Below are 72,089 nucleotides of genomic sequence, written 5' to 3'. Positions count from 1 at the left end.
TCTACAGGCTTCATATTTTCTTCCTCTTCCTTGGATTTTATCCAAAGCCAATTTTGTTTAATCTCCCTGCTGCTGCTCTACAAGTGACATCTGTTCAAATTTACACTCTTTATCATGGCTGACATATTGTTTGTGTGTCTGTTTACCTCAAGCCTAGTTCCAACTGCCTCTTGCTGATAATTTGTGATTTCTTCCTTCAGTCTATTACAGGTTGGTAGGCATTATGTTTGTTTATGCAAACTGACTCATATCCCTTATTTGTGTCCTTATACTACCTGAAAGTATGCTTTAAATGAATCTGGAACTTATATGACAGGGAAAGTACAGATTAGTGAATTGAATGGGAACCAAAATAATTTTCCTGCTTGTTCACTTTTAGATAACCACCAAAATATGCTCTAGTAATAGGTAACCCAACCACTATGAAATCCAGAAAACATATCAAAGAACTTACTACATACTGCCTTTTCAACGTGTATGAAGAGAAATATATTGGAAAAGATGCTCAGTTCCAGTACTTTTTTATAGAAGAATTCCTGGCAAGGTTAATTGTCATCAGAATAAAATATTTCCCCATGGTGAATATGTGAAACTGTAATTTTAACCACCAAATTCACTGCAATTAAATCTAAGCCATTTAATTTTAAGGGCACCTTTTAAAATTGAATCTATGTTGTCTCCCTTTCTGATATTTCCTACCCATTTATTCTCCCTTCCCTTCTATTCTCTTTCACTATTATTTATATTCCCAAAATGAATGAAAACATATAATGTTTGTCCTTCTAGGAAACGAACTAGGGGTGGTGAAAGGGGAGGAAGGCGGGGGGTGGGGGTGAATGGGTGATGGGCACTGAGGGGGGCACTTGACGGGATGAGAACTGGGTGTTATTCTGTATGTTGGCAAATTGAACACCAATAAAAAAAAAATTTATTATTAAAAAAAGAAGAAAAAAGAAAAAACGGATCTTGTGCATAGTTCAATAAAGAGAATAAACATAGAAAAAATAAAATTGAATCTAAAAATAAAGATACTAGTGGACATCATTATTTCCTGTATATTGCAGTAGTGAAAAGAGATTAAGACCATATAAGATGCAGCAGCAGGAAGGCAAATTATTCAAATTTTACAAGTTGAATTAATTTTGAATACTAAAATTAGGAATATCAAGCAATGCATTATGAATTAATAAGATCATATGTAAGATCAATAGCTAACAGAGCAGAAACACATGAGAAAAAGCACACTTAAAAGAGATTAAATGTATATAGCAGAAGGTGTACATCTAAGTAATAAAGAATAGCACAGCCAGGCAGACCAGTGAAGAATGGTATGGATGAAAACCTAGCATAGTCAAAAATACTGGTGTTGTTTCTCAGAAATCCTTGAATGTTTATTATGTATCTCTTATACTGAATATTTAATAAGTCCTGAAAATATTCTGAGATTTCATTGATTTATGTAACATCTCCCAGGGAAGAGAACCTGCCAAAGAAAGATGAAGGTACAGTATTTATTTACAGGAAAAGAAGTTCCAGTCATCTACACAGGAAACATTTACATTTTCTATTACTATCTACCCAGGTTCCAGATATAGATATCTATTTCTTTGGGGGTCTACATAAAATGTAAGAAGAGACATCTCTCTGCACTATGTCATGATTATAAATGAATCAGAACCACTGTTCTTTTGATTTGGAGGACTAGAAGAATAAGAGAGAAAAAAGGAAAGTGCCTTTCAGTTTTCAAAGCTATACTATCCCCTTCCTTTTTTAAATGATTCTTCTATGCTATATAGTCTATCTTTTTATTTTCCAACCTAGGCAGGTGAGCCTAGGTACTGATAATATGACAACACTTTCAACAATTCTTTGAACACTCAGGACACTTGGAATAATTTCACTGGTGCTGGGAGCCTTTGTTGCACTTTTTTCAAGTACCAGATTTAGTCAAATATTCCTTTATTGAAGAACATTGGCAAATAAGTGATTTCAAAACCTGGTCCTTTCTAATTACTTGAGAAGTATGAAGATTAGTAGCAGAAAGGTATAAATTCTATCACCCTGAAGACGAAAAGAAACCAGATTTCAACAGTGTAATGCTTAACTCAAGTACAGGTTAAGTGGAAATTAATTCCTAAAGTAGATGCTAGTTTTGGAACAGAAACATAATAGTGGATCTGACTGTATTCCATACATTCTCATTAAGTGTTTATTTTTATATGTTGAAAACATGAATTCCATAATATCTACTGCACTTTCAGCCACTACCTGAAGGAAAAGAATCTCCTACACTTGAAATGATTGTTGAAGAAACTTTAATGCTATCTTGGTCTAAGAAATTGCTTCATTATTAGAGAATTCAGCAGGTGAAACCTTTGCTAAAGATCTGAGATTCTTCTTATTATGGTTGATTAATTACTGTGTAGGAAAACTGTATTGTCTACCTACTATATGTAAGAAGCGGAAGGAGCATAGTCAAAGGCCTTTCTAATTTTTAAATTCTTACTAAATAAGTATATATTGCTAAAAGAAGTGTGCCGTTTCAGACAATGATCTACCTAGTTTTATCTCTGGCCAGTGGTCTCCAGGAGGAGTTTTTTGTTTTGTTTTGTTTATTTTTCTTTATAAAGCATAATTACTGCATACAATGTCAACCTCAAAAAATTAAAGGTTATTTTGAAATGTCCTGTTCTTCTCATTAATAAACTATTATGGATTTTCAATCAAATATTTATTTATTTATTTATTTATTTATTTATCAGTCAAATATTTAAATCAATCTTGAAACTACTTGTTTACACTTAGATGTATTTTAGAGCAGTGGTTTAATAGAAAATCAGTTCTTATATTAAACTATTATAATAACAATTATACCAAACTTTCTGAATCACATTGATGATGCCTATGGTAAATTGAGAAATTATTTATACCATACATTCCAAATGGAATTTTCTATGTAGGTATCACCTTAAATATTAAAATAAAATCAGTGTAGTTGATTGGTTATATAAATTAGTCACAAAGACTACTTCACAGATTGATGGGAATATTAGATTAATTTAGATTTATCCAGATTCTAGAGCACTTCATTTTTCCATGATATTAAATTAGATTTTTGTTTTGTCTTGAGCTGATGTGGTCATGAATGGTCTATAGTGGCTTCAGTTTTTCCTCATGAAGAAAATATTTGTATAGGGTGCTTATAACTTGATTTATTTGGCACATGCTATTATTCAGCTTAAACTAACTTTTGGTGTAAAAATGCAATCTATTTAATTTCTTTCAAGAGTAATAATTGAAGATATACCTATGTCATTTTGCTTGTTGAAGCATTGCTTCTTTCCTTACTTGAAATAATGAGACACTTTTTGCATACTACCAAACATGATATTCAAAGGCAAAATAATTCTGTCTTCTCCAAAAGAATGGCAAAAGAGATTGAACTAACTGGAGGTGTTATCCTTTCAAGAATTTTTTTCTCTGCTGTAGGATAATGCATGCTTCTAGAGTAACTATATATTCTAAATTTAACCTATTTTCAAATATGTTGACAGTATAGCAAATATGGCTCATTAAGATGTAATATTGTGTGTACACTATATAAATTATCATGTTTGAAAAAATGGACTATGTGGACTATAAAAATATTTGTGTAAAATAAAATATTGAGATTTACTAACATTTATTTTTATAGAATTTGCCAAAAATACATTCTTTGAAATCTTTTATTTTATTCTTTTTCCTTGAAATCTTTTAGTTCAAAATCTTTGTCAATTAAGTCTGATTATCTTCATATTTAAAAAAAAATATTTGAAGTATAATGTTTTTTTAAAAAAGTAAATGTTAGTAGGACTGGAAAATTATTGTTACTTGTTAAGAACTATATTTGAAGGCTCCTGGGTAGCTCAGTTGTTTAAGTTTTGATTCAATTTCTTATTAGGTCATGATATCAGAATCCGGCAATTGAGCCTCATGTGGAGCCCTAGGTCAGGCTCCACGCTCAGTAGGGAGTCTGCTTGAGATTCTCTCACACTCCTTTCCCTTTGCACTTCCCCTGCTTCTGCTCTCTCTCTCTCCAAAATAAATAAATAAATAAATAAATAAATAAATAAATAAATAAATAAATATTTTTAAAATAGAACTATATTTTAATTTAGAAGATCTATTAATTTATCATATTTTTTCTAACACTACTCATTGCTAATATTCTGCACATAGGATAAAGTCACAATTTGTACTATAGCTTTTGTAAGAACATTGCCAATAGAAATTAAACTCAAACGGTATTTGAGAAGGCAGCCCAAATGAGAAATACCTTTTCAGAATGGTCAATACTTATTTTTTGAAATATTAAAATGAATCTACCTTCTAACATAATCATAAAACTTTGATCAGAATTTTAACACCTAAGTGGTTCCTGGGTAGCTTGGTCAGTTAAGCACCAACTCTTGACTTCAGCTCAGGTCATGATCTTGGGACCATGGGATTTAGCCCTGTATCAGGATTCATGTTGGTTGTGGTTGTGGAACCTGCCTGAAATTCTCACTCTCCCCCTCTCTCTCCCGCTGACCCTCCTCACCCTGCTTTCTCTTTCTCACTCTGTCTAAAAAAAAAGGGGGTATACTTGAACCCTAAATAGTTAGAAATAGTTTTGCCTTTAGTGCCTCGTAATACCTATTCAGTCCCTGTTTCTGTGGAATATTTCTTTAGGCTTCCTCTTTCTTTTACAAAGTCCCCCTTAATATTTCTTGCAGAGCGGGTTTGGTGGTCACATATTCTTTCACTTTCTGCCTATCTGGGAAGCTCTTTATCTCTCCTTCTATTCTGAATGACACCCTTTCTGGATAAAGTATTCTTGGCTTCACATTCTTCTCATTTAGTACCCTGAAAATATCCTGCCAACCGTTTCTGGCCTGCCAGTTCTCTGCGGAGAGGTCTGCAGTTAATATAATATTTGTCCCATATAAGTTAAGAATCTCTTGTCTCTTGCAGCTTTAAGGATTCTCTCTTTATCTTTGGAATTTGCAAGTTTCACTACTAAATGTCAAGGTGTTGAAAGCTTATTATTGATTTGGCAGGGTGGACCACTCTATCTCCTGGATCTGAATGTCTGTTTCCCTCCCCAAGTTAGGAAACTTCTCAGCTATGAATTGTTCACTCATACTTTCTGTCCCTCTCAGCGTTTTCTGGTCCCCAGTTATGTGAAGATTCTTCTTTCTGAGGCTATCATTTATTTCCCTTAACCTTTCTTCATGGTCTCTTGTTTTTCTCTTTTTTCCTCAGCTTTCTTACTTATCATCAACATGTCTTCTATGTCACTCACTCTTTATTCCACCTCATTTAACCCTGGTCATTAGGAATCCACTTTGGATTGCATCTAATTTCATTTATTTTTAATTTCGGCCTGATTACATCTAAACTCTGCAGTCATGAAGTATCTAGAGTCTGTTATGCTTTCTCCAGAGCCACCAGTAACCTTATAATTGTGTTTCTGAATTGGCTTTCTGACATCAAATTGTAATCCAAACTCTGTAACTCCGGGCAGAGAGTACTGGTTCTGATTCTTTCTTTTGTAGTGAATTCTTCCTTCTAGTCATTTTGCTCAGTACAGAGTACCTGTATGAGTGGGCTGAATCAAAAATATGAACCACGACCTAAGTAAATTTCACCCTAGATGATTCAAAGAAGGTCAGAGACCAGGAAATGAAAACAAAGATCAGAACAAAATAAAACAAAGGGACCACTGTATCTTTCAATAGCTACTCTGAACATGAATGGGCTAAATGATCCCATCAAAAGATGCAGAGTTTCAGACTGGATAAAAAAGCAAGACCCATCTATTTGCTGTCTACAAGAGACTCATTTTAGACTTAAGGACACATCCAGCCTGAAAATGAAAGATTGGAGAACCGTTTACCATTCAAATGGTGCTCAAAATAAAGCTGGGGTAGCAAACCTTAGGTCAGATAAATTATAGTTTATCCCAAGGACTGCAGTAAGAGATGAAGAGGGATACTATATCATACTTAAAGGGTCTACCCAACAAGAATACCTAACAATCATGAATATTTATGTCCTTAATATGGGAGCTGCCAAGTATATCAATCAATTAATAACAAAGATAAAGAGATATTTAGATAATACACTAATAGGAGAAGACTTCAACACAGCACTTTCTGCAAATGACATATATTCTAAGCAGAAAATCACCAAAGAAACAAGGGCTTTAAATGATACACTGGACCAGATGGATTTCACAGATATCTACAGAATTTTCCATCCGACCACAACTGAATACACATTTTTCTCAAGGGCACATGAAACTTTCTCCATAATAGAACACATACTGCGACTCAAATCAGGTCTTAACAGATACCAAAAGATTAGGATTGTCCCATCCATATTTTCAGACCATAATGCTTTGAAACTAGAACTCAATCACAAGAAGAAATTTGGAAGAAACCAAACACTTGGAGGTTAAAAAGCATCCTGCTAAAAGAGGAAAGGGTCAGCCAGGAAATTAGAGAAGAATTAAAAAGATTCCTGAAAATTAATGAAAAATAAGATACAACCATTCAAAATCTTTGGGAGACAGTAAAAGTGGTCCCAAGAGGAAATATATTGCAATACAAGTCTCCCTCAAAAAATTTGACAAGACCCTCAAACACACAACTTAAGTTGGCACCTAGGGGAATTAGAGAAAGAACAGAAAGTAAAGCCTACACAAAGCAGTGGAAGGGAGATAATAAAGATTTGAGCAGAACTCAATGAAACAGAGATAAGAAGAATTGTAGAATAGATTAACAAAACTAGGAGTCAGTGCTTTGAAAGAATTAATTAAATAGATTAACCCCTAGGCAGCCTTATTAAAAAGAAAAAAAGTCTCCAATTAATGAAATCATGAATGAAAGAGAAAGATGACAACCAATACCTAGGAAATACAAGCAATGTTAAAAAAAAGTATCATGAGCAGCTATATGCCAATACCTTAGGCAATGTAGAATAAATGAATGCATTTCTGGATAACCACAAACTACCAAAACTGGAACAGGAAGAAATAGAAAACCTGATTAGGCCAATGACCTGGAAAAAAATTTAAGCAATCATCAAAAACTTCCCAAAGTTCAAAACTTCAGGGCCAGATGGCTTCGCAGGGGAATTCTGTCAAATATTTAAACAAGAAATAATAACTTTACTAGAAAAAAAATCCATTCCAAAGGATATGAAGGGACAGAACACTTCCAAAATTGTTTTAGGAGGCCAGCATCACCTTAATACCAAAACGAGACAAAGACCCCACCAAAAAGGAAAATTATATAGAGCAATTCCCTGATGAATAAAGATGCAAAAATTCTCAACAAGATACTAGCCAATAGGATCCAAGAATACATTAAGATTATTCACCATGACAAATTGGGATTTATTCCCGGGATGCAAGGTTGGTTCAACACTCATAAAACATTTTCAATTAAATCTTTCTAGTCTTTGAAAAAAAAAAAAAAAAAACACTCATAAAACAATCAGTGTGATAGATCACATCAACAAAAGAAAACACAAGAAACATATGATCCTCTCAGTAGTTGCAGAGAAAGCATTTGACAAAATACAACATCCATTCCTGATCAAAAACCCTTCAGAGATATGTTACAATTTTGGGTGAAATTGTAAATGGGATTGAATCCTTAATTTCTTTTTCTTCAGTTTCATAGGTAGTGTAGAGAAATGCCACTGATTTCTGAGCATTGATTTTATATCGTGCCACACCTTTGAATTGCTATATGAGTTCTAGGAATCTTGGGGTGGAGTCTTTCGGGTTTTCTATGTACAGTATCATGTCATCTGCGAAGACGGAGAGTTTTACTTCTCTGCCAATTTGAATGCCTTTTATTTCTTTTTGTTGCCTGATTGCTGAGGCTAGGACTTCTATTACGATGTTGAATAACAGTGGTGAGAGTAGACATCCCTGCCTTGTTCCTGATCTTAGGGGAAAAGCTACCAGTGTTTACCCATTGAGAATTATATTTGCTGTGGGATTTTCAAAGACGGCTTTTGAGATGCTGAAGAATGTTCCCTCTATCCCTACACTTTGAAGAGTTTTGATCAGGAATGGATGTTGTATTTCACCAAATGCTTTCTCTGCATCTATTGAGAGGATCATATGGTTCTTGTTTGTTCTCTTGTTGATATGATCTACAATGTTGATTGCTAAACAAGTGTTGAACTAGCCTGGCATCCCAGGGATAAATCACACATGGTCATGGTGAATAATCTTCTTAATGTACTGTTGGATCCTACTGACTAGTATCTTGGCGAGAATTTTTGCATCTGTGTTCATCAGGGATATTGGTCTATATTCTCCGTTTTGGTGGGGTTTTGGGTTTTGGAATTAAGGTGATGCTGGCCTCATAGAGTGAGCCTGGAAATATTCCATCCTTTTCTATCTTTCTGAAAAGCTTTATTAGAATAGGTATTGTTTTTCTTTGAACATTTGATAGAATTCCACTGAGAAGCCATCTAGCCATGGACTTTTGTGTCATGGGAGGTTTTGTTTTTTGTTTTTTGTTTTTTGTTTTTTGTTTTTAATTAATTTTTATGGTGTTCAATTTACTAACAAACAGAATAACCCCCAGTGCCCGTCACCCATTCACTCCCACCCCCCGCCCTCCTCCCCTTCTACCACCCCTAGTTCATTTCCCAGAGTTAGCAGTCTTTACGTTCTGTCTCCCTTTCTGATATTTCCTACCCATTTCTTCTCCCTTCCCTTCTATTCCCTTTCACTATTATTTATATTCCCCAAATGAATGAGAACATATAATGATTGTCCTTCTCTGATTGACTTACTTCACTCAGCATAATACCCTCCAGTTCCATCCACGTTGAAGCAAATGGTGGGTATTTGTCATTTCTAATAGCTGAGTAATATTCCATTGTATACATAAACCACATCTTCTTTATCCATTCATCTTTCAAAGGACACCGAGGCTCCTTCCACATCTTGCCTATCGTGGCCATTGCTGCTATAAACATCGGGGTGCAGGTGTCCCTGCGTTTCATTGCATCTGTATCTTTGGGGTAAATCCCCAATGGTGCAATTGCTGGGTCATAGGGCAGGTCTATTTTTAACTCTTTGAGGAACCTCCACACAGTTTTCCAGAGTGGCTGCACCAGTTCACATTCCCACCAAAAGTGTAAGAGGGTTCCCTTTTCACTGCATCCTCTCCAACATTTCTGGTTTCCTGCCTTGTTAATTTTCCCCATTCTCACTGGTGTGAGGGGGTATCTCATTGTGGTTTTGATTTGCACTTCCCTGATGGCAAGTAATGCAGAGCATTTTCTCATGTGCGTGTTGGCCATGTCTATGTCTTCCTCTGTGAGATTTCTCTTCATGTCTTTTGCCCATTTCATGATTGGATTGTTTGTTTCTTTACTGTTGAGTTTAATAAGTTCTTTATAGATCTTGGATACTAGTCCTTTATCTGATACGTCATTTGCAAATATCTTCTCCCATTCTGTAGGTTGTCTTTTAGTTTTGTTGATGGTATCCTAAGCGGTGCAAAAGGTTCTTATCTTGATGAAGTCCCAATAGTTCATTTTTGCTTTTGTTTCTTTTACCTTTGTGGATGTATCTTGCAAGAAGTTACTGTGGCTGAGTTCAAAAAGGGTGTTGCCTGTGTTCTCCTCTAGGATTTTGATGGAATCTTCTCTCACATTTAGATCTTTCATCCATTTTGAGTTTATTTTTGGGTATGGTGAAAGAGAGTGGTCTAGTTTCATTCTTCTGCATGTGGATGTCCAATTTTCCCAACACCGTCTATTGAAGAGACTGTCTTTCTTCCAATGGATAGTCTTTCCTCCTTTATCGAATATTAGTTGACCATAAAGTTGAGGGTCCACTTCTGGGTTCTCTATTCTATTCCATTGATCTATGTGTCTGTTTTTGTGCTAGTACCACACTGTCTTGATGACCACAGCTTTGTAGTAAACCTGAAATCTGGCATTGTGATGCCCCCAGATATGGTTTTCTTGTTTAAAATTCCCCTGGCTATTCGGGGTCTTTTCTGATTCCACACAAATCTTAAAATAATTTGTTCTAGCTCTCTGAAGAAAGACCATGGTATTTTGATAGGGATTGCTATAACATGTATATTGCCCTGGGTAACATTGACATTTTCACAATATTAATTCTGCCAATCCATGAGCATGGAATATTTTTCCATCTCTTTGTGTCTTCCTCAATTTCTTTCAGAAGTGTTCTATAGTTTTTAGGGTATAGAGCCTTTACCTCTTTGGTTAGGTTTATTCCTATGTATCTTACGCTTTTGGGTGCAATTGTAAATGGGATTGACTCCTTAATTTCTCTTTCTTCAGTCTCATTGTTAGTGTATAGAAATTCCACTGACTTTGGGCATTGATTTTGTATCCAGCCACGCTACCAAATTGCTGTATGAGTTCTAGCAATCTTGGAGTGGAGTCTTTGGGGTTTTCTATGTAGAGTATCATGTCATCGGCGAAGAGGGAGAGTTTGACTTCTTCTTTGCCAATTTGAATGCCTTTAATGTCTTTTTGTTGTCTGATTGCTGAGGCTAGGACTTCCAGTACTATGTTGAACAGCAGTGGTGAGAGTGGACATCCCTGTCTTGTTCCTGATCTTAGGGGAAAGGCTCCCAGTGCTTCCCCATTGAGAATGATATTTGCTGTGGGCTTTTAGTAGATGGCTTTTAAGATGTCGAGGAATGTTCCCTCTATCCCTACACTCTGAAGAGTTTTGATCAGGAATGGATGCTGTATTTTGTCAAATGCTTTCTCTGCATCCAATGAGAGGATCATATGGTTCTTGGTTTTTCTCTTGCTGATATGATGAATCACATTGGTTGTTTTACGAGTGCTGAACCAGCCGTGTGTCCCAGGGATAAATCCTACTTGGTCATGGTGAATAATTTTCTTAATGTACTCTTGGATCCTATTGGCCAGTATCTTGTTGAGAATTTGTGCATCCATGTTCATCAGGGATATTGGTCTGCAATTCTCTTTTTTGGTGGGGTCTTTGTCTGGTTTTGGAATTAAGGTGATGCTGGCCTCAGAACGAATTTGGAAGTACTCCATCTCTTTCTATCTTTCCACACAGTTTTAGGAGAATAGGTATGGTTTCTTCTTTAAACGTTTCATAGAATTCCCCTGGGAAGCCATCTGGCCCTGGATTCTTGTGTCTTGGGAGGTTTTTGATGACTACTTCAATTTCCTCCCTGGCTATTGGCCTGTTCAGGTTTTCTATTTCTTCCTGTTCCAGTTTTGGTAGTTTGTGGCTTTCCAGGAATGCGTCCATTTCTTCTAGATTGCCTAATTTATTGGCGTATAGCTGTTCATAATATGTTTTTAAAATCGTTTGTATTCCCTTGGTGTTGGTAGTGATCTCTCCTTTCCCATTCATGATTTTATTAATTTGAGTCTTCTCTCTCTTCTTTTTAAAAGGCTGGCTAATGGTTTATCTATCTTATTAATTCTTTCAAAGAACCAACTCCTGGTTCTGTTGATCTGTTCCACAGTTTTTCGGGTCTCGATTTCATTGAGTTCTGCTCGAATCTTTATTAACTCTTGTCTTCTCCTGGGTGTAGGATCTATCTGCTGTTTTTTCTCTAGCTCCTTTATGTGTAAAGTTAGCTTTTGTATTTGAGTTCTTTCCAGTTTTTGAATGGATGCTTGCATTGCGATGTATTTCCCCCTTAGGACTGCTTTTGCTGCATCTCAAGGATTTTGAATGGTTGTGTCTTCATTCTCATTAGATTCCATGAATCTTTTTAATTCTTCCTTAATTTCCTGGTTGACCCTTTCATCTTTTAGCAGGATGGTCCTTAACCTCCACGTGTTTGAGGTCCTTCCAAACTTCTTGTTGTGATTTAGTTCTAATTTCAAGGCATTATGTTCTGAGAATATGCAGGGGACGATCCCAATCTTTTGGTATTGGTTCAGACCCGATTTGTGACCCAGTATGTGGTCTATTCTGGAGAAAGTTCCATGTGCACTTGAGAAGAATGTGTATTCAGTTGAGATTGGATATAAAGTTCTGTAGATATCTGTGAAATCCATCTGGTACAGTGTATCATTTAAAGCGCTTGTATCTTTGGAGATGTTGTGCTTAGAAGACCTATCGAGTATAGAAAGAGCTAGATTGAAGTCACCAAGTATAAGTGTATTATTATCTAAGTATTTCTTCAGTTTGGGTATTAATTGATTTATATAATTGGCAGCTTCCACATTCAGGTCATATATATTGAGGATTGTTAAGTCCTCTTGTTGGATAGATCCTTTCAGTATGAGATAGTGTCCCTCTTCATCTCTCACTACAGTCTTCAGGGTATATTTTAGTTTATCTGATATAAGGATGGCTACCTCTGCTTTTTTTTGAGGATCATTCGAATGGTAAATGGTTCTCCAACCATTTATTTTCAGGCTGTAGGTGTCCTTCTGTCTAAAATGAGTCTCTTGTAGACAGCAAATAGATGGGTCCTGCTTTTTTATCCAGTCTGAAACCCTGCGCCTTTTGATGGGGTCATTAAGCCCGTTCACGTTCAGAGTTACTATTGAGAGATATGAGTTTAGTGTCATCATGATATCTATGTAGTTCTTGTTTTTGTGGATTGTTCCACTGAACTTCTTCTTAAAGGGGAATTTTAAGAGTCCCCCTTAAAATTTCTTGCAGAGCTGGTTTGGAGGTCACATATTCCTTCAGTTCCTGCCTGTCTCGGAAGCTCTTTATCTCTCCTTCCATTTTGAATGAGAGCCTTGCTGGATAAAGTATTCTTGGTTGCATGTTCTTCTCATTTAGGACCCCGAATATAGCCTGCCAGCCCTTTCTGGCCTGCCAGGTCTCTGTGGAGAGGTCTGCTGTTACCCTAATACTCCTCCCCATAAAAGTCAGGGATTTCTTGTCTCTTGCTGCTTTAAGGATCTTCTCTTTATCTTTCGAATTTGCAAGCTTCACTATTAAATGTCGAGGTTTTGAACGGTTTTAATTGATTTTAGGGGGGATCTCTCTATTTCCTGGATCTGAATGCCTGTTTCCCTTCCCAGATTAGGAAAGTTTTCAGCTAGAATTTGTTCAAATACATATTCTGGCCCTCTGGCCCTTTCGGCGCCCTCGGGAACCCCAATTAAACGTAGGCTTTTCTTCCTCAGGCAGTAGTTTATTTCCCTTAATCTGTCTTCATGTTCTTTTAATTGTCTCTCTTTTTTCCTCAGTTTCCCTCTTTGCCATCAACTTGTCTTCTATGTCACTCACTTGTTCTTCCACCTCGTTAACCCTCATTGTTAGGACTTCTAGTTTGGATTGCATCTCATTCAATTGATTTTTAATTTCTGCCTGATTAGCTCTAAATTCTGCAGTCATGAAGTCTCTTGAGTCCTTTATGCTTTTTTCTAGAGCCACCAGTAGCTGTATAATAGTGCTTCTGAATTGGCTTTCTGACATTGAAGTGTAATCCAGATTTTGTAACTCTGTGGGAGAGAGGACTGTTTCTGATTCTTTCTTTTGAGGTGAGGTTTTCCTTTTAGTCCTTTTACTCAGTGCAGAGTGGCCAAAAACAAGTTGTATTGGGAAAAGGAGAAAAAGAGAGGAGAGAAAGAAGGAAAGAAAAGTGAAAAAGAAAAAAGAAAAAGGAAGAAAAAAGGAAAAAAGAGAAGAAAAATATAAAGAAAAAGAAAGAAAGGGAAAAAAGGTGGGGGAAGCAATCAAATAAAACAAACAAACAAACAAACAAACAAACAAAAAACACGAGGGAGTATCTTCTGATTCTATATACTTTAAGTCCCTTGACTTCCCCTGGAACTGGTCCGTCTTGCTGGTTTTCTGGGGAAGGGGCCCATTGTGCTGATTTTCAGGTGTTAGCACTTGGGGGAGCTGCTCTGCCCCCTGCCTGGTGAAGTGTTCAGTGGGGGTTGTTTACCCCGTGAGGCCCCAGGAGGAAGAGCCCCAGTGGCGGGGCGTGCCCTGGAAACCTGGATTCAGCTCCGGCAGTAACTAGGGAGCTCTCTGTCTGCAGGGCCTGGAGGCTCCGGGGCGGGGCCGCTGATCTGCTCAGCTCGGGGCAGGGGCGTCCTTGCTGTCCTGGGCCCTCCCGGCCTCTGCCTGTCCCGTGGGGAGGCCGGATCCTGGGCTGTGTCCCGGCGCCCTGTGCTCCGGGTCTGTGCTGTTGGATTCCCCTCCGTGGAGCTGCCGCTCAAGCCCCTCCGAGCTGCTCCCAGCCCGTAGCCCCCTCCGCGGAGTTGCCCCCGAGCCCCTCCGAGCTGCTCCGGGTCCCGCCCTGCGCGCTGCAGCCCTTAGGGAGTTCGGCGCACTCTCCTGGGCGCGCAGTTGTTCTGTTACTGTCCCAGGGAGCTCGAGGGCACCCCCTCCCTCCTGGGGTCCTGCTCCAACTCCCTACGAGCCCCTTTCCCCCCGGGAAGGTTGGTGCAGCTCCTGCTTCTCCGGGACGGGGCTCTCCTGTCCTGGGGACACTCGCCCCGGCCTCAGCCTGGGTCCTCGCGGGGCCCCTCCCCCTTGTATGCCTTTTGTTTCTTTATTTCTTTTTCCCCGTCTTTTTACCTTGATAGAAGCGCGAACTCTTCTCACTTTAGCATTCCAGGTGTTCTCTCTTTAAATCTCAGGCTGAATTCATAGATTTTCAGGGTAATTTGAAGGTTTTCTAGGTAATTTGGTGGGGACAGGTGATTTGGAGACTCTACTCTTCCGCCATCTTGCCCCTCTTCCTCTCTTGGGAGGTTTTGGATGACTGCTACAATTTTCTCCCTGGTTATTGGCCTGTTCAGGTTTTCGATTTCTTCCTGTTCCAGTTTTGGTAGTTTTTCGTTTTCCAGATATGGGTCCATTTCTTGTAGATTGCCTAATTTACGGCACATAGCTGTTCATAAACCTAACCAAAGAGGTAAAGGATCTATACCCTAAAAACTATAGTACACTTCTGAACAAAATTGAGGAAGACACAGAGAGATAGAAAATATTCCATGCTCATGGATTGGAAGAATTAATATTGTGAAAATGTCAATGCTACTCAGGGCAATATACACATTTAATGCAATCCCTATCAAAATACCATGGACTTTCTTCAGAGAGGTGGAACAAATTATTTTAAGATTTGTGTGGAATCAGAAAATACCCTGAATAGCCAAGGGAATATTAAGAAAAAAAAACAGAGCTGGGGGCATCACAATGCCAGATTTCAAGTTGTACTACAAAGCTGTGATCATCAAGACAGTGTGGTACTGGCACGAAAACAGACACATAGATTAATGGAACAGAATAGAGAACCCTGAAATCGGCCCTCTACTCTATGGTCAACTAATTTTTGACAAAGCAGAAAAGACAATTCACTGGAAAAAGGACAATGTCTTCAATAAATAGTGCTGGGAACATTGGATAGCCACGGCCGAAGAATGAAACTAGACTATTCTCTTAACAGCATACACAAATATAAACTCAAAATGGATGAAAGATCTAAATATGAGACAAGATTCCATCAAAATCCTATAGGAGAACACAGGCAACACCCTTTTTGAACTTGGTCACAGCAACTTCTTCCAAGATACATCTGTGAAAGCAAGGGAAACAAAAGCAAAAATGAATTATTGGGACTTCATCAAGATAAAAAAATTCTGCACTGCAAAAGAAACAGTCAACAAAGCTAAAAGACAACCTACAGAATGGGAGAAGATATTTGCAATGACTTATCCTGTATAGGGCTAGTATCTAAGATCTATAAAATCTTATTAAACTCAAAAGCAAAGAAACAAACAATCCAATCATGAAATGGGCAAAAGACATGAACAGAAATTTCACCAAAGGAGACATACACATGGGCAACATGCATTTGAGAAAATGCTCTGCATCACTTGCCATCAGCGAAATGCAAATCAAAACCACAATGAGATACCCCCTCACACCAGTGAGAATGGTGAAAATTAACAAGATAGGAAACAACAAATGTTGTAGAGGATGTGGAGAAAGGGGAACCCTCTTGCACTGTTGGTGGGAATGTGAACTGGTACAGCCACTCTGGAAAACTGTGTGGAGGTTCCTCATAGAGTTAAAAATAGAGCTACCGTATGACCCAGCAATTGCTCTGCTGGGAATTTACCCCAAAGATACAGATGCAGTGAAACGGCCGGACACCTGCACCCCGATGTTTATAGCAGCAATGTCCACAGTAGCCAAACTGTGGAAGGAGCCTCGGTGTCCATCGAAAGATGAATGGATGAAGAAGATGCGCTCTATGTAAACAATGGAATATTATTCTGCCATTAGAAACGACAAATACCCATCATTTGCTTCAGTGTGGATAGATGTGGAGGGTATTATGCTCAGTGAAGTAAGTCAATTGGAGAAGGACAAGCCTTATATGATTTCACTCATACGGCGAATATAGAAAATAGTGAAAGGAATTATAGGGGAAAAGAGAGAAAATGAGTGGGAAATATCAGTGAGGGTGACAGAACATGAGAGACTCCTAACTCTGGGAAAGGAACAAGGGTAGTGGAAGGGGAGGTTAGTTAGGGGTTGGGGTCACTGGGTGATGGGCACTGAGGGGGGCGCTTGAGCTGATGAACACTGGGTGTTATACTATATGTTGGCAAATCGATCTTCAATAAAAAATATATTATAAAAATAGTTTTGTTGCAATGTATGAGAAATACAAGTTGACTCATGCCATCCATACTGTTCAAGACAGCTGGTGCTAGTTGGACTGTGGAACTTTTGTTTTTATGTCCTCTTTCCTGACACTGACATGACACATGGTGGACTCAAGGACTTTGCTTTTTTTTCTTTGTTAATGAATGACTTATAGTAGACTATAAAAATGGCATCCACAAAATTTAATTATATTAACACTACACATATTGTTTTTTACTTTGGCAGACATCCAAGGCAATATTTTTTAAAACGCTTAACACAATTTCAAAAATATGATGTATATTTTTGTACAATGAAATCTTATTGTAGGTATGTTAGAAACCATTGCCAGTTAATAACGAAAACACTTTAGGGCAGATTTGTTTCCAATCTTTGTATTTTCTGAAAGAAAGGCTCTGGACATATGGTCATGGATATTCTGAGGAGCACAGGAGAGGAAAGCAGGGAGAAGAGGGAGAAGTTACGACATCTCTAAAGAAAATATATCTTTTAGTACAAAGTGACCAGGGACAATCGTGAACAGACCTACAGGCTTATTTGTAAGTCATTTTACACTCTGTCTCAGGGTTTTAAAAATACATATATTTTAAATTTTAGAATAGTTTTAGCTTCACAGAATTATTATGAAGTAGCATAGAGAGTTTCATATACATACATATCCCACACTAAGTTTCCTTAATTATTAATGGGTTACATTAATATAGTACATTTTTATAATTGCTATACCAATATTGATACTTTATAATTGACTAAAGATTATACTTGGTTTTATTTCCTCCACTTTTCTCTATTACCTTTTTCTGTTCCAGGATTGCATTCCAGATACCACATTACCACCTTTAGTCATTGAGTCTCCTTAGTTTTCTATTCTCTGTGACAATTTATTAAATATTCTGTGATTTCCTTATTTTAACAGTTTTAAGGATTACAGGTCAGTACTTTATAGAATGCTCCACAGTGTTGATTTGTCTGATGTTTTTTTTTTTCACAATTAGACAGGAGTTATAGGTTTATTGGGAGGAAGAGCATTGAACTACAGTGTCATTCTCATTACATCAAAGGACTTACTATCAATATGAATTACCACTGTCAATACTGATCTTGATCACTCATCTGAGAGTGTTTTTCAGGTTTTTCCACTGTAAATTAACTTTGTTCCCTACTTTTCCATTTTATAATCTCTAGGAGTGATTATGTGCAGACATCAGTTAAGGAGGGCAAAGGCATATTTCCACCTCCTTTAGTGCAGACTATCTACATAAATTTTTTTAATTCTTCTCTGTGGGAGATTTGAGAATTCTCTTCCATTCATTTATTTATTCAATCATTTATTTATATGAGCATGGATTCATGGCCATTTTTCAATACCTTGGGTTAAAATCCAGTACTGTTTATTTATTTTGTTGTTTACATTATTCTAGCTTTGGACATTGGGAGCTCTTTTGGTTGACTGCTGTATCCCTTTACACACTCCCATTTTTTTTCGTTTTCTTATTTAGCCCTTTGTATTTTCTAGCACTAAAAAATGCTTCAAGTTAATCAGGTATATTTTCTGCCCCAGTACTAGAATCAGCCATTTTTCTAAATTCAGGAGAATTAGAAACCAAAATGTGATTACTAGGTGTGCTTGTCGCTATCTGGGCATCATTACTTCTAAGCTCTCTCAGGTGACAAAGCAATGAAAAGTCTGTGTGTATACAAACATATATATATATATATATATATATATATATATATATATATTTCTTTATGCAATCATCTATTAAGTCAAACATGTATTCATACTCCTGTCTTTTACTCAAATTCACTACCAGATGGATCATAATAACTTCCTCCCCTTGCTTACCTGTTAACTCACACTCCAACCATGAGAAACATGGCTCATCCACCCTCCATTTATTTAATTGTTCAATTCCAGCATACATATACATTGGTTTTTTAACTGTTAACTTGTACCATACCATATGGGGACCATTTTTTTTTTCAACTAGAGTACAGGACTTATATACAGTTTACTTTGCCTTTATTCATATACACAACACTCTTTTAATCAGTTATTTAGGTTAGAAACTTATTCCCCTATACTTTTCTGTGACATTATTTCATACATATAATAGTTAGATTGTTTTCCCATTCTGCACTCCATAATAGATTTGCTTTTTCTTAACTGATATTTCAAAATTTTCAAAGTTTTAGTTTAATTCATTGCATAAAAAGTTCAGTGAGTTTTGAAAAAAATTGAGAGTATAAGGAATCCACAATTATAGCATTAGAAAGAATAGTTTCATTACCTTAAAAACTCCTGTGCTTCACATTTTCAGTAACACTCTCCTTATCCCCCTATCTCAAAAACCTCTGGCAATCACTTATACTTGTCCATCTACATAATTTGCCTTTTCCAAAATGTCATATCATTGGAATCATACAGCTTGTAGCTTTTTAAGAATAGCTTTTTTACTTAGCAATATGCATTTATCTATATTTTCCATAGTTTATTAGTTAATTTCTTTCTTTTTTCTTTTTCATTTGCATAAGAGAAAGCCAAGAAAGTTATTTGTTTTCTTGATAAGAATATGATTAATAAATAAATGTCCACTTACAGAAATATCTAATTACTGGAATAGACACAGAGTCCTATTTAACTACCTAAACTTAGCTATAGGTTTATAATACATGAATATTTCTAATGCTCACCCAAATATACAATGGCATTTATCTGTTTCTCGATATTTTACTATATGCAACTTATAAAAGTTTTATTGAATGCAACTTAAAAAATGTTATCCATTAGGGGAGACTGGGTGGCTCAGTCACCTAAGCATTTGCTCAGGTCATGATTCCAGGGTCCTGGGATCCAGTCCTGCAATGGGATCCCTGCTCAGTGGGGAGTCTACTTCTCCCTCTACCTATGCCCTCTGTTCATGATTGCTCTCTCTCTCTCTCATGCTCTATTTCTCTCTCAAATAAATAAATAAGATATTAAAAAATCATTAGAACTGTGAAATAGAATTTTAAAAGATCAGTCATTGACATTTGGATAAGACCATATTGTATGTATTTAAAAGAGGCTAATCTGTAAAGTCTTCCTGTAAAAAGCATTACTACTTCATCAGTAGTCACTTACTTTGAATCCAGAAATGTAAAGCTTTTTTTTTATGGTTTAAAGTGTAAAGCTTTTTCTTTGAATTTTTCTAGTTGCAGGGAGAGTCAGAGGGAGAGAGAGAATCTTTTTTTTTTTGTATATATTTTTTATTGGAGTTGCATTTGCCAACATATAGTATAACACCCAGTGCTCATCCCATCAAGTGCCCCCCTCAGTGCCCATCACCCTGTCACCCCATCCCCTCGCCCACCTCCCCTTCCACTACCCCTTGTTCGTTTCCCAGAGTTAGGAGTTTCTCATGTTTTGTCACTCTGATTTTTCCCACTCATTTTCTCTGAGAATTTTAAGTAGGCTCCACACCCACCACAGAGCCTGATATAGGACTCATTCCCATAACCCTGAGATCATGACCCAAGCCAAAATCTACAGTCAGGGGATACCTGGGTGGCTCAGTGGTTGAACCTCTGCCTTTGGCTCAGGGCATGATCCTGGAGTCCTGGGATCAAGTCCCACATTGGGCTCCCTGCAGGAATTCTGCTTCTCCCTCTGCCTGTGTCTGTCTCTCTCTCTCTGTGTCTCATGAATAAATAAAATCTTTAAAAGAAATCTGAGTCAGATGCTTAACTGACTGAGCCACCCAGGTGCCTCCGTAGTTGATTTCTTTTAAATTGAACTATTGTTGACATATAAATTTATATTAGTTTCAGGCATACAACATAGTGAATTGACAATTTTATACATTACACAATGCTCACCAGGAAAAATATAGTTACTATCTATCACCATACAATGTTATTATAATATTATTGACTATGTTCTCTATGCTTTTTTATCACTAATAGTCCAATGTATGGATGAATACAGTTTGTTTATTTATTCACTATTGAAGGACATCTGGGTTGTTACCAGTCTTGGACAGTCATAAAGCCACTATAAACATTTGCATACAGGTTTTTTTGTTTGTTTTGTGAACATAAATTTTGTAACTCAGTTAGTTGAATACCCAGGAATATGATTATTGGAATGTATGATAAGAGTGTGTTTAGTTATCTAAAAATTGCCAAGCTGTCTTCTAAAATGGCTGTACCATTATGCATTACTATCTGAAATGAATGAGATTTCTTCTTCCACATTCTTGCCAGCATTTTATGCTGTTAGTGGTTTAGATATTAGCCATTTTAATAAGTGCATTATTGTATCTCACTATTATTCGAATTTCCAATTTCCTTATTACAAATGATATTTAGCATAATTTTCAATGTTTTTTTGTCATATTATATATATATAATTTATATATCTATAATCTATATATATATTCATATACATATATATTCTTTGGTAGTGTTCAGATCTAGTGCCCATTTGTTTTATTATGTTGGAGTTTTAAGGGCTCTGTGTGTAATTTTGCAAACAAGTGCTTTATCACACATATGTTTTCAAATATTTTCTCCCAGGCTATTGTTCTATTTTTCATTCTTTTAACAGGGTTTTCCACCAAACATAAGTTTTTTTGTGTGTTTTTAATCTTAATAAAATTCAATATCATTTTTTCATGCATAATACTTTTGTGTTTTACATAAAAAATGTATTACCAAATCCAAGATCATATTGATTTTTCTCTGTGGTTTGGTTAAGAAGTTTTATAGTTTTGCATTTTACATATATGTCCATGATCCATTTTGGTTTAATATTTATGAAAGCTGTAAGGTCTGTTTATAGGTTCTTCCTTCTGTATACAGAACTCCAATTGTTTCAACACCCTTTGTTGAAAAGACTCATTTCTTTATCAAATTTTCTTTGTTCCTATGTCAAAGATCAGTTGATTGTGTTTGAGTCTATTTCTGGGAATATCTGTTTTATTCCATTGATCTATGTTTCTACAATTTAGCCAATACCACACTTTCTGGATGACTGTAGCTTTATAGGAGTTTTAAAATTAAGTAGTGAATTCTCCCATTTTGTCTTCAGTATTGCACCGGCTATTCTAGATCTTTCATCTTTTCATATAAACATTAAAATTAGTTTGTCAATATCTACAAAATAGTTTGGTGATATTTTGATTGAGATTAAATATAGAGATCAAGTTGGAAAAAATTGACACGGTATTGAGTTTTAATCTATGACATGAAATATATTTTTATTAGGTTTTTAATTACTTCTTTGGTTTTTTTTTGTATTTGAGTATAGTTGACACACAATGTTATATTAGTTTCAGGTATATAACATTGTGATTCAATATTTATATACACTCAAAACAGACATCACAATGTCTAGTTACCACCTGTCACTATACAAAGTTGTTAAAATATTATTGATTATATTCCCTATGATGTGAATTACATCCTCCTACCTTATTTATTTTATAGCTAGAACACTGTATCTCTGAATACATTTCACCTATTTAGTATATCCCTCATCCCCCTCCCCTCTGGAAACCATAAGTTTGATCTCTGTACCTATAAGTCTGTTTCTGGACCGTTTTGTTTGCTCACTTGTTTTGTTTTTAGATTCCACATATAAGTAAAATCATATAGTATTTGTCTTTCCTTGACTTATTTCACTTAACATATTACCCTCTAGGTACATTCATGTTGTCACAAATGACAAGATTTTATTCTTATTTATAACTAATATTCCATTATATTATTATTATAATCCATTATTCCATTATATATGTATACATACACACACATACCATAACGTTTTTATATTCACCTACAGGTGAACACTTAGGTTGTTACCATATCTTGGCTATTTTTTTTAAGATTTTATTTATTCAGGAGGGACAGAGAGAGAGGCAGAGATATAGGCAGAGGGAGAAGCAGACTCCCCATAGGGAGCCTAATGCAGGACTCAATCCCAAGACCCAGGAATCATGACCTGAGGCAAAGGCAGATGCTCAACTTGAGCCAACCAGGTGCCCTTGGCTATTTTAAATAATGCTGCAGTGAACATAGTGGTGTTCATAATGGTAAATTAGTATTTTCATTTTCTTCAGATAAATACCTAGAAATGGGGTTGCTGGATCATATGGTGGTTCTATTTTTAATTTTTTGAAGTGTCTCCATACTGCTTCCCATAGTGGCTGCACCAATTTATATTTCCACCAACAGTACATGAGGGTTCCCTTTTCTCCACATTCTCACCAACTCTTATTTCTTGTCTTTTTGATAATAGCCATTCTGACTGATCTGAGATAATATTTTATTGTGGTTTTGATTTGCATTCCCCTGATTGTCACTGAACATCTTTTCATGTGCCTATTGGCCATATGTATATCTTTTGGAAAAAATGTCTATTCAGGGCCTCTGACCATTTTTTAATTGGATTGCTTATTTTTTTTATATTTAGTTATATGAGTTATCTATTTTGGATGTTAACCCCTTATCAGATATATCATTGCAAATATCCTCTCCCATTTGTTAGGTTGCCTTTTTGTTTTGTTGATGGATTCCTTCATTGAGCAAAAGTCTTTATTTAGTTTGATGCAGTCCCATTTGTTTATTTTTGTTTTGTTGCCCTTGCCTTCAAAAACAGTATTACAAAGACTGATGTCAGAGAGGTTTCTGTATATGTTCTTCTATGTTTCAGGTCTTACATTTAAATGCTTAACCAATTTTGAGTTTATCTTTGTATATGGTGTGAGAAAGTGGTCCGGTTTCATTCTTTTACATGTAGCTGTCCAGTTTTTCCCAGGACTATTTATTGAAGATATTGTCTTTTCCCTAACAGTATGTTCTTGTCCCTTTGTCATATATCAATTGATTATATAAGCATGGATTTACTCTGAGTTGAAAAATGTTACCACAGTTTCTATCTTCTGAAAAAGGTTGTGGAGGATTCATATCATTCGCTACTTAAATTTTGGTAGATGTCAATGGTCACACCACATGGAAGTGATGATTTTGTTTTTGGCAGATTATTAATCACTGATTCATTATATTTTACAGATATAGAATTCATATTACCTTTCTCCTGTGAATTTTGGTAGTTTCTGTATTTCAAGGAATTGAAAGGAATTCAAGGAATTCATCTATGCTATTAAATTTGTGTTTATACAATTGTTTATAGTATTCCTTTATTAACTTTCTTATGTCTTTGTCATCAGTAATGTCATTTTTCTCTCTTTTCATTCCTGATATATTTTTGACTTCTTTTCTTTTTAAATTTTTTATTGTGGAGATATATGTAATTTTCCACTTTGCCATTTTTGAGTGTATAATTCAGTAGCATTAATTAAATTCACAACGTTGTGTAACAATCACCACTATCTATTTCCAAAGCAACCCAGAGAAACCTCGAGCCATAAGCAATAACTCCTCATTTCCCCATCACTTCCACCCCTAGTAAACTCTAATCTACTGTCTGTCTCTAAGAAGTTGCCTATATTATATGTTCTATATAAGTTCATCATAAAACATTTGCCCTTTTGTGTCTGACTTATTTCACTTAGCATGTTTTGAAGGTTAATTCATGATGTAGCATGCTCCAGAATTCATTCATTTTATGGCTGAAAAATATTTCATTGTGTGAATATATCACGTTTTGGTTATTCATTCATCTGTTGATGGACATGTGGGTTATTTCTACCTTTTGGCTATAGTGAATAAGGCTGCTGTGAACATTGGTGCAAAAATATCTCTTTGTGTCCATATTTCTTTTCATTATACACCCAGAAATGGAATTGATATCACGTGATGAATTCATACTCAGATTTATGAGAAACTACCAAATTGTTTTCTACAGTCGAGTCTCTGTTTTACATTCCTACCAGCAATGCATGAGGATTCCAATTTCTCCACAGCCCTTATAAATGGGATTAGTGCACTTATAAAAGAGATCCCAGAAACCTCTCTTATCCTTTCTATCGTGTGAGGACACAGGAAGAAGATGACTGTCTGTGAGACAAAAAGCAGGCCTCAACCAGACATTGAACTTATAGGCACCTTGCTCTTGGACTTCCCAGCCTCCAGAACTGTGAGAAATATATTTATTCTGTTTATAAGCTACCCAGTTTATAGTATTTTGGTATAACAGCCTGAACTAACTAATACAAGGTATCTTTTCATGAGCTTTTTGGCCATCTGTATATCCTCTTTAGAATAATAGTCTGCCCACATCCTTTGCACATTTTTTATTAGGCCGTTTGTTTTTGTTATTGAATTGTAGGATTTTTAAATATATTCTGGATACAAAGTCTTAGTCATAGAATTTGCAAATACTTTTGTGTATTTTGTAGAATTTTCTTTCTTTTTTTTTTTAATTTCTTGATACTATCTTTGGTGAACAAAAGTTTTCAATTTTGATAAATTCAAATTTACCTTTTTTGTATTGTTGTGTTTTTCTGTCCTGCTGTTTTGGTGTTATCTCTCTCTCTCACTCTCTCTCTGCCTCTCATGAATAAATAAATAGAAACTTTATTTTTAAAAAAAGAATTGTGTTATCCTTTATATTATTGTAATTCACTTGCATTTTCCATGACCTATAATCACTCAATATATCATTACTATCACTATTTCAACAGTTGCCTTTTAGATCACTTAAGGATGAGAAAAATAAAATATCTTTTTTTTAAATAATAAATTTATTTTTTATTGGTGTTCAATTTGCCAACTTACAGGATAACACCCAGTGCTCCTCTCGTCAACTGCCTTCCTCAGTGCCTGTCACCCATTCTCCCCAACCCCCGCCCTCCTTCCCTTTCACCACCCCTAGTTCGTGTTCCACAGTTAGGAATCTTTATGTTCCGTCACCCTTTCTGATATTTCCCACACACTTCTTCTCCCTTCCCTTCTATTCCCTTTCACTATTATTTATATTCCCCAAATGAATGAGAACATACACTGTTTGTCCTTCTCCGATTGACTTATTTCACTCAGCATAATACCCTCCAGTTCCATCCACGTTGAAGCAAATGGTGGGTATTTGTCATTTCTAATGGCTGAGTAATATTCCATTGTATACATAAACCACATCTTCTTTATCCACTCATCTTTCGATGGACACCGAGGCTCCTTCCATAGTTTGGCTATTGTGGACATGGCTGCTAGAAACATCGGGGTGCAAATGTCCCGGCATTTCATTGCATCTGCATCTTTGGAGTAAATCTCCAGCAGTGCAATTGCTGGGTCATAGGGCAGGTCTATTATTAACTGTTTCAGGAACATCTACACAGTTTTCCAGAGTGGCTGCACCATTTCACATTCCCACCAACATTGTAAGAGGGTTCCTTTTCCTCCGCCTCCTCTCTAACATTTGTGGTTCCCTGCCTTGTTAATTTTCCCATTCTCACTGGTGTGAGGGGTATCTCATTGTGGTTTTGATTTGTATTTCCCTGATGGCAAGTGATGCAGAGCATTTTCTCCAGTGCGTGTTGGCCATGTCTATGTCTTCCTCTGTGAGATTTCTCTTCATGTCTTTTGCCCATTTCATGATTGGATTGCTTGTTTCTTTGCTGTTGAGTTTAATAAGTTCTTTATAGATCTTGGATACTAGTCCTTTATCTGATACGTCATTTGCAAATATCTTCTCCCATTCTGTAGGTTGTCTTTTAGTTTTGTTGACTGTATCCTAAGCGGTGCAAAAGGTTCTTATCTTGATGAAGTCACAATAGTTCATTTTTGCTTTTGTTTCTTTTACTTTTGTGAATGTATCTTGCAAGAAGTTACTGTGGCCGAGTTCAAAAAGGGTGTTGCCTGTGTTCTCCTCTAAGATTTTGATGGAAACTTGTCTCACATTTAGATCTTTCATCCATTTTGAGTTTATCTTTGTGTATGGTGCAAGGGAGTGGTCTAGTCTCATTCTTCTGCATGTGGATGTCCAATTTTCCCAGCACCATTTATTGAGGAGACTTTCTTCCAGTGGATAGTCTTTCCTTCTTTATCGAATATTAGTTGACCATAAAGTTGAGGGTTCATTTCTGTGTTCTCTATTCTGTTCCATTGATCTATGTGTCTGTTTTTGTGCCAGTACCACACTATCTTGATGACCACAGCTTTGTAGTACAACCTGAAATCTGGCATTGTGATGCCCCCAGCTATGGTTTTCCTTTTAAAATTCCCCTGGATATTCAGGGTCTTTTCTGATTCCACACAAATCTTAAAATAATTTGTTCCAAATCTCTGAAGAAAGTCCATGGTATTTTGATAGGGATTGCAATAAATGTGTAAATTGTCCAGGGTAGCATTGACATTTTCACAACGTTAATTCTTGTAGTCCATGGCCATGGAATGTTTTTCCATCTCTTTGTGTCTTCCTCCATTTCTTTCAGAAGTGTTCTATAGTTTTTAGGGTATAGATCCTTTCTTATTTGGTGAGGTTTATTCCTAGGTATCTTATGCTTTTGGGTGCAATTGTAAATGGGATTGACTCCTTAATTTCTCTTTCTTCAGTCTCAATATTAGTGTAGAGAAATGCCACTGACTTCTGGACATTGCTTTTGTATCCTGCCACGCTGCCAAATTGCTGTATGAGTTCTAGCAATCTTGGGATGGAGGCTTTTGGGTTTTCTATGTAGAGTATCATGTCATCGGCGAAGAGGGAGAGTTTGACTTCTTCTTTGCCAATTTGAATGCCTTTAATGTCTTTTTGTTGTCTGATTTCTGGGGCTAGGACTTCCAGTACTATGTTGAATAGCGGTGGTGAGAGTGGACATCCCTGTCTTGTTCCTGATCTTAGGGGAAAGGCTCCTAGTGCTTCCCCATAGAGCATGACATTTGCTGTGGGCTTTTCGTAGATGGCTTTAAAGATGTTGAGGAATGTTCCCTCGATCCCTGCACTCTGAAGAGTTTTGATCAGGAATGGATGCTGTATTTTGTCAAATGCTTTCTCTGCATCTAATGAGAGGATCATATGGTTCTTGGTTTTTCTCTTGCTGATATGATGAATCACATTGATTGTTTTACGAGTGTTGAACCAGCCGTGTGTCCCAGGAATAAATCCTACTTGGTCATGGTGAATAATTTTCTTAATGTACTCTTGGATCCTACTGGCTAGTATCTTGTTGAGAATTTTTGCATCCATGTTCATCAGGGATATTGGTCTGTAATTCTCCTTTTTAGTGGAGTCTTTGTCTGGTTTTGGAATTAAGGTGATGCTGGCCTCATAGAATGAATTTGGAAGTACTCCATCTCTTTCTATGTTTCCAAACAGCTTTAGTAGAATAGGTATGGTTTCTTCTGTAAACGTTTGATAGAATTCCCCTGGGAAGCCATCTGGCCCTGAACTTTTGAGTCTTGGGAGGTTTTTGATGACTGCTTCCATTTCCTCCCTGGTTATTGGACTGTTCAGGTTTTCTATTTCTTCCTGTTCCAGTTTTGGTAGTTTGTGGCTTTCCAGGAATGCGTCCATTTCTTCTAGATTGCCTAATTTATTGGTGTATAGCTGTTCATAATATGTTTTTAAAATCGTTTGTATTTCTTTGGTGTTGGTAGTGATCTCTCCTTTCTCATTCATGATTTTATTAATTTGAGTCTTTTCTCTCTTCTTTTTAATAAGGCTGGCTTGTGGTTTATCTATCTTATTCTTTAAAGGAATCAATTCCTGGTTTTGTTGATCTGTTCCACAGTTCTTCTGGTCTCGATTTCGTTGAGTTCTGCTCAAATCTTTATTAATTCTCTTCTGCTGGGTGTAGGATCTATTTGTTGTCTTTTCTCCAGCTCCTTGAGGTGCAGGGTTAGCTTTTGTATTTGAGGTCTATCCAGTTTTTGGATGGATGCTTGTATTGCAATGTATTTCCCCCTCAGGACTGCTTTTGCTGCATCCCAAAGATTTTGAATGCTTGTGTCTTCATTCTCATTAGTTTCCATGAATCTTTTTAATTCTTCCTTAATCTCCTGGTTGACCCTTTCATCTTTTAGCAGGAAGGTCCTTAACCTCCACGTGTTTGAGGTCCTTCCAAACTTCTTGTTGTGATTTAGTTCTAATTTCAAGGCATTATGGTCTGAGAATATGCAGGGGACGATCCCAATCTTTTGGTATGGGTTCAGACCTGATTTGTGACACAGTATGTGGTCTATTCTGGAGAAAGATCCATGTGCACCTGAGAAGAATGTGTATTCAGTTGAGTTTGGATGTAAAGTTCTGTAGATATCTGTGAAATCCATCTGGTCCAGTGTATCATTTAAAGCTCTCGTTTCTTTGGAGATGTTGGCCTTTGAAGACCTATCGAGTGAAGAAAGCGCTAGATTGAAGTCACCAAGTATAAGTGTATTATTATCTAAGTATGCCTTAATTTTGGTTATTAATTTATTGATATAGTTGGCAGCTCCCACGTTCGGGGCATATATATTGAGAATTGTTAAGTCCTCTTGTTGGATAGATACTTTAAGTATGATATAGTGTCCCTCTTCATCTCTCACTATAGTCTCTGGGGTAAATTTTAGTTTATCTGATATAATGATGGCTACCCCTGCTATCTTTTGAGGACCATTTGAATGGTACATGGTTCTCCAACCTTTTATTTTCAGGCTGTAGGTGTCCTTCTGTCTAAAATGAGTCTCTTGTAGACAGCAAATAGATGGGTCCTGCTTTTTTATCCAGTCTGAAACCCTGCACCTTTTGATGGGGTCATTAAGCTCATTCACGTTCAGAGTTCCTATTGAAAGATATAAGTTTAGTTTCATCATGGTATCTATTCAGTCCTTGTTTTTGTGGATTGTTCCACTGGACTTCTGCTTAAAGGGGAATTTTAAGAGTCCCCCTTAAAATTTCTTGCAGAGCTTGTTTGGAGGTCACATATTCTTTCAGCTCTGCTTGTCTTGGAAGATCTTTATCTCTCCTTCCATTCTGAATGAGAGCCTTTCTGGGTAAAGTATTCTTGGCTACATATTCTTCTCATTTAGGACCCTGAATATATCCTGCCAACCCTTTCTGGCCTGCCAGGTCTCTGTGGAGAGGTCTGCTGTTACCCTAATACTCCTTCCCATAAAAGTCAGGGATTTCTTGTCTCTTGCTGCTTTAAGGATCTTGTCTTTATCTTCGGAATTTGCAAGCTTAACTATTAAATGTCGAGGTGTTGAACAGTTTTTATTGATTTTAGGGCGGGATCTCTCTATTTCCTGGATCTGAATGCCTGTTTCCCTTCCCAGATTAGGAAAGTTTTCAGCTATGATTTGTTCAAATACATATTCTGGCCCTCTGTCCCTTCGGCGTCCTTGGGAACCCCAATTAATCGTAGGTTTTTCTTCCTCAGGCTGTCGTTTATTTCCCTTAATGTATCCTTATGGTCTTTTAATTGTTTGTCTCTTTTTCCTCAGTTTCCCTCTTTGCCATCAACTTGTCTTCTATGTCACTTACTCGTTCTTCTACCTCCATAACCCTCGTCCTTAGGACCTCTAGTTTGGATTGCATCTCATTCAATTGATTTTTAATTTCTGCTTGATTTCATCTAAATTCTGCAGTCATGAAGTCTCTTGAGTCCTTTATGCTTTTTTCTAGAGCCACCAGTAGCTGTATAATAGTGCTTCTGAATTGGCTTTCTGACATTGCATTGTAATCCAAATTTTGTAACTCTGTGAGAGAGAGGACTGCTTCTGATTCTTTCTTTTGAGGTGAGGTTTTCCTTCTAGTCATTTTGCTCAGTGCAGAGTGGCCAAAAACAAGTTGTATTGGGAAAAGGAGAAAAAGAGAGTAGAGAAAGAAGGAAAGAAAAGAGAAAAAGAAAAAAGGAAGAAAAAAAGAGAAGAAAAAGAAAGAAAGGAAAAAAAAAGGTGGGGGAAGCAACCAGAAATCAAAAAGAGAAAAAAGAAGAAAAAAAATACACAGGGCAATATCTTCTGATTCAGTATACTTTAAGTCCCTTGACTTCCCCTGGAACTTGTCCGTCTAGCTGGTCTTCTGGGGGAGGGGCCTGTTGTGATTTTCAGGTGTTAGCACTTGGGGGAGCTGCTTTGCCCCCTGCCTGGTGCCAGGCTCAGTGGGGGTTGCTTACCCCGTTAGGCCCCAGGAGGAACAACCACAGTGGTGGTGGCCAGCTCTGGAGCCCTGGATTCAGCTCCTGCAGTAACTAAGGATCTCTCAGTCTGCAGGGGCCTGGATGCTCCGGGGCGGGGCCGCTGATCTGCTCAGCTTGGTGCAGGAGCGTCCTTGCTGTCCTGGGCCTTCCTGGCCTCTGCCTGTCCCGGGGGGAGGCCAGATCCTGGGCTGTGTCCCCGGAGCCCTGTGCTCCCGGGCCTGGGCTGTTGGATTCGGCTCCCGGCCAAGCAGCCCCCTCTGCAGAGCTGCTGCCCAAGCCCCTCCGAGCTGCTCCCGGTCCCGCCGTGCGCTCTGCAGCCCTTAGGGAGCTCGGCGCACTCTCCCGGGGCGCAGGTGTCTGTTAGTGTCCCAGGGAGCCTGAGGCATCCCCGCCCTACTGGGTCCTGCTCCAACTCCCTGCGGGCCCCTTTCCCCCCGGGAAGGTTGGTGTAGCTCCTGCTTCTCCAGACGGAGCTTTCCTGTCCTGGGGACACTCGCCCCAGCCATAGCCCGGCTCCTCGTGGGGCCCCTCCCCCTTGGATGCCTTTTGTTTCTTTAATTTTTTTTTCTCCGTCTTCCTACCTTGATAGAAGCACTAACTCTTCTCACTGTAGCGTTCCAGCTGTTCTCTCTTTAAATCTCAGACCGAATTCGTAGATTTTCTGGATGATTTGAAGGTTATCTAGGTAATTTGGTGGGGACTGGTGACTTGGGGACCCTACTCTTCCACCATCTTGCCCCTCCTCCCGAAAAATAAAATATCTTATTATATCTTTATTTATTCCTTCTCTGATGCTGTACCTTTATGTCAATGCAAGTCTTTCCTCCTGAGGAAAGTATTTTAACAATTTACTACAGGGCAGGTCTGAATGCAATAAATCCACTTTATTTTTATTTTCCGAGAAGGTGTATCATTTTCAATTTTGAATAACTTCTCTGGATATAAAATTTTAGTTTTATGTTTTATGTAAAAGTTCTTTAAGTACTTGAAATATTTCATTCTGTTCATTTATTTTTGGCTTTGTTTCTGGTGATAAGTCTGATCTAAGCATTATCTTTGTTACTCTACAGATTTGTTTTATCTCTAGATTTTTGCAAGATTTTTTCTCTCTTTAATTTCTGCAGTTTGAATATGATATGCCTAAGTGGATTTTCTTTGCTTTGGTTTGGCATTTATTCTGCTTAGTCTTATTTGTGCTTCTTAGATCTGTAGTTTGATTTCCATAATTAATTTTGGAAGTTCTAGACTATTATTTCTTCAAATAATTTTATGCTCTATTTTCCCTTTCTCTTGTTAATTCAATTAAATATGGTACATGTTTCAAAACTATCCCACAGTTCTTCAATATTTTATTTAAATATTTGTTCCTTTTACTCTCTGCATTTTAGTTTGGGAAAGTTTCTATAGACCTATCTTCAAAATCACTCATTTTCTTCCTTGACATTGTTGAGTTTACTGAAGAACCCATCAAAGGCATTTTTTTAAAAACTTTCTATTACTGTACTGTTATTATTGTTTTCTAAGATTTCCTTTTATTCTGCCTTACTGCTTACATGACCCTTCAGTTTCTTGTCAGTTGGCTTCTTTTCCCACTAGAGCTCTTAACATTTTAATCATAGTCATTTTAAATTCCCTTCTGATGATGTAAAATATATGTCATATCTAAATGTAGTTCTGATACTTACTTTGCCTCTCTAAAGTACATTTTTCTGGTGACTCAGTGGTTGAGTGTCTGCCTTCAGCTGGGGCACGATCCTGAAGTCCTGCGATTGAGTCCTGCAATGGGCTCCCCACAGAGTCTGCTTCTCTCTCCACCTATATCTCTGCCTCTCTCTCTGTGTATCTCATGAATAAATAAGTAAAATCTTTTTTTTTAAGTATATTTTTCCTTGACTCTTGGTTTGCTTGTAATTTCTTGTTACGAGCTTAACATGTTGTATTTGGTTTAAAAAATGAAGCAAATAAGATTCCAGTGTGAGGTTTTATGTTATACTAGTTAAGAGTGGGTTTTCTTTGATGTTTGCTATAGCTATATGTGCTAGAGACTTCAAATTTCTCTAATATCTTTGTTTATTTTTCCCTTCTTAACTTTGAGTATCTCCAACTACCTCTTAGAAAACTTATGTCTTGCAGCTCTTTCAGTTATAATCCATTAACATTATCCTGAAATTCTGTTAGTGTATGGTAAAGTGCAGATACCTGTGTCAGTTTACTTTCAATCTACAAAATGAAAATAATAATACAAGCTGTCTGATAGAGTTTTTGTGAGAATTCTTTTTTTAAATTTTTATTTATTGATGATAGTCACACACACACACACACAGAGAGAGAGAGAGAGAGAGAGAGAGAGAGAGAGAGGCAGAGACACAGGCAGAGGGAGAAGCAGGCTCCATGCACCGAGAGCCCAACGTGGGATTCGATCCTGGGTCTCCAGGATCGTGCCCTGGGCCAAAGGCAGGTGCCAAACCGCAGCGCCACCCAGGGATCCAGTTTTTGTGAGAATTCAATGAGAAAATATGAACAATGTGCAATGCACAGTGCCTGGCACAATGAAAAGCTCTCAATAAATGTTACTGATTATTATTGTTGTTATCACCAAAATCGTGACTATTTGAGAAATATGATGGGGACAGTCCATGTGACAAAGATGGCAAGAACCTTGTTTTGCCATATTAAGAGACAAATTAATTTGCAGTTTATAATTATTAGTGACAAGGAAAAAGTTTGGATATTTCTTTAAAATTTTATTTATTTATTCATGAGAGACACACAGAAAGAGGCAGAGACACAGGCAGAGAGAGAAGCAGGCTTCCTGCAGGGACTCCAATGTGAGACTCAGTCCCAAGACTCCAGGATCACGCTCTGAGCTGAAGGCAGATGCTCAACCACTGAGCCACCCAGGCATCCCTGGATATTTTCTGATTATGTATATTATTGATGATAATATCGAGTGTTGCCCTGTATTTGGATAGATTTACTCTTTTTTAAAATTTTCTTTCTTGGTTTGTGTGTTATTCCTTCTTTCCTTCCTTCATTATTTATCTGGAAAATATTTATTAGCTTCCTCATATGTTCCAGCATTATACCAGACTCTATGCTAAGTCCTGAGACTACAGAGTCAAAAAGTTATAATTCCTGTCTCTGAAGTTCACAGCTGGGGGAAAGTTGGGAAAGAAGATTAAAAAATGATAGAAAATATAATGCCATAAATATTACTAAAATCACTTTTAAAGCTATGGGGTCACATTTAAAGGAAAGGAAAGTAAAGAACAACTAATTGTGCATAAGTTGGTCAAGAAAAGTCTTCCCAGAGAAGATGACTTTTTATTTTATTTTAAGATTTTATTTATTTATTCATGAGAAACAGAGAGAGGCAGAGACATAGGCAGAGGGAGAAGCAGGCTCCATGCAGGGAGCCGGACATGGGACTCCATCCAGAGTCTCCAGGATCTCACACTGGGCTGAAGGCAGCACTAAGCCGCTGAGCCATCGCGGTTGCCCAAGAAGATGACTCTTTAGCCAAGTCTTGAACAATATGGAAGATTTTTTCCAGATAAACAGAAACAGCAAGGACATATGAAAGATCATTTGGCATGTATATGTGTATGCAGTTAGGTGTGTGCATGTGTATGTCGGCATGTGGATGTATGCACCACAAATACAAGTTTAATATGGTTGAATCATATGGTTTGGATGTTGGGATGTAGGGATATTTAGGACACTTGATGGCTATTATCTATATATGTAGGTAAGGTATCAGTCATAAAGTATTTTGTATGTTATGCTAAGAATAGAATATTTTTTCCTCCAGCTTATAGACAGCCATTAAAAGATTTAAAGATTTATTTATTTATTTATTTATTTATTTATTTATTTATTTATTTATTTATTTTATGATAGAGAGAGAGAGACACAGGCAGAGGGAGAATCAGGCTCCATGCCAGGAGCCCGACGCGGGTCTCAATTCCAGGACTCCAGGATCGCGCCCTGGGCCAAAGGCAGGCACCAAACCGCTGAGCCACCCAGGGATCCCCACCATTAAAATATTTTATCCCAAGGCAGCCCCAGTGGCTCAGCGGTTTAGCACCGCCTTCAGCCCAGGGCTTGATCCTGGAGTCCAGGGATCGAGTTCCACGTCAGGCTCCCTGCATGGAGTTTCTCTCTCTCTCTCTCTCTCATGAATAAATAAACAAAATCTTTTAAAAGATTTATCTCAGATTTGGCTTGCAAAGCTCTGATCTGCTTGCTCTGGCTGTAGAATAAGATTATCCAATCCATATTCTTGAAAGAGCACTCTGGTGATTGCAGTAATAACTGGAAAAGGAAGATGGAGTGCCAGGAATACCACCAGTGAGAAGGATTTGTAATAATCCAAGTAGAAGATAATAAGAGTCAACATTTCCACAATGGCAAAGGAAAAAAAATAGAGTAGTATTTTTACAGGACATGACAACTGACTAGATGTAGAAAAGGAATTTTAGAGTCAAAGCTGATTCTAGTTTTTTTTAATTTGGATAAATAGGCAGAGTGTGATTTACAAAGAAATGTGGAAGAGACTAATGGAAGACTGAACTTCAGAGAAACAATTGCATAATGAAAGCCCTAACATAGGATAAGAACTCAGGATCTCAGATGCACATGACTTCAGCTTACAGCTCTAGAATTCCTAGAAGTTAGAAAACCCAATATATAGATATAAATCCTGAGAATTATAAAAGCAACAAAACAGAAGTCATTGAAAATCTACATCCCTATCAAAATGTCAATTAGAAAAATTTTTTAAAAATCATTTAAAGCCTTGTACCCATTTCTATTTTAAATCCTTATAATAGAAAAAATGCCACAACATTCCCTTCCCTTTTAGTTTTGAAAAAGTCTTTAAAGTTTTTTTTTAATTTCTTACTGAACCTAATTGCCACTCATGCCTTAATATGTGTTTCTATTATTTTTCTTTTTAAAAATATTTAATTTATTTATTCATGAGAAACACACAGAAAGAGAGAGAGAGAGAGAGAGGCAGAGACACAGGCAAAGGGAGAAGCAAGATCCATGCAGGGAGCCCAACGTGGGACTCGATCCCAGTACACCAGGATCAGGCCCTGGACTGAAGGCAGGTGCTAAACTGCTGAGCCACCCGGGCTGCCCTGTGTTTCTTTTCTTTTCTTTTTTTTTAAGATTTTATTTATTTACTCATGAGAGACACAGAGAGAGAGAGAGAGGCAGAGAGAGAAGCAGGCTCCATGCAGGGAGTTCAACGTGGGAATCGATATCCAGGATCACGTCCTGGACTGAAGGCAGGCACCAAAACGCTGAGCCACCCGGGCTGCCCGGTTTCTTTTCTTAGTGCAGTTTACAGAACAAATGTCTTCACCCCCTCACCCTAAGTAAAGCAAATCGTTACGTGGAATAATATTAATACTAATACTAATACTAATACTAAAAACAGTATCAACTATCTAGAGAGGAAATTGAGCCTCAGGACTATTATGTTGTTCCAGTTTAGTGCTTTTATAAGTGACCACTCCATGAATGTAAACTATCTTCTGAAAAGTACTCTTATTGTCTTTATATATTCTACGGTTTCATTTCTGTGTTAAGTTTGGGCTTTTCAGATTAAATGTAGTCTCTTTCATCTTTTTGTCATATCTTCTTAAGTAGAGAAGAAATTGGAGCAGACAGCTTTAATAACTTTACATACAGCAAGGAAACTAAGCACAGGCAGAATATAAAAAAAGTAATCTAAAATTCAGCACTTTAAGCGCCGAGAGCTTGAAAATGACTAAGGTGTTATAGCTTAATAACATCTTTTGGAATCACATTTCGCACTAAAAAAAAGAGAAGGAAATACAACTTGTGATTTGTGGTACAGTATATTGCCCTTCTGAGGATAATTTGCTGCTTGTTCATTATTACATGCAGCTTCAAGTCCAGGTTTAAATTAGCATTTGCAGATTATTGCAATTCTAATTTACAGTAAGTAAGGTTAGTAATTAAAACCAGTTGTGTCTGGTACTAAAGTGTTGTGGGGATCTTCTTGGTATGTTCAAATCTAAATATTAAGAAACCTTTTTTAAAAAATATAGGAAATTATTTTTGTTTCACTATAAAAACTGTTAAAAGCAACTTGAGAATAAGTATAATGTTTTGAATTCTGTCTTTTTTTTTTCTTGTGTTTTCCTGATAGGAGTCATTTAACAATAGGTAAGGGAATCCAGATTAAAATGTTCTGAGCTCGGCATCTGGTTGGCTTTGTCATTAAAGCATGTGACTCTGAATGTCAGGGCTATGAGTTTGAGCCTCCATGTTGGACATGAAGATTACATTTAAAAAAGTAAAGTGATTTAAAAGTAAGCAGATCATTAAAAAAATGTTTTTGAGCCAAATGTTCTTTTTTAAATTTTCTAAACATAGTAAACATAATGTGAAAATTGAAAAGAAAACAATTGCAACAGCCTCAATACCTCCCTCTATGATCCCTTCATAGTTTAATTTTGTCCTTCCAATGTTTTTTTTGTATATATTTTTTTATTAGAGTTTGATTTGCCAACACATAGTATAACACTCAGTGCTAATCCCGTCAAATGCTCCTCTCAGTGCCGGTCACCCAGTCACACCATGCCCCCGACTACCTCCCCTCCCACTACCCCTTGTTAATTTCCCAGAGATAGCAGTCTCTCATGTTCTATCACCCGTCTGATATTTCCCACTCATTTTCTCTCCTTGCCGCTATAATCCCTTTCAATATATTTTATATTCCCCGAATGAATGAGACCAAAGAATGTTTGTCCTTCTCCGATTGACTTATTTCACTCAGCATAATATACTCCAGTTTTATCCACGTCAAAGAAAACGTGGGTATTCATCAATTCTAATGGCCGAGTAATATTCCATTGTATATATAGACCACATCTTCTTTATTCATTCATCTTTTGATGGACATCAAAGCTCCCTCCACAGTTTGGCTATTGTGGACATTCTTGCTATAAACATTAGCGTGCAAGTGTCTCAGTCTTTCACTGCATCTGTATCTTTGGGGTAAATCCTCAGTAGTGCAATTGATGGGTCGAAAGGTAGCTCTATTTTTAACTGTTTGAGGAACCTCCACACAGTTTTCCAGAGTGGCTGCACCAGTTCACATTCCCACCAACAGTGTAAGAGAGTTCCCTTTTCTCCGCATCCTCTCCAACATTTGTGGTTTCCTGCCTTGTTAATTTTCCCCATTCTCACTGGTGTGAGGGGGTATCTCATTGTGGTTTTGATTTGTATTTCCCTGATGGCAAGTGATGCAGAGCATTTTCTCATGTGCGTGTTAGCCATGTCTATGTCTTCCTCTGTGAGATTTCTGCTCATGTCTTTTGCCCATTTCATGATTGGATTGTTTCTTTGATGTTGAGTTTAATAAGTTTTTTTATAGATCTTGGATACTAGCCCTTTATCTGATAGGTCATTTGCAAATATCTTCTCCCATTCTGTAGGTTGTCTTTGCATATTGTTGACTATTTCTTTTGCTATGCAGAAGCTTTTTATCCTAATGCGCCCATTTCTTCTAGATTGCCTAATATATTGGCATATAGCTGCTCATAAAATGTTTTTAAAATCGTTTGTATTTCCTTGGTATTGGTTGTGATCTCTCCTCTTTCATTCATGAGTTTATTATTTTGAGTCTTTTCTCTTTTCTTTTAATAAGGCTGGCTAATGCTTTATCTGTCTTATTAATTCTTTCAAAGAACCAACTCCTGGTTTTGTTGATCTGTTCTACATTTCGTCTGGTCTCTATATCATTGAGTTCTGCTTAAATCTTTCTTATCTCTCTTCTTCTGCTTCGTGAAAATTTTATTTACTGTTCTTTCTCCAGTTCCTTTAGGTGCGAAGTTAGCTTGTGTATTTGAGATATTTCCAATTTTTTGAAGGATGCTTGTATTGCTATGTATTTCCCTCTTAGGACTGCTTTTGCTGTATCCCAAAGATTTTGAACATTTGGATCTTCAATTTCATTAGTTTCCATGAGTCTTTATAATTCTTCTCTATTTTACTGGTTGACCCATTCACCTCTTAGTAGGATGCTATTTAAACTTCATGTGTTTGAGTTTCTTGCAAATGTCTTCTTGTGATTGACTTCGAGTTTCAAAGTATTGTGGTCTGAAAATATGCAGGGGACAGTTCCAATCTTTTGGTATCTGTTGAGACCTGATTTGTGACCCAGTATGTGGTCTATTCTGGAGAAAGTTCCATGTGCACTTGAGAAGAATGTATATTCAGTTGCGTTCGGATGCAAAATTCTGTATATATCTGTGAAATCCACCTGGTCCAGTATATTCTTTAAAGCCCTTGTTTATGCAGTGATTTTCTGCTTTGAAGATCTGTCATTTTTGAAAGTCCCATGTTGAAGTCTCCTACTATTAGTGTATTATTATCTAAGTATGTCTTCACTTTGGTTATTAATTGATTGATATACTTGGCAGCTCCCACATTAGGGGCATAAATAGTCATGATTGTTAGGTCTTCTTGTTGGATAGACCCTTTAAGTTTAATATATTGTCCCTCTTAATCTCTTACTACAGTCTTTAGGATAAACTTTACTTCATGTGATATGAAGATTGCTACCCCTGCTTTCTTTGGAGAACCATTTGAACGGCAAATGGTTCTCCAACCTTTCATTTTCAGGCTGAAAGTGTCCTTAGGTCTAAAATGAGTCTCTTGTAGACAGCAACTGGATGGGTTCTGCTTTTTTATCCAGTCTGAATCCCTGCATCTTTTGATGGGATCATTTGGCTCATTCATGTTCAAAGTTACTATTAAAAGATATGAACTTAATGTCAACGTGATACCTATTCAGTCCCTGTTTTGTGGATTATTTCCTCCTCTTTCTTTTACAGAGTCCCCCTTAATATTTCTTGCACAGCTGGTTTAGTGGTCATATATTCTTTCAGTTACTGCATATCTTGGAAGCTCTTTATCTCTCCTTCTATTCTGAATGAGGACCTTGCTGGATAAAGTATTCTTAGCTGCATATTCTTCTCATTTAGGACCCTGAATATATCATGCAAGCTCTTTCTGGCCTGCCAGGTCTCTTTGGAGAGGTCTGCTGTTAATCTGATATTTCTCCTTACATAAGTTAAGAATCTCTTGTCTCTCGCTGCTTTAAGGATTTTCTCTGTATCTTTGGAATTTGCAAGTTTCACTATTAAATGTTGAGGTGTTGAATGGTTTTTATTGATTTTAGGGGGCAACCTATCTCCTGGATCTGAATGCCTGTTTCCCTCCCCAAATTAGGGAAGTTCTCAGCCATAATTAGTTCAAATATACTTTCTGGCCCTCTGGCCCTCTCAGCGCCCTCTGGAACCCCAATTATATGTAGATCTTTCCTTCTGAGGCTGTCATTTATTTACCTTAACCTTTCCTCATGGTCTTTTAATTGTTTTTCTCTTTTTTCCTCAGCTTCCTTCCTTGCCATCAACTTGTTTTCTATGTCACTAACTCTTTCTTCTACCTCAAAAACTCTTGTCGTTAGGACCTCCAGTTTGGATTGCATCTCATTTAATTGATTTTTAATTCAGCCTGATTCAATCTTGTACTGAAAAAAGGGGAAAAAAGGAAGGGGTACCCTCTGGTTTATATGCTGTAAATCCTTCAAATTCCCCTGGAGCTTTCCAGCACTGCTTGGTGAAGAACTTGCTCTTCCCCTGTTCTTCCAGTTGGCCTTCTGGGGGAGGGGCCTGCTGTGCCGATTCTCAGGTGTGTGTACCTGGGGGAGCTGCCCCACCCCCTGCCGAGTGCCAGGTTCAGTGGGAGCTTTTTGCCCCATGAGGCTTCTGTTCTCTGGCAGCCCCACCCCTCCCAGGCACAAGGTGGAACAAGGAGGAAAAACAACAATGACGGTGGCCAGATTTCCAGCTCTGGATTCAGCTCCCCACTAGTAACTGCCGCAGTCTCCCAGTTTGCACTGGTCTAGGTATTCCTGGGGCCGGCATGGGTGCACTGATCTGCACTGCTTGCAGGGCACCAAGTGGCAGGAGATTCCTCACTGTCCTGTGCCCTCCCTTCTTTCACCTGTCTCCAGGGGGAGCACAGGATCATGGGATTCCCTCGACACCCTGGGACCTGGGGTCCATGCTCCTGGAATTGTGCTCCCAGGGCCACAGCTCCCGAAGGCAGCAGGGCACAACCCCCTCCTTCCAGAGCCACCTGTTTGACCGACTGGCTTCTCCCAAGGACCCGCCAGGTGTGCACTCTAGCCCTTTACCGCGCTCCCCCGTGGGATATGGTGCTCTCCCCTCGGGCGCACTTCCTCTTTTAGTGACTCCAGGAAACTGGAGGCTCCAGTGCCCCTCCTGTGATTCTGCCCAATGTTCCTGCCAAGTGCTTTTCTGTCTGGGAAGAATCCGGGGCGGATTTTTTAAAGTTCCCGCTTCTCCAGGGCTGGGCTTTCCTGTCCCGGAGGCTCTGGCCACCGGGTTTTAGCTGGGCTCCTCGGGGTGCCCCTCCCCCATTTGATTCTTTTTCATTTAATTTTTTTCCACCTTTCTACCTTGTTAGAAGTGAAAAACCTTCTTTCTGTAGCATTCCAGCTGTTCTCTCTTTAAATATCAGGTTGGATTCATAGGTTTTCAGGATGTTTTGAAAGTTATCTAGGTAAGTTGGTCGGGCCAGGTCAGTTGAGGACCCAAACCTCCTCCGCCATCTTGCCCTGCTTCTGTCCTTCCAATGTTATCATGACCTTAGACTTGAGTGGAAGCAAGAGGGAAAAAAATAAGGAAAAATTTTAAACTATTAGAATATTTAAGAAAGATGAGATCAAAGCTTCCCTACACAGCATAGCCATTATATTAAAATGACTTCTACTTCATTGAATGGATTAATTCATGCTTTTTGATAACAAGTCTAATTGGTTATCGTTTATATATTCCAGGACTACAATGTGATGCCATTCAAAAACTTGGAGATAAGGTAAATATATTTTCCTTGGAGAGGCAAACAGCAAAATCAGCACCTAATGGATCAGAACAGAGATAAGCAAAGTCAACTAAAGGAAAAAGAAATTGATTTTTAGGTCTTTAAGACTGGATTTTATAATGTTCTAAATATGAATTAACTAATTAGCAATTTATTTTTTTCCTCTACTCTTACACTCAATTTACTTAATACAAAATAGTAATTCATTGGGCATTGTCAATTGCTGGTGTCTCCTAATCATAAACACACATGCAATACAACCTTTTCTCAACTAAAACAGATTTATACTTTTGCATCACTAAGATATTGCACTTAAAATAAATCTCTTTCTTTGAACATAGGCCACACCTGGACTAAAGAATGGTGAAGAGTTTTAGGTTTGGTGGGCTCATTCAGGTCAGGATTGATTAAGACAGTAATACAAAATACACAGGTAATAATAGCATTTAGTTATACACATATTGAATTATTTAATCCTCATAAAGATCCTATAAGATAATCAATGTCACCAGGCCCATTTTACTGAATAAAAGCTGAAAATGAGAGATATTAAAGTAAATATATTACTTAATAGTAATATAACTATTAAGTGATAGAAACAGAATTTAAACTGAGGGACTCCTGTTCTAGAAATTGTAAATTTTTTTTCTTTTAGTAAACTCTGTTAAATATAGGGCTGACTCTTCGCAGATGACATGATACTCTACATAGAAAACCCAAAGGCTCCACCCCCAGAGTGCTAGAACTCATACAGCAATTTGGCAGTGTGGCAAGATACAAAATCAATGCCCAGAAGTCAGTGGCATTTCTCTACTCTGACAATGAGACTGAAAACAGAGAAATTAAGGAGTCAATCCCATTTACAATTGCCCCCAAAAGCATAAGATAACTAGGAATAAACCTAACCAAAGAGGTAAAGGATCTATACCCTAAAAACTACAGAACACTTCTGAAAGAAATTGAGGAAGACACAAAGAGGTGGAAAAATATTCCATGCCCATGCATTGGAAGAATTATCCTTGTGAAAATGTCAATGTTAACCAGGGCAATTTACACATTGAATGCAATCCTTATCAAAATACCGTGGACTTTCTTCAGAGAGTTGCGACAAATTATTTTAGGAATTGTGTGGAAGCAGAAAAAAAACCAAACAGCCAGGGGAATATTAAAAAAGAAAACCATAGCTGGTGGCATCATAATGCCAGATTTTAGGTTGTACTACAAAGCTGTGGTCATCAAGACAGTGTGGTACTGGCACAAAAACAGACACATAGATCAATGGAACAGAATAGAGATTCCAGAAGTAGACCCTCAACTTTATGGTCAACTAATATTTGACAAAGGAGGAAAGCCTATCCACTAGAAAAAAGACAGTCTCTTCAATAAATGGTGCTGGGAAAATTGGACATCCACATGCAGAAGAATGAAACTAGACCACTCCCTTGCACCATACACAAAGATAAACTCAAAATGGATGAAAGATCTAAATGTGAGACAAGATTCCATCAAAATCCTAGAGGAGAACACAGGCAACACCCTTTTTGAACTTGGCCACAGTAACTTCTTGCAAAATACATCCACGAAGGCAAAAGAAACAAAAGCAAAAATGAACTATTGGGACTTCATCAAGATAAGAAGCTTTTGCACAGCAAAGGATACAGTCAACAAAACTAAAAGACAGCCTACAGAATGGGAGAAGATATTTGCAAATGACCTATCAGATAAAGGGCTAGTATTCAAGATCTATAAAGAACTTATTAAACTCAACACCAAAGAAACAAACAATCCAATCATGAAATGGGCAAAAGACATGAAGAGAAATCTCACAGAGGAAGACATAGACATGGCCAACATGCACATGAGAAAATGCTCTGCATCACTTGCCATCAGGGAAATACAAATCAAAACCACAATGAGATACCCCCTCACACCAGTGAGAATGGGGAAAATTAAGAAGGCAGGAAACCACAAATGTTGGAGAAGATGCGGAGAAAGGGGAACCCTCTTACACTGTTGGTGGGAATGTGAACTGGTGCAGCCACTCTGGAAAACTGTGTGGAAGTTCCTCAAAGAGTTAAAAAGAGACCTGCCCTATGACCCAGCAATTGCACTGTTGGGGATTTACCCCAAAGATACAGATGCAATGAAACGCCGGGACACCTGCACCCCGATGTTTATAGCAGCAATGTCCACAAGAGCCAAACTGTGCAAGGAGTCTTGGTGTCCATCGAATGGATAATGATGTGGTCTATGTATACAATAAAATATTACTCAGCCATTATAAATGACACTACCCACCATTCGCTTCAACGTGGAGGGACCTGGAGTGTATTATGCTGAGTGAAATAAGTCCATTGGAAAAGGACAAACATTATATGTTCTCATTCATTTGGGGAATATAAAAATTAGTGTAGAGGAATAAAGTGAAAGGAGAGAAAATGAGTAAAATATCAGTGAGGGTGACAAAACGTGAGAGACACCTAACTCTGGGAAATGAACAAGGGGTATTGAAAAGGGAGGTGGGCGAGGGTTTGGGGTGTCTGTGTGATGGGCACTGAGGGGGGCACTTGGCGAGATGAGCACTGGGTGTTATGGTATATGTTGACAAATTGAACTCCAATAAAAAAAAATAACTCTGGTTCAATATTAGGAACCCAATAAGCCCTTTTTTGAATATACTACAAGGATGGGCGATAAGAAAAGCCTGAAGGAAAATAAACCTATGTCCTGTCATTAATAATAATAATATAATGCATATTACTCTTATATTTCATTCTGTCATTAGAGCTCTTACCAATTTTCTATAATTATAAGAGTTAGATACCTTAGGTTACATTGAAATGAGTTGAGTTTGAAGTTCTCTGGAATATCCAGATGGCAGGTTTAGCAGGCAGCTTGAAATATAGTCTAAAGCACACTTATGACAATCAGTGTGATAATACTAAGAGTCATGTCATTAAGAGAAAAAAAGGTGGGCAGAGTGTTGGACGTCAAGGTACTTTTAGGAGGAAGAACAATGGAGGAATCTATGATTGACAGGAATAAAGAATCCAAGGTGTGGAAAGAAAACATGAATTCCCTGTTGTGGAAATCAAGAGATAAAAATAGTTCAAGGAGAGAGGAGTTAACAATGCCAAGTACTAAGATCAAGAGGATATAGACCAGGATGCATCCACTAAATATCATTATCTCCCTAATTTTGGTAAGAACTTTCAGGAAAATGAGAGGACAGAAATCACATTTTAAGAGCTGGAAGTGTCCGGTTATATGGACTGGAGTTATCAGTTGAATTAAGGAGAACATTAATTCTTCATGTTTGTCCTAAAAGAAGATGTAATCTTCTCTGGAATATGTAGCCAAAAAAGTGGCAGTGTCAGTAGAAAGCCAAATTTTAATGAAGTCAAAGAAGTTTTAAAAGGTTGAAGAAAGATGCTAAATATTTAATAAGTTTGTTGACAACAAGATAGGGGACATCAAGGAGCACAGAATAAAGTGCTAAATTACAGTCGGTGGGGAGGTGCAAGTCAAACTGGAAAGTAATAATGAGCTTAATTTATGAGGACTACTAGTTAACTTGGCTTAAATCATCTAATAACTAGATTTTTGAGTGTTTCAAACATTTAATTGGATGCATAGAATTTGAGATACTTGCATATTACACTGAATTTCTTCTCTATGTAATATGCTAAGGAGTAACTTAAAATATGTTTTGAACCATTAGGTAGTACCTTTCTGAATTAGTCCCTAATAGTCTAGAAAAGTTTATTTTTGAAGTAGTCATATGTATAATTAGGAAAAGTCATGAGAATGTGATTTTCTTTTCATTTTTAAGAAACATTTTACTTTTAAGATAAAAATCAAAATAAAATAAATGATAAAAGAGTAAGCATAAAGTTAAAAATATGGTTTTCACCCTTCAGAAATTTTTAAAAAGATTTCTTTATTTATGAGAGAGAGAGAGAGAGAAAGAGAGAGAGGAAGAGAAAGAGGCAGAGGGAGAAGCAGGCTCCTCACTGGGAGCCCCTTGTAGGACTTGATCCTGAATCCTGGGATCATGCCCTAAGCCGAAGGCAGGCGCCCAACCGCTGAGCCACCCAGGCATCCCTGCCCTTCAAAATTTGCTTAAAAATTTCCTTCATATATGCTACGAATTTTAGACTTTAGGGTTATGAATTTGCTTTATACCCTTTTGAAGATAGCACCCATCAACCCACAGCACTGTTTGGATCCTTAGCATCATAACATAGAATAAAATAATTATAATTTATATGTTTATTTTCATTAGTCTGTTACATCATTTAAAGTTGAGAATTCAATTAAGAACACTCTCAGAATGATTTAATTGGAAATAGGTTTTTTAGTTTGCATTTTGTTGAAAATCAGATCATTTCTGAATATATATCAAATAATATCATTTTATAGGATATTTTTCAAGTACATATTTCAAGTAAACACCCTTCTGTGGTAATATAAACTGTCATAAATCATATTTCTGAAAGTTACATGCACAATATATCATTAAATATGAGCACACAAGTAAAGTGCATGGTTTATTTATGTAATTATTCAGGAAATTCAACATTGGTTTCTAGTGCAATAAAAAAAAGGATGTTGCCAGGGGATATAAAGCACACTGCTCCATCAGGAGCAATGCTTTAATCTAGAAGCAGCTATAATTTAAGAACTGGAGGTTGGGTCTCTTCATACATCTGCTAGTTAAGATCATTTCCCTACTGCTATTTGTAGACTTTGTTTTGATTTGGAAAATTACAATGCTCATAACAGAGCTTCTTAAACCCTTTTTTAAATTTTATTTTTGTCTAAACTGTACCAACAATGAGTTGTGGCATTCTATGTTATAATTATACCTGCCATCAGAAAGTGAAAACTGAACCAGAAAATTGCAAGTTGGATTTTTTTTTTCTCCTTGATTGATTCAAACATAAACTGTGTCAGATAAAATTAGGGGGAAAATGCAGCATTTAAGGTTTTGTTATGATAAAGTCCTGATTGAGCAATCCTTAATAATGGATAAACATTTTTTTTCATGAAACAGCATAATTATCCCTTTTATGTCCTAGCAAAAATGCAAGGCAGTCACTGGAAATTGACTTAGTTGGATAACTAAGTACGAGAACTTAGAAACCACAACAGAAGCTGCCACTTAGAATTGACTTAGTTGGATAACTATGTAACTAGAACTTAGAAACCACATCAGAAGCTGTACTGCTACTATATTTAATTGCTATAATGTGCACTTGTTGATGATACAGGATTTAGCTGCTTACGGGTATCAATTTTTATGTAATTTTCATTGGGAATCTGTCCAAGGCATATATTTGTTTACAGTTTGGACAAAGACATCATTTTCATATTTTTCCATAGAAACATTTTATTCCATCTTATTTCAACATATATTGGCTCTTTCTACGTTTTATTAGAAAATGATCTGGCATAGATTTACGTTTAATTATGTTTCAAAAGTATTTGAAAGATCAGTGCACATATCCCTGAAGATTATGATTCTGTGTACATTCAAAATGAAATAGTAACACAAATGTCAATCAATAAAGACTAAGTAGGTTGGCTATTATAAGGTTGATATAGTGTTATAATGAATTAGTGAAAATTCAATAAGCAGCAATTCCACTTAGTTACCACTAGTTCAAACTTTCATATCAGTGATGTTTCTATTCATGTTGGAATTCCCTTTGTGACTGAATAATAATGGCTAAAGATATTCACATATCTTTCAGTTTTCTCAAAAATATATCATTGTGTAGCATATTGCATATGTTTAAAGGAATTTAACATGGATTTTAGAATTATGAAATAGTAGACACTTGCTCTAGATGAAACTGAATTTGGCATTCTGTATTTAATGAAAGAGTAGAAGCTCTTAAAAGGCAAGGGCTATGACTGAAAAATTTTATAGCCACCAAAATTCCTAAGACTCAATAAATGCATTTTGATTGAGAAAGTCCTACAAGTGAGATTAAAAGGTCTACTGCACATGAGTTCAGATATTTCACCCAGTTCATACTGTGTTAAGGTGAGGACAGATGCTTTAAAAATTATCAGTGTGGTACCATTCAACAGACGTAGGCAATGTTTCAGGCATGGTTCATGATGAAATGATAACAATGAAGTCATTCCTTTATTCTTGGTGATATCCCCCACCCCGATACACACACACACACTAATAAGCCAAAATCAACTAAAGCAGGGGTCCCATGTATTTTATGTGTACTGTGTAAAAGGCATGCTTACTGTATTTCATTCATGAAAATTTAATTAATGTGTACAACTGGGATATGGATAATGAGATTTGGGAAAAACTTTGTGTGTGTGTGTGTGTGTGTGTGTGTGTAGACACCGAGAGACAGAGAGAAGGAGAATATTTGTCAGGCAATCAATTTATTACAATGTCAGCCTATTATCATGATAAAACATATCTCTCTAACACATTTCAGTGTTTTCTGTTCTATTTTTAAAACTTTTTTAGTAGTAATAAAAATTGAATAAATTGAAAAGAAACACAACTTTTAGAAACTTGACACATATCAAAAAGTGTGTCACAAACCTTCTTACATAAACAAATTCTAAGAAAAAGTATGCAGCTTATTGAAGCTACAGTTGAAAAAAATGGTATTCTTAGGAAATGTCTTTTACTTCATGTTCTTATATTTTTTGTTTTTTGTAATAAACACATTATATACCTAAGTATACAGAATCACCATAAAGTCCAGAAACAGGTGAAATACATATATAGTTTTTGATCCTATATGATTAGTTAAATGATATTAAATAGTATATTTAATGTGATATCCCTCATTAGGAATGCTTAAGACAATGGTTTGTGCAAAATCACAATGGACACTGTATATTAATGCATTTCCATTAATCTCAGAACATATATTCATGATGTACTGCCTCACATAATTTGTCTCTGATTTCCCCTGAAAAATCTGTGCTAGTGGGACACTTGGGTGGATTGGTGGTTGAGCATCTGCCTTTGGCTCAGGGAGTGATCCTGGGTCCAGGGATCCAGTCCTGTATTGGGATCCCTGCTAGGAGCATGCTTCTCCCCTGCCTGTGTCTCTGCTTCTCTCTGTGTGTCTGTGTCTCTGCTTCTGTGTGTCTCTCATGAATAAATAAATAAATAAATAAGTAATCTTTAAAAAAACTGCTATTAGTATACCTCAGAAGAAGTGAAAACAATTTGTTTAAAAAATAAAATAATATTAATCTGTATTTTCTGATTTTAAAGCCACCCCAAATGCTTCAGATAATTTAACAAAGATCCTAGGTCTATTTGATGTATATATCATGTGGCCATGATCCCAGGATCCTGGAATTGAGCCCTGTATGGGGAGGAAGAGACTGCTTCTCCCTCTCCTTCTACCTGCCTCTCCTCCTGTTTGTGCTGTCACTCTCTGTGTCAAATAAATAAAAAGTTAAAAAAATATATACATATGGGTGCCGGGGTGGCACAGTCAGTTAAGTGTCCAACTCCTAGTTTTAGCTCAGGTCATAATCCCAGGGTCCTGGGATCAAGCCCTGTGTTGAGCTCCATGCTCAGCATAGTGTGTGCTTGAGATTCTCTCCCTCTGATTCTCCTTCTGCTGTCTCTCTCTCTAAAATAAATAAAATGTTTTTTAAAACTTATTTACACAAAATATCTCTACTTTATTACTCCTTGATATTGACATCTGTCTTGTGGGATTTCTTGAGACTTTATATAATTGACCTAATTGTGTACTGAAAGATGTTAGACCAGGTGCCAATCTTTGTGTAAATTCTTCATAGTGTCCATAGATTACTAAATCAACCAATAGAAAAGAACTGGTAACTTAATGTCCTTGATCTCACTGCAAAAGGGCTGGTAAACTGAGACACCGAATATAGATGGTTTGATAGTCATCAAAAAGGTATAAGAGAAAGATAACAACCACTTCATTGCAAACTTCTTTTGATTTCCAGGTGATTAGATTCATGGTATATTATTTTCTGTTGGCTTTTCCTTGTGCTTTCACTTGAGAGCAGGTTATGAGGTACCTGAAATAAGCAAGGGAATGAAACCTTTCACCTTCCCATGATTAGTGATAAAAATGTCAAATTATAAGGATATGCTTAATTAATAGAAAATATACATAGATATGTATATAAACTCTTAAATGTATAGTTTTTTTAATGAAAACTGACCATTTTGGGGGCTGCTCAGTCTCTAAATGACCAATTGTTTCTCCCATGGCCATTAACAACTTAGTAGATTGTTTCATTTTCCTGAAGCCTTACCAGAGGTCTGCTCTGTATTTTACTTCTAGGTCTAGGCTTATGCCCTCTTGTAGAAAACTGACCTCCGTGCTTCAGAGCCAAAATATAACACAAAGACAGAGTTTGGGATAAAAAGGAACAATAATGTCATTGCTTTGCCTGGCAAAGTAGGATGCAGCAGGTTATGGCCTTCAAAAATTCCAAGCCCAGAGGAAGGGGCTGGGGAGCTCTATAGGGGAATATAGGGTCTAGCTGGTTTTGGCAGGAATTGTGTAAGTGCTACCAGCCTCCTTCCTCAAGTCTTTAGGGTGGTACTGAGTTTCTGAAACAAAATGCTAAGAAGGGAGGAACAGAGGCTTACAGAAGAGAGGAAAAAAGTTACTTTAAAGTCAAGCTTCTCTAAAGCATTAGTGTTTTTATTTTTGCTCAACCTTGTACTTTTACCAGTTTCATTATAACTTTCAAATGTGACTAGACTTTTACTAAATTTTTTTCCAGGGGATGCCTGGGTGGCTCAGTGGTTGAGTGTCTGCCTTCAGCTCAAGATGTGACTCCAGGACCTAGGATCAAGACCCACACTGGGCTCCTTGCAGGAAGCCTGCTTTTCCCTCTGCCTGTGTCTCTGCCTCCCTCTGTGTGTGTGTCTCTCATGAATAAATAAATAAATACAAACTTTTTAAAAATTGTTTTCAGATTGCTCCATGGTACAACCTTCATCTGTATTAAGGCTGGTAGTCTTAGTAGAAGTTAGGAGAGTGGAAAACACTCAGATCTGGTCCTGTGGAACATCTATGCTTTGTCACTACTGCTCCTAACACCTAGGGTTTTGTGGGGTGCATGTGCCCCCTTTGAATCAGTATTGTTGTGTCCTTTGGGTAAATGCCTAGTGGTGAAATTTCTGGGTTGTAAAGTACCTCTATTTTTAATTTTTGAAGGAACCTCCCTACTGTTTTCCATGGTGGTTGCCATAATTTACATTTCACCAATAGTGTACCAGTGTTCTTTTTCCTCCACATCCTCACCAACACTTTTATTTTTTGATTAATTTATCTTTTTGTTTCTGTCAAAGATCTTTTTCCAATGTCTTTCTTAAGGCTCTTATTCTGTCTTGGACTGTGTTAGAATTCGCAGGTAAATTATGGGATATTGAGTTAAATCTAAATTTCAGATGAGAAATGAAATCTTTTTAATCATTTTAATATAAAAGTATGTCCCAAAATATTGCATGGGACATACTTACAATTTGGAAAAAATCCACTGTTCAAGTGAAATTCAGTTCAATTTAGTATCTTATATTTTCATTTGCTTAATTTGGCAACCCTTGACTAATGGCAAAAAAGTCCTTTTCTAGTCAATGTCCTTTCCAGTCCCCCTTCAACTCTAAGTCCATGATTATCTTTCTAAACCATAAATTGGATTATAGCAATTTCTTACTGAAAGAGAAACCTCCTTTGACTCCTCATTTCCTGTAAATTACTTCTGAATTACATAGCTTGACTTCTAAAGCCATTGGCAATCTGTTTTTAACATATCCTTAGAGCTATACCATCTATCACAGATTCCCAGTGTACATGTACCTTATACCACACTGGACTTCTCACTCTCGCTTGATCTTCCTTGAACTCATGCAGAATTTGTACATGTGATTTCCTTTATGTGAAGTTCCCATTCCTGCTTCATTACCTAGAAAATTCTTTTATAATGTAAGAGAAAATTCAAGTATTCTTTGCCTATTAATTCATATTAATTTGACCTGCTTCATCTCTTTCTGAATGTGCACACACTCCTCTTGGCAACCCATGTGAATGTAGGCTGTAGGCATCATGGTGTCTCACCCCTAGATGTGCCAGCAGGGATCTTCTATGAACAGAGACTGCTTCCTGCCCAACTCAGCACCCAGCCACACGTAGGGAAACATTTTATCAATGACACTGCCCCATCATCATGTGGTTTTTTGTTTTGTTTTTATATTTTTAAGCAGGCTTCATGCCCAATGTGCCTGTTTTTTCTTCACCCTGGATTGAAAAGGATGCTTGCATTGCATTTAGCTGTCCTGTCTCTTTAGGTTTCTGCAGTCTAGAAGAGTACTTCCTGTCCCCAGCCCCATTCTCAACAGCTCTAATCTCTTGTGATCAGACTCAGTTCTACAAGACCAGTCAGGAGTACCATGTTGGTGTTCTTGAGGGAAGGAGGCTTGAGCTTGGCCCTTCACTGAATACCTGCCTTCTTGCAGTACTTTTCTCTAGGAATTTTGGGGAGATACAGAGGAGGCAGCACTTGTAAGCACAAGCAAATCAACATCAGATTTAATTATTAACTCCTTTGAATTCCAGTATTTTTAATTTCAATGTTCCCAGTAGTGGCTTCAATAACTGTTTCTAATGCCACCTTTTTGTGGCAATTGCCACACTGTACTGTAATAATCTATTTACAGATTTGTCCCTGTCCCTACTAAGTTTTAAAACTTATTTGAGAGAGGAAGCACAGAGGGAGAGGGAGAGGGAGAAGCTGACTCCCCACTGAGCTAAGAGCTTGATTCAGGGTTTGATTGCATGGCTCTATCCCAGGACCCTGAAACTATGACCCAAGCTGAAGGCAGACGCTTAACCAACTGAGCCACCCAAGTGTCCTTATCCGTGTCCTCATTTGAGCTATCACAAACAAGTGGGGGCCATGTTTTATTCATCTATGGATCCCCAATACCTAGCTGAATGTCTGACATACTAGATATTCAATAAGTGTTTGACACACCTATAGATACCTCCTATCTTTAAATTCTTTGATATCTGAAGTAGAATCCTACTTTCTACTTTCCCTCCCCTAATACTCCTAAGTGGGTGTGTATGGGTGTGCCTTTGAAATTCTGTTTTTTCTTAAAGATTTTATTTATTTATTTATTCATGAGAGACACAGAGAAAGAGAGGCAGAGACATAGGCAGAGGGAGAAGCAGGCTCCACACAGGAAGCCTGATGTGGGACTCCAGGATCATGTCCTCAGCTGAAGGTAGACGCTTAACCGCTGAGCCACCCAGGCATCCCTGAAATTCTGGTTTTATGCACCAAAAATCACCCCACATAACATCTATTAAGCGCATCAATTCCCAAGTGTTTTCATCACTAAATTTTTCTAAAAATGCCATCACTAAAATGGCATTTTTATATGCCATTATAAGCAGAAACCCATTGAAATATCTAATTAAAAACAAAGCCCTTTTCTAAAAGTTCTTTGCCAATGATTTGCCTCCATAAGCATCTATCCAAAATTGCGTTAAATGCTATTCATGTAATTCAGGGAAAAAAAGTGGAGAAAATTAGAGGTGTAGAGAAGTTGTTAGCCAGGCTTTGGCTGTCATTTTTCCAGGAGTTAGAATATTTGGTTGGTCGTGAAAATTGTATTTCTCCTCCTTGGATAATATTGAAGACAGAAATTAGGAGTTGGGGATGCCTGCTGGCTCAGTGATGGAACGAACATGCAACTCTGGATTTGAGGGTCGTGAGTTTGAGCCCCACATTGGGCATGAAGCCTGATTAAAAATATAAAAACAAAACAAAAAAACCCCCACAAAACCCTAGGTGTTAGGAGCAGTAGTGACAAAGCATAGATGTTCCACAGGACCAGATCTGAGTGTTTTCCACTCTCCTAACTTCTACTAAGACTACCAGCCTTAATACAGATGAAGGTTGTACCATGGAGCAATCTGAAAACAATTTTTAAAAAGTTTGTATTTATTTATTTATTCATGAGAGACACACACACAGAGGGAGGCAGAGACACAGGCAGAGGGAAAAGCAGGCTTCCTGCAAGGAGCCCAGTGTGGGTCTTGATCCTAGGTCCTGGAGTCACATCTTGAGCTGAAGGCAGACACTCAACCACTGAGCCACCCAGGCATCCCCTGGAAAAAAATTTAGTAAAAGTCTAGTCACATTTGAAAGTTATAATGAAACTGGTAAAAGTACAAGGTTGAGCAAAAATAAAAACACTAATGCTTTAGAGAAGCTTGACTTTAAAGTAACTTTTTTCCTCTCTTCTGTAAGCCTCTGTTCCTCCCTTCTTAGCATTTTGTTTCAGAAACTCAGTACCACCCTAAAGACTTGAGGAAGGAGGCTGGTAGCACTTACACAATTCCTGCCAAAACCAGCTAGACCCTATATTCCCCTATAGAGCTCCCCAGCCCCTTCCTCTGGGCTTGGAATTTTTGAAGGCCATAACCTGCTGCATCCTACTTTGCCAGGCAAAGCAATGACATTATTGTTCCTTTTTATCCCAAACTCTGTCTTTGTGTTATATTTTGGCTCTGAAGCACGGAGGTCAGTTTTCTACAAGAGGGCATAAGCCTAGACCTAGAAGTAAAATACAGAGCAGACCTCTGGTAAGGCTTCAGGAAAATGAAACAATCTACTAAGTTGTTAATGGCCATGGGAGAAACAATTGGTCATTTAGAGACTGAGCAGCCCCCAAAATGGTCAGTTTTCATTAAAAAAACTATACATTTAAGAGTTTATATACATATCTATGTATATTTTCTATTAATTAAGCATATCCTTATAATTTGACATTTTTATCACTAATCATGGGAAGGTGAAAGGTTTCATTCCCTTGCTTATTTCAGGTACCTCATAACCTGCTCTCAAGTGAAAGCACAAGGAAAAGCCAACAGAAAATAATATAAATAAATAAATAAATAAAGTTAGCCTTTTTAAAAAAAGAGAAAGGTAGAGTATAAAGAATACAGTTGATACGATTGTAACAAAGTTATATGATGACAGATGGTAGCTACATTTATTGTGGTGAGCAGTGTATAGAATTATTGAATCACTATGTTGTGCACCTGAAACTAATATAACATTGCATCCAACTATACTTAAATGATAAAAATTTAAAAACAAAGTTACTGGAGTGCACAGATTCAAGAGATAACAAGGAGATAGAACTGGTTGGATTTTGTGACCAATTCAATATTGGAGGTTGAGAAGGAAGAAGGAGCCCTGGTGAGTCCTAGATTTCTAGCCCAAGAGACCTATTTAGGGATGGAGTAAGTACATTGGTAAAGAAACAGCACTCAGATTTGCACATATTGGGTTTAAACTACAGGAAATGTCCTAAGACTCTATCCTACTTACATTATTAGTCATAAAATACTATTTCTTTTATTAAGTGATGTAATAGTACATGGTTAGTGATGTTTCTAAAAATTCTATCTAAGAGGAGCTTGGAGCAATGAATGGTTAGAAAGGAGTCATTTGCACAGAAAAAGCATCTTTTCCATAGACATACTTAATGTGGATGGTTTTGAAGGAGACAATGGGGATCATTGGCCCAACCACAGAAAAGTATTATAGGCTTACTTTAAATGTTGTTTTATTGATCTCACCTAGAAAATGCCATCACCAACAAAATACCTTAGGACACTGTCATTCTCAATTATTTTTTAAGTTTGTGTTCACTCATTAAATACAAAAGCTAAGGAGGCATAGTCTTAAAACTTCTACATCTAATGGCTTGACCTAATGTAGCCTATTTACCTTTTCTAAAGAGACTCCCATCATCTTGCTCTTGCCCACATTTCTCGGGGTTTACCCATAAGGTTTTTATGGACCTTTCCTAGAAAAGGTAGAGATAAAGAGGATGCAATGAAACAGGTGTATCTGAAAGGCAAAACTTGACAGATGCCAAAACAAAAATAAAAAAGCACTTCAACCAATTTTTTTTATATAATAGAAACAACTTTTAACCAGAGGTTTGATCCTAAAATTATGAATTCCCTGAATATTTATTATTCTGCAAGAAATACCATCTTGTATTTTTATTTTAATTTTTTATATTAAGTGTCTATTATGAAAAAGCATTAGCTTAGAGCAAGTGACTGATAGCACCTGGGGCTACAGTTTCTTGTCATCTACATAGGTAAACATAAGGCTGGTCATTGGATATCACTTGCCACACACTGGATATAAGCATGTCTACTCACTTGTTATGTAGATAATACTAATTACGTTAGATCATTAGCATTTTCAACAGGGATATGTTGGTTCATAAACCCCAAGATTAACCAAAATGCTCATATCATATAAATGGAGAGAGTGTTCCATTAAGAACATACTTTTATTACAGTAGTGGTTCTTATAATGGGCTTAAGTCTTCATAAATGTCTGTGCCCTCATTTAAACAATTAGCACAGGATTAAAGTTCATCACTTGAACTTGAACATTTTAACAAAAACACATTTATACACCACATTACACAGATTTATTTCTGAATGTATAATACTGGGAAAGCAATTGCTGCTTATTTTTATTTAATTAACAATGAAGGATAAATGACATCAGCAAAGAAATATCAGCCAAAGGGGACCGAGTGCGTTTGTTACAGATCGCCTCATTAGCTTGTTTCCAAAATATGTTCACTGGAGTGAAAAGCAATCATGTGACTAGCTGAGTGACAAAACATCTGTTGTATTAACTCCAATAAGGCTACTGGGAGTGAGTAAGGACAAATTGTGCTCTTTTTTAAATCAGGTTAAGTGAAAACTGAGATTATGTCATTTGTGGTCTTGTCTCAGGCTGTTGTTTCTTCTAAAATAATAATAATAACAACAACAACAACAACAACAACAACTTAGGAGGTAAGGGTTGCCATTTACAGTTTTATGCTCTTTTTGTAAGTAAATGGTTTTCATCTGCTTTGTAATGAGTATAAATGCTGTAGCTGCAAATTGTCAAAAAAGCAACTATCCCTGTTCTTGAAAAAACACATCAGGGACTGAATGTACTTGTTATGTCTAAGTGAAAGATTCCAATAATTTTATAAGATAGATTCTTTGTACAAAATATCAGCTTCATTGTCAATCCTATTAGTAATTCATGAAGATAAAAAGAGTTGAGCACAGTTTTCACATTGTTGTCTAAATTCACATCTTAAGGAGAATATAGTTACTGAGAAGCATTTCAAATAGTTATCTATGTCAAGGATAAAGAATTTATACTATTATATGATGCCAAGAGAGTACATTTTTACCATAGAAAATTGACTGCTCATTAAGGTACTGTTATAATTTAACAAACAAGGTAAGAAATCACATATACAAACACACACACATATTTTGTGTATGTGAGAATGAATGAATGAATATAGTTTTAGATATACAAAAATTAGCATTATTTTAAAAAGAAGAAACATTTCCATTTGCTGTGATCTGTTGGTAAACCATCCACTTAATCATTGCTCTAAGGAATCCGTCATACATGGCAAGGTACCATTCTTTTGAAAGAATAGATCTCTAATTCCAAATGATCAGAAAGCAACACTTATAGAGATTTTCTCTGTCTTCTCTTTCTTTGTGTCAGTGTCACTCTGCTAATATGTGGAAAAATTGTTATTGGTAAATCATTTAGCAAGGGAAAGGACCCTCTTAACTTCAATACATTATGAAACTAGGCTCCTAATGTCTTGAATTATTTTGTCCCTAAGTGTAAATGAAATATACTATGATTTTTTAATTGTGAAAGTGATCCAGTAAAAATATTGTTCACTTTAGAATATAGCAATGATTATATATTTAATGCCAATAGTATAGCCAAGTTCCTACCAAATTTCCAAGTAATGTATTAGTAGTGTACCCTCCCCTCTACCTTCTGCTTTTCTTACTGAACAAATATTGAGAGTCTAGTACACCACATGCCTAACCATTTCTTTGTCCTCTTTTCCACTGTCTCAAGTAGATACTGAGATATTTTCATAAAACACATTGTGTGTTTTTGTGTGTAAATCACATTTATAGCCATATGAAAATGACTTTCTGATATGTTCTTGTTTATGTTCATTTTTCTAGCTTGAATTGATAAATATTTTATGAATTTTACCCGAGTTTATTATATTCACAAAATAATCCAGCCAGTATTTTTTTAATATCTTTGATTTGTCCTTCATTAGGTTTAGTACCATGAGGGATAAATAAAGCATTCTTACTATAAATATATATATCATAAAACAGACAATGTTTGGGAGTGCTTGGATAGGTTGACTCTCTAAATGATGTCCTCAGGGCAGCCCTAGTGGCTCAGCGGTTTAGCGTCGCTTTCAGCCCAGGTTCGTGATCCTGGAGACCTGGGACCGAGTCCCACCTCAGGCTCCTTCTCCCTCTGCCTATGTCTCTGCTTCTCTCTCTCTCTCTCTCTCTCTCTGTGTGTGTCTCATGAATAAATAAATAAAATCTTTTAAAAAAATTTTAAAAAATGATGTCCTCAGAGTAGACTTCATTGAGAAGGTAAATTTTAGCAAAAACTTGAAGTAATGAGAATGTCAGCCTTTTAGATATCTGTGGAAGAGTATTATACGTACAGGAAACAACTGGTGCAAAGATGCTTATAGCAAAAATGTGACTGACTTATTAGAGATAGCAAAGTGATCAGTGTGGCTGGACTGGAAGGGAGATAGGTGATGAAGTCTGAGAGTTAACAAAGGTGGAGCTTGTGTAGGGCTTTGTAAGCTAGTTGTCTCAGAGATGCAAGTAAAAGAGCTTAAGGTATGAAAACAGACCAAATCAGTTTATATAAATATATTCAGAGAGAAGTAATGTGCTGATCAGCTTACACAACCTCATGATCTCCCTTGAATATAGGGGTAGAGGGGCACGTGTCTGGCTCAGTCAGTGAAATATGTGACTCTTAATCTCAGAGTCTTAAGTTTGAACCCAACATTGGGCACAGAGTTTACTTAACAAATTAAATGTGGAGTGTGTGTGTCTGTGTGTGACATGTACATGGCATCAGCTTCCTAAGAACCACATAAATGCCCAGATAATTGAAAAAGAATGATGGACACTGCCAAAATAATCATAAATGTCCACTAAATAATTGGGAGATTTAAAAATATTTATAAGATACAGTTAAAAAAACAACTGAAAAAAATTAAGATTTTTACTTATCAAAACGAAGTCCACATATTAGCTTCTGTTTTGTGTTAACTGTGAAACAGATCAATCTCTAAAGGAGAGATATTCTTCTTTAACCATAAACTTACTCTTTCAAAGACAGTAGTGTGGCTATTTTCTTGATAGTCATTTCTATGCCATCTCTAGTTTCACTGATCAAATAATTTTGTTCAGCTGGATAAATAAATTGTTGAAGGAATGATGTTTTGTATTCTACAAGTCCAGAATCAAATAAATAATGTGATTTTTTTTTTTACTTTTTTGGTGAAATGGCAAGATACTCAGAGAATTAGGATTTTATAACTATTAAAATATATCAATCCTTATTGAAAATGTATAGCCTGGAGCACCTGGGTGGCTCAGTGATTGATTATCTGCCTTTGGTTCAGGTCGTGTTCCTGGGGTCCAAGGATCAAGTTCTACATCAGGCTCCCTGGAGGGAGCCCGATTCTCCCTCTGTCTATGTCTCTGCTTCTCTTTCTGTGACTTTCATGAATAAATAAATAAAATCTAAAAGAAAAGAAAAGAAAATGTATGGCCCTGGCATTTTAATTTTCTTATAGATCAGCCCCAGTAAACAACAGCAAAGGAGAAATGGGGCATGTATATCATAGTCCAGTCATAGAAAATAGTAAAAAAAAAAAAAAAAGCAAAAAGGAAAAACTATTATAAAATGATTTAAAAAAATAAATGTTAGTAAAATAGAATAGAATATAAACAATGGAAAGATTATAATGCTGATCAGGATTCATGTTTGTCACGTAGATGTGTTTTCCTTCATCCAATTATAGTTTCCACTTAAATCGGAGCTCATACAGTTTAAGTAGTATACAAGAAAAAGATTGATTGTGCTTATTTTCACTTTGAAGACAAAAATTCTTTTTATTTAAGCATTAAAATGATCTAAATCTGGAGTGCTTCTATCAGTAGTTTAGAAATGACTGCAGTCAATGTAAAGGAAGGGAATGGCTCTCCTGTATATTTTTCTTCAAAGAAGACATAAATATATATCACTGACAAAGTTAACTCTTCATTGTACAACCTGCTTTATTTTGATTTATACACTTCTAGAAGAAAAACAAATGAGAGTTTAAGGCCTCAGAATTCCAGGAAAGGTCATCCAGCCCCACATGTTGGTTCATTTGTCTTCTGTTGCATGTTTATAAATCAAGAAAGGTCATTAGGCACTTAAGATGGTAAGTGGGTGAGTAATGGACAAAAACAAAAGTAACAAATGATCACTGAACTTCTCAAGTAAACTCAAATAATTATATTACAACTCTCAATCCAATATCTAGCTTTACTGGGGGATTACCTTTGGAAAAAATATCCCAATACTAAATGCCCAGTTTTTGACTATTCACACAATATGTGGATCATGACACAAATGAAAATTTATATTATATTATGTACTGGAACTTTTATCTTCTGATTTTTGCATACCATGTTAAAATTTGAGGTTCATTCAAATTGTAAGGTCATGGTATCTTCTACCTGATTTTTGTTCTCTTTTCTAGCTTTTATCCTTGAAAACACACACACGCCCCAACACACACCATTCACTTGAGAGTCTGTATGCATGGGATTTTATTCTACAAATGACATGTACAAATATTTTTGATGAATTTACTTTGCATATTCAGTTATGAAAAGATCAGTTCAGAAAAAAAAAAACATAGAAAATTTGGTAAATTAATTTTACTGGCAGTTATATTGAGTTGAAAAATGGTGCTTGGCCCACTGGTTAGGTCAAAATTATTGAACTACTTGTTTATAGAGACATAGTTTCACTAAGCTTTATGTTAAAAAAAATAAGAAAAAAATACAACAAATTGGTGCTTCTGTTCTTAACAATATAAAAATATTGTTTTTACCACTTTACGACTTTAAGATTTAACTATGCAAATTTCATTCATATTTAAAACAAGGAAGGGATATTACTGATAGAAGTATGGGTAAAATGATGAATATGATATATTATTAAGTTATTTTTAATTCTTCCATACTGGTTATTTTATAATCCTTAATAACAGAAGCAAATATTCATTATAAGTTAGATAGGACAATTCATTTTTAATAGTAGCCTCTGTAGAAGATTGGGTCCCTTTGTTTTAAATGATTAATTTTGTTTTAAATGATTAATGTAATTCATTTAAAAAGGCGATGTTGAAGCATATGGATTTAAGTATATCTTATCTGATTGTAGCATTTTGGAAACTGCATTGAAATAAGAATCCTATTAATTTTATGCATGTAAAAAACAGACAGTATTTTATGGATTTGTTAAATGTATCATGCTTATCCAATGGTCATCCATTGCTTATTTTAAGACATCTGGGTTCTGACTGGAATGATAATCTATTTACAATTTGGTCCATTTTGAAATCTCAGAGTCATTTGGTTCCATTGATATTATTTCTATTGAGCAGTTTTTTACTAGAATGGTGGAAGAAGTGGAAAGATGCAAAATCATGCTTTGTAACAACCTGAAACCAAATAGATGGGATTTAAAAATCACCTTTGAAAAAAAAACAAAAAAAAAAAAAATCACCTTTGATATCATTTATTTCTAACATAAATTTTAATAACTTATCTATAAATTTACAGTGAAATCTTTGAGATTAAACAGTAATTAAAAACCTTCCAACAAGTAAATGTCCAGGACCAAATAGTTTTACTTATGAATTTTAACAAGCATTTAAAGGAGAATTAATGTCAACCCATATTAAACTATCCCAAAAATTGAAGAGAAGGGAACAACCTCAAAATCATTTTACAAGGCCAACATTGTCCTGATACTAAAGCCAGAAAAAGACACTCTAAGAAAACAAAACAAAACAGACCAATATCCCTGATGAACAGACATGTAAAAATTCTCAGCAAAATATCAGCATACCAAATTCAGCAGCATATTAAGAGGATTATACACCATGATCAAGCAGGATATAACCCTGGGATAGCTCAACATACACAAATCAATAAATGTAATACACCACATTAATAAAGACAAAAACCATATGATCATCTCAATAGATGCAGAAAAAAACATTTGACAAAATACAACATCCTTTCATGAAAAAAATAAATAAAACACCCAACAAATTTGGTATTGAATGCACATACCTCAGCATAATAAAGACCATGTATGACAAACCCACAGCTAATATATCCAATAGTGATAGTTTGGAGCATTTTCTTCTAAGATCAGGAATAAGAATAGCATGCCCACTATCACTACTCCTATTAAACATAGTACTGGAAGTCCTAGTCAAAGAAATTAAGCAAGAAAAATAAACAAAATGAATATAAATCAGAAAATAGAAGTAAATTTGTCTTTGTTTGCAGGTGGCATGACATTATACATAGAAAACCCAAAGGACTCCACCAAAGAACTGTGAGAATTAATCAACAGTTTCAGGAAGTTTGCAGGATATAAAATTAACATACAAAATCATTTGTGTTTCTATACACTGACAATAAAATATCTGAAAAAAATGAAAACAATTCCATCCACAATAGCATTAAAAACAATAAAATACTTAAGAATAAATTCAAACAAAGAGGTAAATATCTGTACACTGAAAACTACAAGATTCATAAATGAAATTGAAAAAGACACAAAAAATAGAAAAATGTACCAGGTTTATGTATTAGGAAAATTAACATTTTTTTATTGTAAGCTCTATGCCCAATTTGGTCCTTGAACTCATGACCTGGAAACCAAAAGTCACATGCTCTACTGAATAAGCCAGGCAGGAGCCCCAGGAAAATTAATATTGTTAAAGTGTCCATGGACACCTGAGTGGTTCAGCCAGTTAAGCACCCAACTCTTAATTTCCGCTCAGGTCATGATCTCAGGATGATGAGATTGAGCCCTGTGTCAGGCTCTGCACTGGGTATAAAGCCTGCTTAAGATTCTCTCTCTCCTTTTCCCTCTGCCCCTCTCTGCTCTCTTTCTCTCTCCCTCTCAAATAAATACAATAAATCTTTAAAAAAATAAAAATAGGGAAGCCTGGGTTGCTCAGCAATTGAGCATCTGCCTTTGGCTCAGGTCATGATCTCAGGTCCTGGGATCAAGTCCCACATTGGTCTCCCCACAGGGAACCTGCTTCTCCCTTTACCTATGTCTTTGCCTCTCTTTCTTTGTCTCTCACGAATAACCATACTACCCAAAGCCATCTATCGATTTAGTGTAATCCTTATCAAAATTCAAATGACATTTTCACAGAAAAAGAAAAAAATAATTCTAAAATTTTTATGGAACCAGAAATGGCACTGAATAGCCAAAACAATCATAAGAAAGGAGAACAAATTTAAAAGCATCACATTTCTTGATTTCAAACTACATTATAAAGTTATAGTAATCAAAACAGTATGACATTGGCATTAAAAACAGACACATAAACCAAAAGAACAGAATGCAGAGCCTCCAAATAAACCCTCACATGCTAAAATTCAACTAATTATCAACAAGGGAGTCAACTAATAATTAACAAGGGAGTAAATATTTGTTTCAGTGGAGAAAATATAGTCTTTTTAATAAATAATGTTGGAGAAAGTGAATAATTACATGCAGAATAATTAAATTGGACCCCTATCTTACACCATCCATGAAAACTAACTCACAATGTTTTAAAGATGTAAACATAAGAACTGAACTATAAAACTCCTAGAAGAAAACAGACAAAAAGCCCCTTGACATTGGTCTTGACAACAATTTTTTTGGATACGACAACAAAAGCACAGATAATAATAGCTAAAATATGGGATGTCATTCTTTGTCTTGTATATGTGAGCAATAGAAAGTAACTGCAAATTTAGAGTAAGATGATATACATATACTTCAATCAGAAAAAATAATAATTGGATGTCTAATTTATTGACTTTTTATGCACTTCTTTTAGAAAAATAAAACATACCTATTATATCAAATCAAATAACATAAATAATATTTTCCTCTCCACCAACCTCATTCCCTTGGTAGTAAAATGGCAGTCTGATTTCTTCTTCCATTCCTTCTTTCCTCTGTTTTTATGAGATACATTCAAACATACAAACACAAAGGAATATTTGTGATATGCTTATTGTCTTTTGCCCAGATTCCTATCATTGTCTCTTAAATGGTCTTATTGCCTCTAATCTGGTTCTGCTCCCAACACTTTAAATATAAAGAAGGAGTTTTTAGTTTGACCCCAATACCCTTAATGATTCAATCCCCACCTACCCTTCTACTCTCATGTCCTGCCACATATAATTTGTGCACCATCCACACATATTTAATTGTATTTCTTCAAAAGTTATATTATGGTGGTTTATTTCTTCAGATTTTTATATATTATGTTCCTCTTACTTAAAATGTGTTTTCCTTCTTTGTCTAGGTCAAAGCTACCTTTTATTTAAAACTTTTCTCAAAACCTAGGAATTATTTCCTGACTCATTGTTTTTCCCATTCACACTCTAGAAAACTGTAGACTTGTTACTCCTCCCAATCACAATTCTAGTCAAACCAATAAATGTTTTTAAGTTTTAATTTTAATTCTATTTAGTTAATATACAATGTTATATTAGTTTCATTCAACAGCCAGTGCTCATCACAAGTACACTCCTTAATCCCCATCATCTATTTCACCCATCCTTCCACCCACCTCCTCTCTGGTAACCATCAGTTTGTCCTCTGTAGTTGAGTCTGTTTCTTGCTTGCTCTCTCTCTCTCTCTCTCTCTCTCTTATTTTTTCTGCTTATTTGTCGGCTTTCTTAAATTCCACATATGAGTGAACTCATATGGTATTTATCTTTGACTGACTTATTCACTTAGCATTATACCCTTTAGTTCCAAAAATATGGAATGCTTCATGAATATGTTTGGTATTCTTGCACAGGGGCCATGATAATCTTTGTCATTCCAATTTTAGTATATGTGCTAACAAAGTGAGCATAAACTAGTCTATTTTTAAAGTCTGATGGTTGGGACACGTGGGAGCTCAGTCAGTAAAGCATCTGACTCTTTATTCTTAAGATTTTATTTATTCATTCATGAGAGACACACAGAGAGAGGCAGAGACATTAGCAGAGGAGAAGCAGGCTCACCTAAGGGAGCCCGACATGGGACTCTATCCTGGCACTCCAGGATCATGCCTTGGGCCCAAGGCAGGAGCCAAACTGCTGAGCCACCCAGGTCTCCCAACATCTGACTTTTTTTTTTAATAACTATTTTTTTTATTTTTTTATTTATTCATGATAGACACACACAGAGAGAGAGGCAGAGACACAGGCAGAGGGAGAAGCAGGCTCCATGCTGGGAGCCCGATGCGGGACTCGATCCCAGGACTCCAGGATCGGGCCCTGGGCCAAAGGAAGGTGATAAACCGCTGAGCCACCCAGGGATCCCCAACATCTGACTCTTTATCTCAGCTCAGGTCTTGATCTCAAGGTCCTGAGTTCAAGTCCCACTTCAGGCTCCATGCTGGGCATGGAGTCTACATAAACAAACAAACAAACAAACAAATAAATAAATAGGTAAGTAAGTCTGGGGGTTATATATTCCCATTTCCACATCAATGTAGCTGCAAGAAAGAAACTAAAGACTAAGAAATGGAAGATACTCTCCTCATACCATGGTAATGGATTATTTAGATATTCTTCTGCTTAGATTAATTTCTTATTTTTTTCATTATTCCAAAGAGTTTGGCCTGCCCAGAAGAAAATAAGAAATCAACAATAATTCTAATAATTACTAACATTTCACAGTTGAGAAAGTTAAACACAAAAAGTTAAATTCTTCTCTGAGTTACAGAGCTACTAAGTGACAGAACCAAAATTTTACCTCTAGAAGGACAACTGCAGAACACATGATCTAAACCATTATAAGATATTGATGTTTACTGGGGGACGGGGCAAGATGGCAGAAGACTAGGGTCCCCAAGTCACCTGTCCCCACCAACATACCTAAATAACTTTCAAATCATCCTGAAAACCTACAAATTCGGCCTGAGATTTAAAGAGAGAACAGCTGGAATGCTACAGTGAGAAGAGTTTGCACTTCTATCAAGGTAGGTAGATGGAAAAAAATAATAAAGAAATAAAAAGGCACCCAAGGGGGAGGGGCGCCCCAAGGAACGGGTTTAAGGCCGCATGTCGAGTGCCTCCAAGACAGGAAGGTCCAGGCCCAGAGAAGCAGGAGCTTCACCAATCTTCCCGGATGGAAAGGTGCACGCAGGGAGCTCAGACAGGATCCCAGGAGGGAAAGGGATGCCCTCAGGCTCCCAGGGGCACTAACGGAGGAACTGCACCTGGGGTAGAGCACGCCACACACCACAGGCCAAGGTCCCTAAAGGGCTGCAGCCCACACCTGGCAGGGCCTCAGGAGGAGCTCAGCTGGAGGTTGTGCGGGGGCGGGGGGGGCGGCTCCACACGGAGGGGAGTGTTGCAGGCCCTGGAGACCAGGGCACTGGGGGACACAGCCCAGGATTCTGCGCTCCCCCTGGGACAGGCAGAGGCCGGAAGGGCTCAGGACACCGAGGACGCTCCTGCCACCAGCTGGCCCAGAGCTGTGCAGATCGCCACCCCCCGCCCCCAGAGCACCCAGGCCCCTGCAGACTGAGAGCTGCGGTAGTTACTGCTGGAGCTGACTCCAGGGCTGGAGAGCTGGCCAGCGCCACTGTTGTTGTTCCTCCTGGTGTCACCTTGTACCTGGACTTAGCAGGGGCCTCACAGGATAAACAACTCCCACTGAGCCATGCACCTACAGGGGGCTGGGCAGCTCCCCCAGGGGCATACACCTGAGGATCAGCACAGCAGGTCCCTCCCCCTGAAGACCAGCTAGAAGGACAGGGGAAAAGCAAGTTATTGACCAAGCAGCACTGGAAAGTTCCAGGGAAGTCCAGGGATTTACAGTATATAGAATCGGAGGATACTCCCCCTTGTTTTTTGTTTTCTGTTTGTCCCCCCCCTTTTTTTATTTCTTTATTACTTTTTTCTCTCTCTCTCTCTTTTTCTCCTTTTTCCAGTACAACTTGTTTTTGACCACTCTGCACTGAGCAAAATGACTAGAAGGAAAATCACCACAAAAGAATCAGAAACAGTCATGTATCCCACAGTTACAAAATTTGGATTACAATTCAATGTCAGAAAGCCAATTCAGAAGCACAATTATAAAGCTACTGGTGGCTCTAGAAAAAGCATAAAGGATTCAAGAGACTTCATGACTGCAGAATTTAGATCTAATCAGGCCGAAATTAAAACTCAATTAAATGAGATGCAATCCAAACTGGAGGTCCTAACAATGAGGATTAACGAGGTAGAAGAATGAGTGAGTGACATAGAAGGCAAGTTGATGGCACGGAGGTAAACTGAGGAAAAGGATAAAAACAAAAGATCATGAGGATAAGCTAAGGAAAATAAATAACAGCCTCAGAAGGAAAAATCTACATTTAATTGGGGTTCCCGAGGGCACTGAAAGGGACAGAGGTCCAGAATATGTATTTGAACAAATCATAGTTGAGAACTTCCCTAACTTGAAAAGGGAAACAGGCATTCAGATCCAGGAGATAGAGAGATACCCCTAAAATCAATAAAAACCACTCAACACCTCAACATTTAATACTGAAATTTGCAAATTACAAAGATAAAGAGAAGATCCTTAAAGCAGCAGAGACAAGAAATCTCTGAATTTATGGGGAGAAGCATTAGGATAACAGCAGACCTCTCTCCACAGAGACCTGGCAGGCCAGAAAAGGCTGGCAGGATATATTCAGGGTCCTAAATGAGAAGAACCTGCATCCAAGAATACTTTATCCAGTAAGGCTCTCATTCAGAAGAGAAGGAGAGATAAAGAGCTTCCAAGATAGGCAAAAACTGAAAGAATATGTGACCACAAAACCAGCTCTCCAAGAAATATTAAGGGGGGACTCTGTAAAAGAAAGAGTAAGTCCAAGGAAACAATCCACAAAAACAGGGACTGAATAGATATCATGATGACACTAAATTCATAACTTTCAATAGTAACTCTGAACGTGAATGGGCTTAATGACCCCATCAAAAGGTGCAGGCTTTCAGACTGGATAAAAAAGCAAGACCTATCTATTTGCTGTCTACAAGAGACTCATTTTAGACATAAGAACACCTACAGCCTGAAAATAAAGGGTTGGAGAACCATTTACCATTCAAATTGTCCTCAAAAGAAAGCAGGGGTAGGAATCCTTATATCAGATAAATTAAAGTTTATCCCAAAGACTGTAGTAAGAGATGAAGAGGGACACTATATCATACATAAAGGATCTACACAAAAAGGGGACCTGCAGATCTCAGATGTGTGTTTTCTTCCCCCACCCTCTTCCATTTCATTTTTATTTTTTGTTTCTTTCTGTGCTTCAGTTTGGATAGCTACCATTGGCCTGTCTTCAACTTCACTGATTCCTGTCTTGGGCTATGTCCAGTCTGTGGTTAAATTCCTCTGATAGATTTTTTCATTTCAGATGTTTGTATTTTTCCATTCTAAAACTTCTATTTGGTTCTTTCATAAAGTTTCCATTTCTCTCTTAAATTTCCATCTCTTTATCCATCGTCTCATTTTACCTCTGAATTCTTTAAACTGTTTTCAAGTCTTTGTCTACCTATTCCAGCATCTGGGTCATGTGTGCATCTGTTTTAATTAACTGCATTTTCCTCTTTCACACAGCTAGTAATTCCGGATTATATTGTTGTACACTGTAGGTGACATGTTGTAAAGATTCTGGATTAAATTATCTTCCTCTAAAAAAAAAAATCATACTTAGATAATAATACACTTATACTTGGTGACTTGAATGTAGCGCTTTATATAATCGACAGATATTCTAAGCACAAGATCTCCAAAGAAAGAAGAGCCTTAAATGGTACACTGGACCAGATAGATTTCACAGATATTTACAGAACTTCAATCCAAAGGCAACTGAATACACATTCTTCTCAAGTGCACATAGAAATTTCTCCAGAATAGGCCACATACTGGATCAGAATTCAGGTCTTAACAAATACCAAAAGATTGGAATCATCCTCAGCATATTTTCAGACCATAATGCTTTGAAATTAGAATTAAATCACAAGAAGTTTGGAAGGATTTCAAACACGTGGAGGTTAAGGACCATCCTGCTAAAAGATGAAAGGGTCAACCAGGAAATTAGAGAAGAATTAAAAAGATTCATTGAAACTAATGACAATGAAGATAAAACTGTTCAAAATCTTTGGGATGCAGCAAAACCAGTCCTGAGGGGGAAATACGTCGCAATACAAGCATCCATCCAAAAACTGGAAACAACTCAAATACAAAAGCTAACCTTGCACCTAAAGGAGCTGGAGAAAAAAACATCAAATAGATCCTACCCCAGCAGAAGAAGAGAGTTAATAAAGATTCAAGCAGAACTGAATGAAATAGAGACCAGAAGAACTGTGGAACAGATCAACAAAACCAGGAGTTGGTTTTTTTGAAAGAATTAATAAGATAGATAAACCACTAGCCAGCCTTATTAAAAAGAAAAGAGAAAAGGCTCAAATTAATAAAATCATGAATGAGAAAGGAGAGATCACCACCAACACCAAGGAAATACAAATGATTTTAAAAACATATTATGAAAAAAAAAAACATATTATGAGCAGCTATACGCCAATAAATTAGGCAATTAGAAATAGAGAACACAGGCAACACCCTTTTTGAACTTGGCCACAGTAACTTCTTGCAAGATACATCCATAAAGGCAAGAGAAACAAAAGCAAAAATGAACTATTGGGACTTCATTAAGAATCTTCTGCACAGCAAAAGAAACAGTCAACAAAACTAAAAGACAACCTACACAATGGGAGAACATATTTGCAAATGACGAATCAGTTAAAGGGTTAGTATCCAAGATGTATAAAGAACTTATTAAACTCAACAGCAAAGAAACAATCAAATCATGAAATGGGCAAAAGACATGAACAGAAATCTCACAGAGGAAGACATAGACATGGCCAACAAGCACATGAGACAATGCTCCGCCTCACTGGCCATCACGGAAATACAAATCAAAATCATGATGAGGGCAGCCTAGGTGGCTCAGCGGTTTAGCGTGCCTACAGCTCAGGGCATGATCCTGGAGTCCCACATCGGGCTCCCTGCATGGAGCCTGCTTTTCCCTCTGCCTGTGTCTCTGCCTCTCTCTCTCTCCTCTCTGTGTATTCTCATGGATAAATAAATAAAATCTTTAAAAAAAAAAACACGATGAGATACCACCTCATACCCGTGAGAATGGGGAAAATTAACAAGGCAGGAAACTACAAATGTTGGAGAGGATGCAGAGAAAGGGGAACCCTCTTGCACTGTTGGTGGCAATGTGAACTGGTACAGCCCCTCTGGAAAACTGTGTGGAGGTTCCTCAAAGAGTTAAAAATAGATCTGCCCTATGATCCAGCAATCGCACTGCTGGGGATTTACCCCAAAGATACAGATGCAGTGAAACGACAGGACACTTGAACCCCGATGTTTAATAGTCACTTCAACAGATTTTTACATGATATCCAAAAAAGAAAGAAGAAAAAGAAAATAAATCATGCCCATTCTCTTTATTTTTATTCAGTTCTCTACATCAACATCCACTTGTTGCAGCTCCAGTAACTGTCTTGAAGAATATAAATGCTGCTGATCTGATAGCTACTAGTTCTGAAGATTGGACAAAAACAGAGAGATTGAATGAAATTAGAGTACAAGTAATTTAAGCATAGAAAAATGTAACTATGCATAGCTGTCATGAGTTATTAAGAGAAATTGTGGTATTTCCTTCTTTTTAGTTCTGTTAGTTTAGATTCTTACTTGAAGTGTATAAGAGCTATTTTCTAGTCACTCTCTGACTAATGCCAAAGAATCAGTAAGCTAGGCATTTGCAGCAAAAATAAATAATTATATCACTTATCTTAGTGTATCAGGGGCTGATGATTAAAAACAAACACACACATATTGGGAAACTTTGGAATCACCTTTAGATGCTTAAACATCCCAGGCAAAACATACATTATGAATATAAATGGAATTTATGTGCAATGATGGGAATCTCATTACATAGATAAGCTAATACAAAGACCTATACAATGAGTTGTATATATGAATATTATTCTAAGTATTATGAGAATATTGTGTTCTAACCTTAATGTTTAGCAATCACTGGTAGAAAAGATTCCATAAAAAGCAACACTTTAAATATTCAAAGATTTTAGTATTGACTATGTATTTCAGTTTTTCAGAAATAGAATCTCTAGAAGCCTATTCCTTTTTAAATGAAGGAAGATGACTTTGATTCTTATATGACTGGGCTAAATTACGGATGTTTGGACATTATATTATGTAGAAACTTCTGTGGCTGCAAGAGAAGATCTAAATAACACTGTGTCATTGAGGAGTCTACTTCTCTCAAATAACAAGACATTTCATATTTTTACTATAGGAGCTGATTCACTGACTCAATATAACCAGACTGGCATTTCTATGATTCTATTGTCCTTTCCCACAAGATTGCAAATTGCCATATCTCCAAGTATCCCATTTATATCCCAACCCATCTATATGCTTACTTTGCCATAACTCATTCCTTGATCCTTAGCTACAAATGAGACTTAATTTAAAAGTATTTATCCTTTACTTCATAGAAATCAGAGGGAAGTAGCATATAAAGATTTGAGAAATGGGCATTAATGTTAGCTTACCTACAGTTTCATCCACAGAGGTAAAGATTTTTAGTGGAGTTCTATATTGCTAAGGAAATTATGTTCTATTGGACCTACTTTTCCAATGTAGTTGATACTGCAGATAATAGCAGCAATGTTCTCACGTTAAATAACTCAGATCCATTGTAACGGATATATTACATTAGAACATTTGCTTCATCCACTGTGGCGTGTATTTCTGTTCTTGTGTTTAAACAGTTTCAATGAGTATGAGATGATTTAAATAAATATAGATAATCAATTATGAATAGAGGAAGCATCATGTTGTTGACTTAGCAAATTCCTTAGAATTGTTGGAATGTTAGTATTATTTGAATTATATTTGATAAATCACATCAAACCTCTAAACAGGACAGATTGCTGAAGTTTTAGTAACTATCTTTGTTAATTTTAATTTTATTTTTTAAAGTAATCTCTACATCCAACATGGAGCTCAAACTCATGACCCTCAGATCAAGAGTA

General features: G+C 36.9%; 1 long non-coding RNA gene and 1 other non-coding gene across 2 annotated transcripts; one reads left to right on the top strand and one right to left on the bottom strand.

The window, feature by feature from the left end:
• The first annotated feature begins 40,831 nt into the window (after nucleotides 1–40,831).
• Nucleotides 40,832–50,526, top strand: LOC119868234. Its single transcript, XR_005386010.1, has 3 exons — nucleotides 40,832–40,960; nucleotides 41,648–41,685; nucleotides 50,467–50,526. It is a non-coding gene; the product is annotated as an uncharacterized LOC119868234 (long non-coding RNA).
• Nucleotides 50,527–64,732: 14,206 nt separating this feature from the next.
• LOC119868617 lies at nucleotides 64,733–64,834 on the bottom strand. Its single transcript, XR_005386611.1, has one exon. It is a non-coding gene; the product is annotated as a U6 spliceosomal RNA (small nuclear RNA).
• Between the last annotated feature and the right edge of the window lie 7,255 nt (nucleotides 64,835–72,089).

Source organism: Canis lupus, chromosome X, assembly GCF_011100685.1.
Source record: "Canis lupus familiaris isolate Mischka breed German Shepherd chromosome X, alternate assembly UU_Cfam_GSD_1.0, whole genome shotgun sequence".
NCBI classification, from domain to species: Eukaryota; Metazoa; Chordata; class Mammalia; order Carnivora; family Canidae; genus Canis; species Canis lupus.
The sequence above is the reverse complement of the archived record's forward strand: the minus strand, read 5'-3'. Positions and strand labels throughout refer to the sequence as shown.